Source organism: Sceloporus occidentalis, unplaced genomic scaffold, assembly GCF_023333645.1.
Source record: "Sceloporus occidentalis isolate IW3139 unplaced genomic scaffold, rSceOcc1.0.p SCAF_3, whole genome shotgun sequence".
In the NCBI taxonomy this organism is placed as follows: Eukaryota; Metazoa; Chordata; class Lepidosauria; order Squamata; family Phrynosomatidae; genus Sceloporus; species Sceloporus occidentalis.
The window spans coordinates 158,220,795-158,292,883 of NW_028316983.1; the positions used below are offsets into that span (position 1 = coordinate 158,220,795).

Below are 72,089 nucleotides of genomic sequence, written 5' to 3' on the forward strand. Positions count from 1 at the left end.
CTCTTTTGGAACCACTATTTTAGTTGGGAATGCTTGTCATTCCCATTAGAGGAGCTGGGGAAGGTGGCAGCCTCCCCAGCGTGCATGCCTCCCCAGCATCCGTGCCTCTATCCTCCCGGCCTGCCTCTGGGCCCCCGCAAAGGATGGGAGAAGGATACAGCATGGGGGAGGAGGAGGAGGAGGAGGAGGAGGAGGAGAGGGCCAGCACTGAGCTCTGACAGCTGCTGTTGTTGGTGCCGCTGCCACCAGGCCCCTCAAAGCCACCAGCAGCCAGGTAGGTAGGCAGGCAGGCAGGCAGGCTGGCTGGCCGGCGGAGGGAACGAAAGAGGAGGAGATTTTATTTTAGAATAAATTGATTCATCCTAAAACCACCACTTTGAAAGTGATGGCAGGGAACGTTGGGGGTTTTGCGTTCTCCCCTTTGGAATCAATCTCATAAGGATCAGGATTGATTTCAAATGGGAACTGGGGTCATATATCTCGAATCTTGCTGCAATTTATATCGCAGTGGGAATGACCCCATTGTCTCACGCATAAGTCAACACAGTTTTGGGTTGATTTTGTTACTACAATTTCTAAACCTATAAATGAGTATATACAGCAGGTTAAAGAAAACTTCTGTCATCTTGCATACTTTTCCTGCCTTGCACAGCTATAGATTTATTTCTAAATCCAGGTAGATCCAAGTAGCTGAAAGGAGAATAATATAATTTGGTTCATTGGTGCTTGTTTTCTTTTATTTGAGGGTGCAGACCTGCTGCTGTCAAAGGCAACAGAAACATTTTTGTTGCTTGTTGCACTCAATCAATACATGTGCGATTGCACATGTATTTGCTATCCCAGTCTTCCTACCCAGTCTTCTTTGCAAAATTCACCTAAGAAAGAAGTCTTCATAAGATATCTGCTTCCTGCTGGAGCATGTTAGTACAGCCTTTTGGAGCTTTATATTTGGCAAGTTCAACCTGAATGCCTTTCTCTATCATGTGTAAATTGCCAAGAGGGATTATTAAGAGAGAGTGCAACTACAAAAAAGGGAGTGGCATCAGACTTCAGGTGAGCTAGCACATTCTTGCTGCTCAGTAGTATACCAGCTGCTCTAGTTCTTTCAGCTCTGTTCTTATTTCATCTTTTGTCCCTAATATCAGTGAGTAGGGTCACTGCATAGACAGGTAAGTTTCAAATATGGTGTGTTTGAAAATTTAGTTCTATTTATGATATATCTATGATTTCTTGGAAACTACCTACTGGGCTTGATGGAGGGAAAGAGGAAAGATGCAAGTGGAGATTTCTACAAGAAAGTGCATGCATATGAAAGATGACAAGCACTTTCCATTTGATGTAAGCTTGCTGGTCAAAGTTTTATTCTTATATTACTGGAACATCCTTTCCAACATCCTTGTTTGTTTTCCAGAATATTTAGTTAATTTTGGGACTGAACTTGTTGATTTAACAAAATCATTTTAAACATTTGGAACTTAATAGCTGATTTTTCTGATTACAAGGAGATTTCTAAGCAATTTTTAAAATATATGCATATGTAAAAATCATGCCTTTATTGTGGCACAAGAATGAGAAACTTGCTTTTCCAGCTTACTGTGCTGTTTGGTGAATGCAGCTTTTTGTGCATTTCATAGTGTTGACAAGCGTTCCTCCAAGCTGGTGCCCTCCAGATGTGTTGGACTACATCTCCCATAATCTCAACCCAGCACAGCTAAGAGCTGCCTTGACTGGAGGTGCTGGAAGTTTTAGTGCAACACATCTGGAGGGCATCACCTTGGAGAACATTCGTATAAATGATGAAAGTGTTAGAAGAGAAAATTTCAACATGAATGTACTCCTTCCACAAAGCTTTCTTTATGCTATTCATCAAATGACTCATGCTTGTTTCATGGGACTAGGACAATGCTACAATTAATGTTCACTTTTGACATGCTTTTCAATTTATTTTTGAAAAAAACCCGCACAGTATGTTATAAATATATAGTCCCAGTGTGATTTCTGTATGTTCAGTCAAATGTATTGATTCTTGAAGGAAATGTGAAGGGGTGAGTTCCATAGTTGTAGATGTATTTCAAAAACAGAGCTAGATAAATCAGGAGGTGGATTCTAGGATTTGCATAAAGCATCTGGTACTTGCTCAGTCCTCTGCCCCTCTTCCCCTTCTTTCCTAAAAATATTCCAATATAGAGGGGGGAAGCCTCCCCCTGCTCTGTATGAGTGACTGACTTGCAAGTGAATCAGAGAAAACAATTTCCCTCCAATTTTATTTCCTTCTTCTTCTTCCCCATTTTCCAATTTTCCTCCTCTTCCTCTGCTTCTCCCTATATAAAAATATAGGCTTTTGTTAAACGTTTCACATACGAGACTAAAAAATTAATCTCCGCAAATAAAAGGTTTGACTAGACTTCTACTTTGCATAGCTAGAAGCTGACAATAAAGATAGGAACACCCCACCCACCAATGGCCTTGCTTTGGCGGCTGTTTATTTCACAAATTTATGAGCAGCAAAGGAGTCAGACTGACATCTTTATGAAGGATCTACTAGATTTTTCCACCTGTTAAAGAGATGACATGAGACTGAATCATGCCCCACCCATCCCATTCTGAGCACCCAAAATATGGCCAGCCCCAAGCTGGACCAATGTGCTGCTGTTTAATTCTCCAACAATAGTTTTTGAGTTTTCTGAAGGCAAAGTTATTCTGGTCATTGTATTGTCAAAGAGATCCAGAAATTGTCCAGGTTAACCATAACCGAAGAGAACTTTTAGAAACACGAATGTGTGGCACCAATGGTAAAGGAAAGTAGAGAGTGTATGTTGTGTCTGTGCATGTGTAGGACAGAATATGCCAGCTGAAGACAAATGGCAGCAACTTTATTAATCTTATCACAGGAACTGGCTTTTAATCCACAAAGGTTTATACTAATATAAACCTGTTCACCACAACAACAGTTTTCTCTCCACCATTTTTCTTTTTAAAAAGACAATATTTGAATTATACCCAATAGTTTTGGCACTGCTTAGGGAACGACTCCAGGTGTTCTATATTTATATCTCATTCTACAGCTGAAAAGGCTCTCAGGGTGACTAAGGGCTGAAACAGATGGCTGTAAAGAGCTCCGGATTGGGCTGTGGCAACTGCACACCATGGCCCCAACCAGGCATTTTTCCTGCCCAAAAAGAGGCGGCAAAATGCTGCTTTTTTTTTGGGGGGGGGGCAGAAAAAGGTGCCTTTTCCACTGCAGTGGTAGTGTAAACAGCATGTCACAGAAATGCCATGATGCTGCCCACTGTGTGGTCAGTGGGGTGGCATGACAACAGCTTGGGGGCAGTGTTGGGGCATGCACTGTGCGTACACCATGCTCCCATGCCACCCTGAAGCTGGTGTTTTTTGCTGGTCTGCTTTGCCTCTTAGCTACCAATTTTAAAATATAAAAACATAGCTCCTGTCCTTGAGGCATAAAATCTGAAAAATGCATGACACAAGAGGAAAAGGGGATAGGGCAGCAAAAGTAAAACAAGAAAAGTCAAACAAAAGTTCTTAATGTTATGAGGTTCCTTAGCCTGGTCCAATGGTTGCTGGATGCCAACTGAGGAGAGACAAAAGCCCAGAGGAATTGATGTCTGAGGAATGTGGATGGTGGCCTTGCTTTCCTTCTCTTTCTCTACCACAACCTGATAGAATAGTTGGTGTATAACAATACACCACCAGGCCCCAACTGAAGGTACAGAATAGATACACAAGGAAATCTTTTAACAAAACCACCTGTTACCCCCAAAAAGTGGAGATACTTGGGGTTCCCACCAACTGTGCTACTGTCAACTTTAAATGTTGGGGGAATTGCTTCAGTCAAGGAGGCTTGCAAGAGTTTGGGTAACTTGAGGATCATTTTCACCTATGTATACCAGTACTAAGTGCTGGATGAATCCAAGTCTGGTGAATATAAGAAGGTTTTTATTCAGAAATATGCAAGAGTGTAACCAAACATACAGTAGTAATTCAAACAGAAGAACCATATGGAGCTACCTGAAGTGGAGATATGGAAGTTGGATAGTGGACGCTTAGAGGAGATAATATTTATTTGTCCTGAACAGGAAACCATAAAAAGTGGGGTGTGACTCAACAGGATCTGAGGGTGACACAGTGAATAGAAGAACTATGCACACACAAGGCTAGACTCATGTATAAGTCGAGGGCAGGTTTTGGGGCCAAAATTATGAAATTTGATATGACTCGTAGATAAGTCAAGGGTAAAACTTAGTGGCATGTAACAAAAGATCTAAAGGATGAAGGAAAGGAAAACAATTTCCAAGAACTTAGGCCCTATACAGACTGGCAGTTTGGGCCAGCTTGGGGACCGAGTTGGGGTGTAGCATCTCCAAGACACACACCCTGGCTCTGCCCCCAGGGTACCATGATGCCATGCGCCATTCCACATGCCGCACAGTGTCACGGCGCTCCTCCGGCACTGTGTCAATGGCAACCCTAGGTCCAAAACACACTGCAGAAATAATCCAGTTTGAGACCATTTTAACTGCCCTGGTTCAATGACAGGGAATTCTAGGAACTGTAGTTTTGTGAGACATTTAGCCTTCTCAGTCAGAGAGCTCTGGTGTCATGATAAAGGACAGTTCCCTCGATTCCTTAGCATCCAGCCAGGGCAGCTAAAGTGGTCTCAAACTGGATTATTTTTGCAGTGTGTTCTGGACCTATGTGCCTGACTTTGTGTGTATATGTGCCTGCGAGTGCATTTCCTCTTTACTTCAGACAACAAAATGTCTTGGGCCTGGTGTGCATTCTGTTTGCCTGTATACATCAGAATCATTGGAAACAAAAAATTGGAATATGGCTGGAGTACTATAGGTTGCTAGTCAACTTTGTACTATAACATGTAGAAAAACTGTTAAACTGACTTAAAAAAAAAGAAGCTGAGGTCCAAACTACATGTTCTATCTCTTATGTTTGGTTCATTCCAACATTCTGATAAATGTCAAGTTGAAGGCTTTCATGGCCGGCATCCATAGTTTTTTGTGGATTTTTCGGGCTATGTGGCCAGGTTCTGGAAGAGTTTCTTCCTGACGTTTCATCAGCGTCTGTGGCTGGCATCTTCAGAGAGAAGATGATAGCCACAGATGCTGGCGAAATGTCAGGAAGAAACTCTTATAGAACATGGCCACATAGCCTGAAAAACCCACAAAAAACTGTATCTAATAAATGTGTGCATTGACCAGTTTACTAATATTTTAAAGATTGTATTGGGCGGGGAGCTACACATGTAGAACTGCCTGCCTGTGAAGGCTACAGATTTATCAAGACAGCAGAAAATTAATTTAATCAGGATTCTTTAAGAAACCTCCAGTGTAATAAGCAGACTGTCTCTTCCTAAGCATTCTAATGCTATGTGGGTAGGTCTCAAGCTGACAGTACTTCTAAGCTGCCGCTATGCCTTGAGCGATTGGTTAGATGCTGACTCAATATTTCTCCAGCATGAGGAAGAAAAGATGTGGCATAAGTTTGTATCGGAGTTTCTGTAATCCATGTTTCATTTTTTCCTCTGACTCTACCCCAGGCTGAGATTTCCCAGTGACTAACAGTTTAGTGGCTGTGTGTTTGGATGTTGTTCCCTTGAGAATCAATGCTATGCTTGTAGGTCTACCGCTGAGTCTCACCATTCCCAGAGCAGCTCTCTTCCCACGGACACCTACTCCCCACAGGGATGGGAAATCCAGGAAATCAGCTGAATGTACAATTGATACAAACTGGGTTGTGGTTTACCTAGAGTTGGGGAAAGTTACTTTGGGAGACTGCAGTTTCCAGAGCCCCCAGCCACCACATCCAAGCTCTTAGTATTACTTGCACATTGAAGTGCGTTGTTCTTGTCTGTTGTTGTTAACTCTTTGTTGCCTTCTGATGTGCCTGCACTTTGCCTTTTCAGAAAACAGTTTCTGCCTCTTCTTTGAAGAGCTAATTCAAATGTGCTAGTCTTCTGTCTCCTTGCATGGAGGATTCTAGCACAGCAGTGCTCAAAGAAAGAACAAGTTGAGAATATTTCCTGGGGAAAAACAAGTATATTGAGAGAACCTACCACATCTGAGAGAATGGCTTTTAGCCAAACCCCCTTCTGCCACAGAGGCCATGGTTTCCATCTGAATGTGCTTTCAAATAAATGTGCCCTGAACTAAATGTTGGCTGGTGACTCTGATATAAACTGGGCATGAAAACTACTTTGAGTTTTAGTATGAATTCTAAAGGAGCTGCCCAAGTACATGAACTTTGATTTGGTAGGTTTGGGCAGTTTGGATAATTCCTTTACAGTTCACAATAAAACTCACAACATTTGAATGGCCAGTCTCTGCTGCCCTTAACACTTTGTTGTTGTTTGCCTTCAAGTCATTTCTGATTTATGGCAACACTAAGGAGAACGTATTATGGTTTTTTGTGCAAGATTTGCTCAGATTTTGCTTCCCTCTGAAGCTGAGAGAGTATGACTTGCCCAAGGTCAGCCAGTGGGCTTCCATGACTGATCAGGGATTCGAACCCTGGTCTCCAGAGTCATAGTGGAGTGCTTAAACCACTGCACCACACTGGCTTGTGAGTAGATCAGGCTAAATTAATAGTGTGACTGGCCCATGACTGAATTACTTGAGGTCCAGAAAGAATCTCCAAAAAGGTCTCGTTGACTGGTTTCCATGTTTATTCCCCAACTTTGCATAGAGAATGGCATGGCATTTGACCAAGACACCAAGGTGAATGTTATTTAATATTATTATGTTCACTCCAGTCTGTTGAGTTGTGAGATGTTCCAAGGCATAGCACTTATCTAGGTTTGGTTTCCTTTGAGTAAAGATCAGGGGAGACCAATTGGAGTTTTGTAACACTTGAGTTTAATTTACAAATATAAAGGTTGATGAACGTAGGTTGAGGTCCATTCTAGTGAGCAGCCAAAAAAACAGTAATCGTCTATCAGATATCTTAAGGGAGATATCCTGGCAGCCAGCAGTGTGAGATGCTTATGAAATCTCAAAATTCTTTATGGCCAAAATGCTTTTAAGAGAGCATAAATATAGGCTGGTGTACTTAGGCTGGATCCCACAGCTGTGCAACCTGTTGTACAATATGTCCCATGGCCTTGACCCAAGTGTTGAGCAATAGTTGATTAATTTGCCACCCACTAAGTGAAAAGTGTGAGAGAGATGATTTTGTGTGTGTATTTGCAAGATGATTAGCTACACTAGGGACCACCACACTTGTGCAGCCTCTGAGAAACTGATTTAATGCTAGTGTAGTGTCTCAGCAGGATTTCAGGCTGTAACTTTCCTAGTCTCTCACTCAAAAACAGTTATGTCCATTTTGCTTTAACACTTAGATTATATTGTCTTTAGCTACAAAGAGAGACATTGTTTGTTTCCAGGGTTCACTAGTTATCCATGGATAATAGATCTTGGAATGTTAATGACAGAAACATGAATAAAATCCAAAATCTGTATCGAGGAAATAGAAAGCAGTGCATTGAAACAAGATATTTTTTAAAAATGAGAAAGCTAAAACAAGTAGCTTCATAACAAGTAGTTCTAAAAGTATCACAGAAATAAAACTAAACACAAGAGAGCAAATCAGTAGAGATATACTAAGGATTCTGGGACCTAAGAGAGAAAGTCATTCTTCCCAATTTTGTCCCCTATGCTATTTAACATTTACATGAAGGCGCTTGGAGAGATCATCCGGAGACATGGGGCGAGGTGTTATCAGTACGCTGATGACACCCAGATAGTTTTCTCTATGTCTCCGACTGATGCAGTAACTAAGGATGGCATCTCTCCTCTTGATGCCTGCTTGGCGTCGGTAATGGGCTGGATGAGGGAGAACAAACTCAGTGTGAATCCAGGGAAAACGGAAGTACTGGTGATAGGCTCCCCGGCTTCGGGTAGTGAGATCTGTCACCCGGTCCTGAACGGGGTCACGCTCCCCCTGAAGGACTCGGTGCGCAGCTTGGGTGTACTCCTTGACTCGTCGCTCCAGCTGACTTCTCAGGTGGATGCGATGGTCAGGAGTGCTTGTTATCAGCTTCGGCTGATATGCCAGCTGTGTCCCTAGCTGGACCGCAAGGACCTTGAATCTGTTGTACATGCTTTGGTAACCTCTCAATTGGATTTCTGCAATGCGCTCTACATGGGGCAACCCTTGTACCAAACCCGGAAGCTGCAATTGGTGCAGAACATGGCAGCCAGACTGGTCGCTGGTAGTTCCAGGTCAGACCATATAACACCTATTCTAAAAAATCTTCACTGGCTGCCTATTCGCTTCCGAGCTCAATACAAGGTGTTGGTTTTGACCTATAAAGCCCTAAATGGCTTGGGCCCAGGGTACTTGGAGGACTGCCTCTCCCCATATAATCCGCCCCGCACACTCAGAACATCCGGGACAAACCTGTTGGAGGTCCCTAGGTCTAACCTTGTACGGACCTCTCAGAGGGCTTTTGCCATCGCTGCCCCTTCATCTTGGAATAAGCTCCCCGCAGAGCTTCGCTCCGCCGCCTCACCAGCTATCTTCAAGAAAAATCTGAAGACGTATTTATTTCGGTTGGCCTTCCCACCTTAGTTAGATTGTTTATTTTCCTGCCCCTTATTTTTCCCCTTTTGACCCCGGTTTGCTGTAAATTAACTCTTTTTCTTTGCCCTTGACATGCGTATTTTATTGATCTCCTGTTCCTGTTTTTTGTAGTAATGTTTTTAACTTTTATATTTGAATTTTCTTTTTCTATTGTACTGTTTTTAAATTTTGTAAGCCGCCCTGATCATATCTTTGGAAGGGCGGGATAGAAATAAATTTATTATTATTATTGTTATTATTATTATTCTTTACAAAATGACTCTCACATTCAGAGGATTCTCCAACTGCTAAGAACTTAATGGATACTGATCTCTTGGGCTGGTTAGTTACATTTGGATTCTTAACACTGGCCCAAAACATACTGCAGAAATAATACAATTTGAGACCACTTTAACTGCCCTGGCTCAGTGCTAGGGAATCCTGGGAATTGTAATTTATTGTGGCACTAGAGCAATCTGACAGAGACGGCTAAATGTCTCACAAAACTACAGTTCCCAGAATTCCCTAACACTGAGCCAAAGAAGTTAAAGTGGTCTCAAACTGGGTTAATTCTGTAGTGTCTTTTGGGCCATAGTTAACAGATGTGAGGCTTTCTTTTACAGCACATGTCTGGATGAAACTTGGAGGGCTGTGTCAATGAAAAAAGCCTTAGGGGGAGTGATGTCACCTGGGGTCCATTCACATTACACAACTATAGTGCTATGATTCCACTTTAACTGCCATGGTTCCATCCTATGGAATCCTGGGATTTGTAGTTTGGGGAGGCACTAGAGCTCTCTGGGTGAGAATCCTAAATTCTGGCCTGTCTGTGAGCCATCAACTGCTAGACCATGGCAGGTTTGCACTCAGTTACCTCAGTGGGGTAAGAAACGAGGATGGGGCAGAATCTTGCCTTCCCACTTGTCAAAAAGCAAAAGGCCAGTCAAAAACAAACTGTTTTAGCTTCTGCAATCTTGCTTTTCTTCTTTGTTAATAACTTTTGTCATCTTTACATGTACCAGTTTTCATCTGTGAAATGTTGGAAGGTACAGTTCTATCAGCATGTTGCAAGTAGTGAGATGGAGACATGGCCAGTATCTACACTGCAGAATTAATGCAGTTTGACACTGCTTTAACTGTTATGGCTCAATGCTATGGAATTCTGGGATCTGTAGTTTTGTGAAATATTAAGTCTTCTCTGTCAGAGAACTCTGGTTCCACAACAAAGTATAAATCCCAGGATTCCATAGGATGGAGCCATGCAGCAGTGTCACTAAGGGGGTGCTGGGGCGCAGAGTGCACTGGATGACAAGCCAGAAGAGGGGTGACAGCTGGCTGAGCGCAGCCCCTACTGCATGCTTTCCAACTTATGGGTAGAGTGGTGTTTAGCAGTGAGGTGAGGGAGTGTGCCCTTTTGGCCTTTCCCCCAGACGCCCCATCCCCCTGCACTGGGTGACACCCTGGGCAGTGACACCACTGGATCCATGACAGTTAAAGCAGTGTGAAACTGCATCAGTTTTGCAGTGTGGCAGCAGCCATAGTGGGTGGAATGCTGGGGTTGGAGATATGGTGTGTAATGTTGCTTCCCTAAGGTAACCAACCTGACCAGGGAACAAGTAAGAAACGGAGAGCCTTTAGCTCTCCATATTTTGGCGTACAACTTTCATGAGTCTCACCATCATAGCTAATGATAACAGATTGATGAGGTTGTTCATAATGTGTAGAGGACCAAAGGTTGTCCATCTGTGGTTTAAGGTAGTGGTTGCAAGTCTTGGGCCCATTGCTGTTTCTGGACTACAGCTTACTGGAGGTTTTGGGAACTGAGGTCCAGTGATGTCTGAGAATTCAAGTTTTGCAGTGATTGATTCAAGAAATAATACGCAACAGAATAGTTTCTAATATCATATGGCTTTTATTGACTTCATGAGACAGAACTTGGGAATTAACAGATATAAATATCGGGGCAGTACAGACGTGCTATCCCCTGTAAGCCCCCTGTCTGTGCTGCAGCATCCCCATGCTGCAACACAGATGCGCAAAAAAAGAGCTGCCTAGAGCGGCTTCTTTTTTGCGACGACGGAAGAAGAAAGGGGCGCTGCCATGATGCCACTTCCTGCCAGTGACGTCTAGTTGCTGTACGGCGGCATGGTTGGGAGGCCACCATGATGGGTTCAGGAGTGTGCGGTGACTGCGTGCTCCCAAACCCTAATAACGCTGCCGCCATGCCACAAAGTGTCCATGTGTACCAGGCCATTATTTCTTTTTATAATTCAGTTATATGTTTAAATTGTCCCCTTTTCGTTCCTTTTTGCATTTGATATTATACTGTATAACTGTGTATTTGTGATTTTTTTTCTTTCTTTCTTAAAACAAAAAGAGTTGTGACGCTTTCAGATATAGGCTGCCATTGTTCATTCATGAATATGTGTCAGACAGGTTAGATGTAATGTATTTTATCGTGTGTTCTGAAATAATAAATCATGAACTTTAAAAAAGGTGTTTGGATGTACAACTTCCTATTGTGCAGGAATTCAACCTTTAATTTAATGTAATTATTTTAAATGTCTGTGAATAAATTATTGCAGCATGTATGGCTGTGAATTATCAGTTTATTCAATATATTTGTTAGAAACCTATATTGAATTATATTTGTGACCAAAGCAATACCTATTGAATCCTGGGGTGTGTAGTTTGGGAAAACATTCAACCTCTCTGGCTATGAATTAGAAGTCCCTCCCTGAACTAAAATCCCAGGATTCCATAGGATATTGCTAAGTTAGTATGATAACACAGAATGTTCACAAACATCCCAACTTCCCTGGAACAAGGCTTTTAGTTTCTAGCCACTGCAGGTATTGTCTATTAGAAACATCTCTAGGAGCATATGAGGAAAGGGAAAGTAGTGAGGGCCCATAAAGTTACTCTAGAGACTTTGGAGACTATCACATGGGGAAAAATCAGCGTATTTAAAAGGCAATCACACAATCATGGTGAAGAAAATCACACAATCGTGGTGAAGATTTTCACACATATCACAATCAAAGAGGACTTATCCCAGGAAAAACCAGGAATGCTCCAGCAACAAACCATTCATGGGAAAATCCCATGAATGGTTTGTTGCTGGAGCATTTCTAGTTCTTGCCAGGATAAGTCCTCTTAGATCATGATATCGTTTGAAAATCTTCGCTGTGACCGTGCAGCTTTCCTGGGAAAATGCCTTTTTAATCCCCTGATTTTTCCCATGTGATAGTCTCCTTTGACAGAACTCCTTTACCTTTAACAATTGCATAAAATTCTTCCAGTTGTTCTGGGTCCTACTTTCCTATGCCCCCCATTGAATTTTGTGGTCTCATGGGGGGATAAGAATGGAATACAAGCAGGGGACTGACTTTTGCATATTAGCTTGAATTAATCAGCTGTTTCTTGGGCTGTTAACCAGCTATTTCAGAAATTAGAAAATCCTAGTCAAGAAAAAAGAAGATTAGGAATGGGTAGGGCAGCTATGAAAGAACTAGACAAAATCCTAAAGTATAAAGATAAACAGCTGGACACTAAAGTTGGACCTGTCCAAGCCATTGTATTCTCCATCACCATTTATGGATGTGAGAGCTGGACAGTGAAGATAAAAAGAAAACTTTAGGGCTATATGGGCCGGCACGCTCTGAGCCCTCTCCGTGCCACCCGGGCACCATCTTGGCGCACCCCTTTCCACATGGTGCCTGCCATGATGATGCACCCAAATGGCACTGCATGGAAGGGGTGTCATCATGGCGTGCCAGCACACCTATGGGATGCAAAAAAGCCCCTTTTCAAGGCTTCTTTTTACTCCTTCTGGAGGCCATGATGTGTGGTTGCCACAGCCTCCATCTGGGGCAAACAGGAGTGGTGTTTGGCGGCCCATCTGTAGAGGCCCTAACTCTTTTCAGCTGTGGTGCTGGAGAAGAGGACTGAGGATACTGTAGATGGCCAAAAAGTTAAAAAAATGGGGTCCTAGAACAGATCAAGCCTGAACTCTCCCTAGAAGCCAAGATTGCCGCGTTGACTATCATACGTCAGACACATCATGAAAAGGAATGGCTCATTAGAAAAGACAATGATGCTGGGGAAGGTGGAGGGCAGTAAAAAGAGAAGAAGACCCCATGCCAGATGGATAGACTCAGTCATGGAGACCGTGGGCCTGAGTCTACAGGACCTGAGCAGAGCAGTGGAGGATAGGAGGTCTTGGAGATGTCCCATGCACAGGGTCACCATGAGTCAAGATTGCCTCGAAGGCAGCTAACAATAACAACAAAATATTCCTATAATATTTTTCAGGGAGTAATAAACCTATTGAGTTTAGGGAGTTGTACTGTTGAATTGGCATGGCTGTCAGGCCTTAATCCAGTGCAGAGCATAGTGTGTTTTAGCTCATTGAAATCTATACAGTTAAGCATCCCAAAGTGTGTAATGAGAAAGTGGCAATTGTTGACATGATTGGTTGTCTGATGAACAAATTTGTCTGTTCTGTTTTAGAACTGCAGCAATGGATGCCGTACAGATCGCAAACACTGCTTTTGCAGTTGATGTATTCAAAAAGCTGGCTGAAAAGGACAAAACCACTAATATTATTTTTGCTCCACTTTGTACTTCAACCTCTCTGGCTCTTGCTTATAAAGCTGCCAAAGGTGACACAGCAGCCCAAATGAAACAGGTAGGTGTTGGCCTTTAGTTTAGACATCAGAGATATAAAAAGTCTGTGTTATCTACAGAAAATGATATTTTTGCCGCTGCTAAGTTGAATTTCTCGTCTTTACATATATGAAGTGACCGTGTCCCCCATATGCTTCCTAATGTCTTTGGGTCTATCAGGAATAGCCAACTGCCAGGGACTGGTGAGGACTGCACTGTCCCTTGATGTAACATGGAGGAGTGGTCCCTTTGGTACCATTCAACCATGCCCCTACATGTTTGGATTTTGAACAAACCTATTTTTAATTGACTTCTCCAAAACTAGTGGGCTGGGAAAAAATTTTCCCATGGTGGCAGTGGCAGTGGCTGTTTTAGGTCCAGGGGAGGTTTTTATTTAAACATGAAGTAAAGTATTTGCCTGGAAAACTTCAAAAAATTATTGAGAAACATTTTTGGGGCTGAATCAGAGTGGGGTGGATGTCCCATGGGTTTATGAAAAGAGTCCAGTGGAGCTGTATGTGATCTGTGGGGTGCATTATCCCCCCTCTCCCCAGTGTTCATTCAGTAACCAGGGATTGTTGGAAGAGTTTGACCTGGCTCAATAAGAAAGATTCTCAAGCTTATGTCAGGAAATATATGAGATGGACTAGATTGCCCTTGTGGTTCCTTCCAACTCTGTCATTCTAAGATTTTTTTCTCTGAAGATGCCAGCCACAGATGCTGCAAAACATCAGGAATAAACTCTTCCAGAACATGACCACATAGACCGAAAAGCTCACAAAAAACTATAGAAGGAAGGACTCCCTTTTACAGTGTGTAGGTAAATTATGGAATTCACTGCAACAACTGGTGTGGTGATGGCCATCAACCTGGATGGTTTTAACAGCAAAACGACAAACTCATGAGGGATATGGCTGTCAATGGTACCACAGGTTAAGTCTCCCTTATCCAGAAGTCTGAAATATGAAATATTCGAAAAAACCAAAACCTTTTTCATGGATGGCTACAATTGTGACAGCTTTGTTTTCTGATGGGTCAGTGCACACAAACTTTGTTTCATGCACAAAATTATTAAAAAATATTGTGTAAAATTACCTTCAGGTTATGTATATAAAATATACAGTTGGCCCGTCTTATACACTGATTTTTTAAACACGGATTCAAGCATACATGGTTTGAAAATGTTCCAAAAAAGTATAAATTTCAAATATCAAACCTTGATTTTCCATTTTTGTAAGGGACACCATTTTGCTATGTCATTATATTTAATGGGACTTGAGCATACACGGATTTTGTTATACACAGGAGATCTTGGAACCAAACCCCAGCGTATAAGAAGGGTCCACTGTATATATGAAAGTTAAACCAATGTTTGTGTTTGGACTTGTGTCCTATCTCAAAGATATCTCATTATGTATGTATATGTAAATACAACTATTCCAAACTAAAATAAATAAATTAAACAAAAATCCAAACTCCAAAATTCAAAATACTTTCGTTTCAGGTAAAGGAGACTCAATATGTAGTTTTAATGGCTATAAATCCCCTCCCGTGTCAGAGACAGGGAGCCTCCAAACACAACCTTCTGGGGAGCATGACTGTGGCATTCATGTCCTTTTTGTGAGCTTTCCAGCTTCTTAGACATTTGGTTCACCACAATGAGATCAGAATGGTAGATTAAATAGTGCTCTGATTTGGTCCACCAAGGGCTATTCTTACACTTATTTGGCCTGATTCTGTTGGTAGTTATGTACTTCCAGGGCTTTGTATAGATAACAAGGTTCAAGCTGAAACTTGTTTGTTAACAGGGTCTTCATTTAGAAAATGTCAAAGATGTTCCTTTTGGATTCCAAACGATTACAGCTGATGCTTCCAAACTTAGTACTTTTTATTCACTGAAAATGGTCAAGAGGCTCTATGCAGAAAAGTCCCTTAACCCAACTACGGTAAGCTACTAATTAATAATTCCTGTTTCTCTCTGGGTCATCTGGGTGACTATTGTGATCTAAATTTGGCCATTATTAATTACATGATATCAATTACTGTATTAAGTTTTTATTCACAATACATGTACTCTATTTAAGTAAATGCTATACTTTATTTTTTAAACATTAACTTACAATGTAATCTTTTTACAATTTTATTCCAAAGTTTGTTTTATGTTTTGCTTACAGACATTTGATCAGTGTTCCTATTTCATCTAAAATCCAAGTAAATATTAAAAAAAACCAACCCAACACACCTTCATGATGACCAAAAATGCCACTATCTTTGTGACATTTTATCTGATTCTAAAAAATTGATTGACCATTTGTGCATTTTGGTTCCATTGTCTTGTTGATAAGAAAAGTGTTGTATGAATCGGTAACTGAATTAAAAATCCAGCTATGCTATTGTATTTCATTTTAATTGTGATTTCCCCCCTTGATTTTAATGATGTTTTCTCGATATTTTTATGGAAATGTAATATAAAATTCAGGAGTTGTCACAAACTTTATTTTATTTTAATCTATTAGCATCTCTCTTTGATCTGTTGGATGCTTGCAAGCAGAATAGGAAGGGTTCCCCACCACCATTACCCAAGTCTTATATGTTTTCCCAACCCTGAAGAACAGGGCTGAATTGATACTATACAATTATACTGGTTATTAGTATGTAGGTGTAGCTCCTATCAAAAATGATTTATGACTTTTTGATGCCTGTCAAAGAATGATTTATGACCTGTCAAGAATGATTTATGACCTGTCAAAATGGATTGATTGATGTGTCCCTTCCCCAAAAATTCTAGGGCGGGACATCTGGGCCATGTGACCCCTCTAAGACCATGCCTCACCACTCCCCGACCAATGGGTGCTGTTTTTGGGCCTCACATGTTCCAAGCTGGCCAATCGTGCTAGATTTTCCATGTTTTCCAGTTGGTCCTTGAGGTCACACGACCCCTGACCAGTGGTTTGGTCCCCACAAGAATCACGTGGACCACACCAGCCAACCAGAAGGCTGGCTGAAGAGATATCTATCCCATTGCAAGAAGCTGCCATTTTATGTATGCCCAGACACATTCTGCGGATGCAACATGGAGGCCAGTTTGGAACATGTGCTTCAATAGAGGCCCAAAAACAGCACCCATTGGTCAGAGAGTGGTCTTACAGATTTCCAGATTATATATATTTCTATTTTATATTATAATATTTGGAATATTACATTACAATATTTAGAATGAAATGATTTATGACTTATTTATAATTTAAATAAATGGATACTTCATTAAGTTTTATGTGACAACATTGTTCATTACACTGAAAACCAGACAGTCTTATCTGTGCCCTCTTTCTTTTAGTTCTTTTTGGATGTCAGTGTTTCTCTAAAACTAGAAATGGCTTGCATAATGTTTCTTTAATTATGGACAAAATCCCTGGCCCACTAAAGTTAGAGCATAACCTATGTGTTTTAGATTAAGAATTGTATACCACATTTGATTTTAACTGATTTGATTTCAATTGACCATAGAAACTGTAAAATCAGGTTTATAAATGGACACAGTATCCTGAGAAACATGAGAATATTAATCTAATTATGATTTTAATGGAAACATGTTGTTCATGTCTGCCTTCAAGGCTTATCCAATTTATGGCAATCCTAAGGCAAACCTATCATAGGGCTTTCTGGGGCCGTGAGTGTGTAATTCACCCAAGGTCACCCAGTGGGTTTCCATGGCCAACTGGAAAATCTAATGCCCAATCCACTACACCATACTGGCTCTGTAATGGAAATTTAGGAAGATGAAATAACATATCATAAATATGCTGGTTCCTCCTCCTTCTGCTTTTTCTTCAAAATTGTTAATGAATTTCAAAATCTTTAATAAAATATTTTTAAAAGAAAGGTTATGTTATAAAGAGAGCCAGTGTTTATTTTTTTATTTATTATACCACTGGTGGATTTCTTATTTAGACTAGTTTCTCATGAGTGATTGAAAAATCTGCAGCTTATGCTAGAAGAAAAATAGCTATACAAATTTTCTTTAAGGTATCTACTTTTTTAAAAATAGAACCAATGCCATTGGTAGTTGATAAAATATAAGATTAGGGGCTCTTTCAAATTATGTAATTTTAGTACTATAGTTCTGTGATTTAGTACCACTTTAACATGGCAACAACTGTGGAATCCTGGGATTTGCAGTTTAGGGGGGGCATTAGAATTGTCAGCTAGAGGGCTCCTCCGATGCCTCCCTAAATTGCAAACCCCAAAGTTCTAGGATCCAGCCATGACAATTAAAGCGATAATTGTGTAATGTGGATGGGCCTTAAGAAAGTTACTTTAGCACAATTCCTCACAAGGGCTTAACTTGGGCTTATTTTATTTTTCAGGAGTTTCTCAGTTCTATCAAAAGACCCTTCCCATCAGAATTTGAACTGGCAGATTTTAAAGATAAATCAGAAGACACCAGGCTGCAAATCAACAAATCTGTTTCAGAACTGACTGATGGCAAGTGCATTCTTAGTCAAGCAATATGTTTAATGGCTTTGAACACTGAAGTGTTTGAATATAATTTGAGTTGTGTGGGTGTGTACTATCAAATACATGTGTGGAGTGTGTGCATTTTAACAGTCTATGCCATATATTAAAATAGAACTCTCAATTTTGCTTTGACCTTGATAGGCCCTGTGTTCCTTTCTCCATGACCCTATGATTTCTCAAGAGACAATAGTGTCTCAATCACTATTTCCACATCTATGCTATTCCATCCTATGGTGCCCATCCTGAGCCACTCTCCCACTGCTCCATTGCCACTCTTCCTCACACAGTCACACACCATGTCTTCTATCCTTATCACCATCTTCTGTCTGTTTTGATCCCACTGAATGTTGCAAGATTGATCCTTTCTTGTCTTGCCCATAATACAGGATCCTAGTTTGTCCTCATGCACACAACCTTGAAAAGACTTCAAAGGAAAAACATTCTCCATCATATGGCTGAACAAAAAATAGCTTAGGGTTTGCTAGAATAGTGCTACTCAAAGTGGTGGTTGCGTAACAGTACCAGTCTGTGAGTCAAGAACTGCTGGTCCATGACAAGTTTCCAGGAAAGAAAGAAACAGTTGTAATCAATGAGCATTTACAGGTACTGATCCCTGGTATATTGGTGTGTGTTAGGGAAGCAACACCCCCCCCCCCTTTAGATAGCCTGAGCAGCACTGTCCTAGATCACTGCAGTTGGTGAAATTATGGATACATTCTGGGAAAATATTATTGTTACCGTTTACATAATTTTACGGTATCCAAGGCCCGCCTGTGGTAGCAACATAGAAAGGGGTCTAGAGATAACATGGGCCACATCAATGGAGTAACGTGACCCCATTCATGCATGTAGCAATGCTTATTGCTATTTATTTAAGTTCTTTAAGATACAGAGACAAAATCTACTCTAGGGCTAATTAAAATCTGTCAACAAATATGGAAAACATAAGGAATGGCGCAGGGATTAGAAATGCTCAATATACATTCCAATCCCTGGGAAAGGGGACACCAGGGATTTCAGCAACCACAGGACCATTATTTTAGTGTCCCTTGCAAGCAAAGTGATGCTCAAAATTCTACAATAAAGACTTTTTCATATATGGACTGAGAAATGACAGTTGTTGAAATGAAGAGGCACTAGGGGTCGTATTGAAAAAATATGTTGAATATTGGCACTCACCAAAGAATTTCAGAAGAAAATCAGCCCATGTTTTATGGATTATAACAAAGCCTTTTATTGTGTAGATCATGAAAAACCTTAGATCACTCTTAAAGAAAAGGGTGTGCCACAACATTTGTTTGTCTTGAAGGATAGATAACTTGTACTCAGGACAAGAGGCTACCATCAAGATACAATATTTAGAAACAAAATGGTTTCCAACTGGCAAGGGGGTCAGGCAAGGCTTTATTTTATTACCATATTTTTTAACTTGTACACTGTAACTTGTATCATACATAAAGCAGGATTAGATTCAGTGGAACTGGAGGAAGAAGCATCAACAATTTAAGATCTGCAGTTAACACCATAATACTAGCAGAAAATAGCAAAGACTTGAAGCAATTATTAAAGAAAATAAAGGAAGAAAGTGCAAAGGGAGGTTTACATCTGATCACTAAGAAAACAAAAATAATGACCACAGATTATTTACATAACTTTAAAATAGGTGATGAAGACATTGAAATAGTTCAAGATTTTCCATACCTTGCTCAGTCATTAATCAGAATGGAGATTGCAATCAAGAAGTCAGAAGTAGAGAGATTATTACACACCGACAGGATAAGGACAGGATTCTTCCTCTGTCCTTATCCTGTCTTTAATTGCTATGCCAGTAAAGGCTTTCAGATCACATTGCTATTGTCCTGTCATTGAAGTGGCATTGCATCAATGCGAACTCCCATTAATGCAAAGTGCCGGGCTATGGCACTTCAATGATGAAACAATAACGGGATATGCATGACGTCGTTTGAAAGTCTTTTGTGCGATCATGGTCAATCACACTTTCTAGAAGGCGTAATGAAAGGATAAATGCAATGTCGTATGAAAATCTTCTCACAATCGCGCTATAAGAATGGGAAAAGTAAGGGGCAAGGATGTTTCATCCCATGTCTGATAATCTCCTAGGACTTGGAAGGGAAGGTTTAAAGGAACTAGACAAGATCCTGAAGTGTAAAGATACATCATTGAATAGTAAAGTTAGGATTGTTCATGCCATTGTATTTCCAATTTTGGTGTTTGGTCAGGAAAGGTGGACAGTGAAGAAAGCCAATAGGAAGAAAATCAACTCTTTGGAAATATAATGTACTGGCAAGAAATCTGTCATTGATGCCAATGGATGGTTTCCTCCCAGTACCAAAACCAGGTTTGGAGCGCTTAATGCAGATGGTGTTGCAATGGGGTGAAGAGTTTAAGCCCTCTCTCCCATTAGGCTCCTGCCCTATATCAGGAAACCCGCACCAACAATTTACAAGTAACAACCCTCAGATGAGGATGTGTGTCATGGGTCTGGAGAACTTTTGGCTCTTCAGACACTGTTGGACTGTGAATTTGGACTGCAGGGGATACCATTCCTAGACAATATAGTCAATGATGAGGGGAAATGGAAGCTGCAGTTCAAGAGCACCTGGAAGACCCCACATTGCTTACTACTGTATGTTTGAAATGTTGAGCATTTGTGTAAAATGTTCTTACAATTACAAACTAGAATGAGATATCTTTGGCATAAACAGCTTATTGCCTATTTTATGAGGGACAGATCAGGCAGACCCAGCAACATCTTGGACTGCCTGAAGGAAGAGGCCCCTCCCTCCTCAACTGTCATCTCGGCCTCAGAGGGAGCCATCAGGCAGACCAGCAACATTAGGGACGGCCTGAAGGATGAGACTTCTCCCTCCTTTAACTGTATTTTGTATTTTTTACGATTTTACTGTACACCGCTATGATCATCGCGGAATAGCGGTCTATAAATAAAACATATTATTATTATTATTATTATTATTATTATTATTATTTTGTGTATATAATTGTTCACATGTGACAAAGAAAACTATTGGGGACAGGTGTTAGAAGTATACCTTAAGAGAATGCTGAAGAGCCACCTGTCTCCAATTTATTTATTATTTAAACGTATGCCTCCCATTCCCACCCAAAAAAGAGGCTCAAACCAGTGGTATTCCTGCACTGGGTATCACCTGGTGTGGGGGGCAGGATATCTGGGGTGGGGCTTCCAGGAAGGCATATGCTCTTTTTCTCCCTGTGCTGCCCCCCCACGTGCGCTAGAGGGAATACTGCATAGGAGATGGAGTGCTTGGGGGTGGTGGAGTGCATGCAGGGACTAGATGGTGTGCATGGCTTCTGTTGATGGGGAAGGTACCCTGTCAAGTGCCCCATGATCCCAAGGGTGCCCACTCTGGGCAAGAAGGGGCCCTGTGTCTGGGTGCCCAATGGAGGCTCTTCAGGGTAAACAGGGTACCTTTCTTACAGTAGAGGGGCCCCCCAGGAAGTGGATCCCCCAGGAAGTGGATGAGGAGGGGAGGTCTCTTCAGTGCCTCTGCCCAGAAGATGCCCAGGAAGTGGTGTGTGTGTGTGTGTGTGTGTGTGCAGCCAGATCATCACTTTCTCTCTCTCTCTCTCTCGCCCACCTTGCCAGCCCCTCTTCCTCCTCCTCTTTTCCCTTGGAGGTCGGAGGGATGGCGTGGGTGTGTGTGTGACTGGGTGTCATCCCCCCTCCTGAGATGTCATCCTTCTCCTGGAGTGCCACCTGGTGCAGTCCACACTTTTTGCACCCCCCAGTGATGCTACTGGCTCCAAGTTACTTACTGGTGTCTGGAAGCAACATTAGATGAGTTCTCAGTAGAATTCCCAGAACTCGAGGCCTGGTGTCTTCTCCACACCTTAAGGTGAGGGAAAGAAATTTCAGGGCAAACTGGTTAGAAGTGTCAATGCTCATTGGCCAGTATCCTGAATCAGTGATTTTTGGGGGTATTTTTCTAATGAAATATTCTTGCTAATGGGTTTGCAGGTAAAATGGAGAACATTTTGATTGAGGGGAGTGTGAATGATCAGACAAAGATCCTCCTGATAAATGCCGCCTATTTTGTAACAAACTGGATGAAGAAATTTCCTGAGGACCAAACTAAGGAATGTCCTTTTAGAATAAGCAAGGTATGGAAAAGACCATTTCCTGCACAAAACTACTGTATAGTGAAATGTTAAACCAAAACATTTAACAGTACATGAAACAAAATTTGCTACAGCATGCAATTCTCTTATTCTTTTTTGAGCTTTTAAATCCAGCCTTCTTTACTTCTCTTCTGCTTCTGTGAAACTTAATACATTTCTTTGTGTGACTATAACCAAGCAAGTCCAATTTCTTTGTTCAGACAGCATTGCATTACTTAAAGTTCTTTATAAAGGGTTTCAGTCCAGTTCTTTGTATGCGTTCACCAAAATATTATTTTAAATGATGTGTGTGTGTGGTTTATGGCAAGCCCCACTTTTATAGCCTACGAAGTCTCCCATCTGTAGCCAAAAGTCTGTCTGGGAGAATTATATTTAGCTCAATTTATTGGGTTGGCTACAAGGACCCTTGAGATCGTTTCCCTTATGTCTACCAAGAGAAAAGGGTACCAAGGAATATTGCAGAGGCAGAATTCTCTGAACAAAGTGTTTATTTGATTAAGGGAAAAAAATCACACAACAATCCACATTCACTCACATGTACATGCCAGAGATCAGAAGAGATCAGAAGTTAGCTTGGAATAGCTTGAGGCTGAACTAATGGCTATACTTACACAAGACGAGGATTGATTCTGGATCCAATTGTAAGGGGGATGGCATTGGATATGGCCATTTGGTGAGCGGAGGGAGAACAGATGTACCGGGACCAGTCAGAGTTCACAGTGACAGGGTGTCCCCATGCCTTTCAACTAGCCCACTGATGGAGAATTTTGGGGATCTTTTATAGGCAAAAACTAGCCTAAATGCAAAGGTGTTTGTCCTACATCAAAGGAAATCAAATCTGCATTGTAAAGGATTGCTTGGTCTGACAATGTCTGGGTTGAGAATTAAGTTGTAAATCAGCCTTATCGGGCTTGTCCAACAAAACATCCTGCCTCAATTGCCTGTCTTCCTGACTTCAGAGGTGTTAAAATTTCTCATTTGCAACTCTCAAACTATTCTGTTTGATGTGCAAATAGGGTAGTATGCTTCCACGCTTTGGGGATCATGGCTGCCCAGAGTTCAGCATCTGTTTGGGGCCATAGGGAAAGCGTACTCACCAAAGTTCAGAAGATTTCAGCTTAGTGTAACACACCAGTCCTCGAAAAGTTTTCCCCAATTTGCCCCCCACCCCAATTTTTGGCAGTTTTCAACCAGATACACAAAAACACACACCACACCTGCAACTAGAAAACCCCACCATACCTCAGTTTTCAGCATATATTGGCTCGGATGGTGACTGGAAGTGATGTTACATCACTTCTAGTTACAATTTTAGAATGGTATACAGCTACAAACAGAGGTTTTGGGGAACATTGGTGAGTGGGTGTCATCCGTGGGGCAGTGGGAGTGGGGAAACAGCACTGACTCCCATGCAATTGCCCAGTCCTGCTTTAAATGTATCTTATACAGATACATTCACAAATCTTATCACATTTACATGTGTCTGCAGAATAGCTTAACAGTTTAGCTGGGGGTAAGCTTTACCTGAAAAACTTGTCTGTGCATTTCTTTCTTGAGGCACTCTTCTGATACATGAAGGTAATTTTTTATATCCTCTCCAGGAATCCTTAACCGCAACTAATAGTCAAGCAAATGCTTTTTCATTTATGTTCATGCTTAACAGACTGAAACCAAACCAGTGCAGATGATGAACCTGGAAGCGACGTTTTGTCTAGGCTACATAAATGATCTAAAGACCAAGATTCTGGAACTCCCCTGCCATAACAAGCACATGAGCATGCTCATCTTGCTGCCAAAAGATATTGAGGATGATACCACTGGATTAGAACAGGTACAAAGCCCATTTAAAAGCTGTCTTTGTGTGGTGAAACATCTTCATGTTGACCATTCTTACCTTTGAATACTTCACAGTTGTTTAGAAGAGAATGAGGAATGTATTCTTTTGGTGTTGGGGTCATATTCTCAGAGTTATTGCATCTGCCAAACGTGTATGGCCAAACAAAAGAACATCCACTATTAACCTCATGATGTTGCATCAGTATGGTTGATGATAATCATCCACACAAAATGTTAATATAGTTATGTTCACATGGATACACAGGGCATGAACACAGTAATGCTTGCATAAATTATGACCTAGCGGGCCACATGAACTTTCATGCTAGGAAGAAAGGTACACCCTGTTACACTGCTAAACCATATCCTCTTCAAAGTTATCAGATTATTTAAAAATTCATTTCTCTTGGATGACACGTGACTCTTCTACAACCCCATTAGGCCACTATGGTCTAATAGGAAGAAGTTTCAGAGACTTGGGACATACGTGGGTGAAAATATTTCCAGTGCATTGCTCAATTGGTCCAGTGGGATCATGTGATAGGAGGGTCATTTTCCATTCCATTCAGATGTGTCTCAAGCTATAAATCTCAATTGGCTCATTGCAATATAATGAGTTTCCAGTGGCCCCATGATATACCTGGGCCAATATGGAGAGCCCTGGTGGTGCAGTGGTTAAATGCTGGTACTGCAGCCACAAGGTTATGAGTTTGATCCCAGGCAGGGCTCCAAGGTCCACTCAGCTTTCTATCCTTTCATAGATTGGTAAAATGAGTACCCAAATTGTTGGGGGCAATTAGCTTAAGGATTGTAAACTGCTTAGAGAGTGCTGAGTGCACTGATAAGTGGTATAGAAATGAATATGCTATTGCTATTGCTGTAGGCCATTGCTGTTCGCCACATTCATCATAATGCCTATATATATATATATATATATATATATATATATATATATATCCATAGTAGCATAAAGAGTGCTTGGAGGGGTTTTATCACTTGGGTTCAGTTATTCTTTCCGTGAGGCAGAACATTCAAGAAGGTTAAACTCTAGTGACTTCGGTTATAAACCACCTCTAATGTTGGAAGGAGACATATTTTAGCAATTTGCAAGGAGATGCACAGTTCCTTACTACTAACCTCACACAATCTATCTATTGTGGTTTGCCAGCTCCTTCAAAACTCTACTTTTTGCAGTCCCTAGTTGTAAAATGAGGCTTGCAGAGACTTGTACACATAATTCATACATTCCATCCAGCTTGGCAAATCAAAAACTGTACAGATCTACCATAGATCAATTATCAGTATAGCTCTATGTAACAAAGTGTGCATTTGAGATATAAGGCAGTTCCAGCTGGTGGGCAGCATTGCCAATTGGAGCTTTGTTACTTGTATAAGCACTTACTGTAGCTTTATGGTACACTGCTGTAACAATGTGTAGTATTTGTAAGAATGAGAGAGAATTTCATTTCAGTTTGTTTTTGATACGTATTTGGCAACAGTTGCAATGGCTTCCCATTTATATAGGAAATAATGCATGTGTGTGTGTGAAACTGAATGTTTATTCAAGTCCAGGGCTTTGAATACTTGAAAGTCTGGGTTTGCATCATTACATATTCAACTGTGTTTGTGGTACTGAATTATAATTTCCATCTCTTTTTTCTTCTTATCTTTGTCAAAGATATAAAACATGGTCCTGACCATGGTAGAAATAGCTGAACCCGCTGAATTTGGCAACTGCAAATTTCATTTCAGTTCATGCTTGAAGAATTTCCAGCCTTTTGCAATTTTTTTCAAATATGGGATGGAAACAAATATGTTTTTTTTTTTTTGCATGACAGAAATATTTAAATATTTCCTCATTCTTACTGTATTAGACCCATGCTTCTGCTTTGACTAGTACTGTTTTAGAAGAGCTCCATTGTGATGGATTGTATTGTCTAAATCCCTAAATGAGCAGAAAGTGAAAGACAGTGAGCACAGATATCGATTTTCACCTGTTCTCTTCTTTTCTGTCTTCAGCTTGAGAAGGAGCTCAGCCCTGAGAAGCTGCTACAGTGGACCAATCCAAGTATGATGGCAAATGCCAAAGTGAACGTGTTTCTTCCCAAATTCAAAGTGGAAGGGGAATATGATTTCAAACCTATTTTAGAAAGCCTTGGCATGACTAACATGTTTGATGAAAGTGCATCAGATTTCTCTGAAATGTCAGAGACCAAAGGGGTCACCTTGTCCCAGGTCATTCACAAAGTCTCCCTGGAAGTCGTTGAAGACGGGACAGAGTCCCGAGATGTACCAGGATACCGGATCCTGCAACACAAAGATGAATTTAAAGCTGACCATCCATTTCTTTTCTTCTTCAAGCACAACAAAACCCGCAGTATTGTTTTTGCTGGCAGATTCTGTTCTCCATAAACAGAAATGTTTCATTAAGAAAAAGCTGGTTTATAGGTCTCTTACTATCATTTTTCTGTAAAACTTGAAAACCTGGGTATGAACACCAAAAGATAATTTAAACTGTTTCATATGTCAAGCAGGTTGTACATTGTATTTTTTATGTGATGTAATCCTTCAAAATAGAGTTGATCATACTCTCCATAAGCAGCATTAAACTGTCCATAATTTTATCTTACAATATCCAGAATAGTGTAGTTGATTTTTTCTTCATCCAGGGTAACTATGAACTTTATTTTTTGCATAGTGCATGGCTCACAACAATCTCCTCAGATAGTAAAGCACTAGGGAGCTAAAACTAATTTGGAAAAGTAATTCTGGGGGCCACAAGGTGTAGAATTGCACATTCAGAATTTCTCTAGCCATATTGACTGGGAGATTATTGAACCCATAGTCCATGAAATTTATTTCTCCAAGTTCCAGAGCTAAAACACCAGTATTTTAGTGGAATAATGGCAATCTTACATTTTCCTAGCCTTTCTTAGGCCTGAAACAGACCAGCCTAAAAAACCCAGCTTCCAGCTGGCTTGGGACGTTGTGTGTGGATGACGCACGCCCCCAAACTGCCCAAAAGGTGCTTGGCTGCCCATAAGTCGACCAGCTTCTGGGTACACTGGTGGTGCAGTGTTTAGATGCATCATTCCCGTGCTGAGAAGCCGTCTGGGGCTGCAGCAGGGCCAGAAAAAATGGCTTTTTGCTGGCCGAAAAGGAGAGGCTCTTTGCCACTCGTTTTTGGGGCAGCTTCAAGGTGGATTGGGGTTGCAGTGTGCAGTTGCCATGGTCCCAATCCACCTTCAGAAGGGGTAGTCTGTTTCACCCCTTAGATACTGCAGAAAAGTGCCTTTGTTAAATATTGTTTATTTTTTTAATTATTATTTTTACATTTAAAAGTCATACATTGTAAAAGATAAGTAGAGAAATCTGGATGATATTGATTTAAAGAATAATGCTAATGAAAAAAAATGTTGGTATATAGATTCATTGAAGTACAAACATGCACAGTTTAGCACTTCCCATAGTTTCTCATTAAATGAGAGCAATTAGAGTTTGAACCATTGAACCTTTCTATTAATTTAAATGTAGATATCCATTGTCTGTTACATATTGAATATTTAGCTTAATGCTTACACTAATGACATTCCCATAAAATTAAACAGTCATTAAAGTTATCTATTATGGAATTAATATGTGTTCTCTTGTTTGTTTTTGTTTTAGTAGATTCTTTTTATCCTTAAATATTCTTCAATCCAATAATACACTTACACCAAAAGTAAACAATAAGCAATCAGAAAATATAGGATTAGTAAGTTAACTTTCCCTCTGGAGTTAGTATTAACTATATTTTCAGTGTTGCTTTGACATTTCCACTGATTTAACCTTTTTTATCTGTCATAATTTTTCAAAAGGAAGCCATTCATTTTCTGTTTTGTTTATTAACCTACTGTAAATTAAGAAAGTCATGATGTCCAATTCCCTCATATCCACGACCTTCTTCTTCCATTCATCTATTGTTGGCACTTATTCCAGTTTCCATTTTTTTGCTACTGTTAATCTAGCAACCATTACTATATCAAAAGGATTTTTCATACTCTTTTTTACGTATTGAAGTCATGTTGCGTAGATAAAGCTCTGGTGAGAGTGGGAACTGAATTTTTAATTTGGCTTGTATTGTCATATGAACATTAGCCCTGATTTTTTTTAATACCACCACATGTGGTAGAATGTCCCAGATTTTTTCTGACATTTCCAACATCGTTCTTTCCCTGTCCTTTGGATTTTGCTTAATCTGACTGGGGAGAGGTACCATCTATTGGCCGTTAAATACCGTTTAACAAAGAGATTAGCTGGGACTGTTAGATTTTATCTGGGGGATTATGCAATTTATAGTCCCCAAAGAGAATATTTCTATGCTTCGGAGCTGAAGCACCAATATATCACTTGAATAATAATGATCTCACAGCCCCTTATTAGATATTGTCAGAAAAAATATATATAAAATATAAAGCCTGTAATCAATGTGGGATTATTCAGGTGAAATATTCAGATGAAATATGATAGCACTGTACAGCATTTTCAGTTTTCTTTTGTTTTGTATAATGCTTTCCTATAGCTTGTGTTCGATAATTTGCCTATCTTGAGGCATTCCAAATAAAGCACCACAAAAAACAGAGCAGTTTTTTCTCTCATTACTGAAAATAAAAGGATCTGTGTAGGAGTATGGTGTTGATAACTTGTTCACTCTAGAAAGAAGAGTTATCTCAGTTTTAAAAAAGGGAGGACAAAAGAGTCACAGCTCTGCAAAAAATGATAATGTATTAATGTGAATGGCTGAGTACAAACTGAGAAATAATGAATATATTTTAAATGGAAATACAAGTCTTTACCAGATGGGTAAGAGACAAGATGCAGATTAGGGCAGCAGGTCTGTCCAGGTCTTTGTCAGAAAGTTCAATCTTTGTACCAGTGAGAGAAGGTAAAACCTGTTGTTTGCTCTGCATGTTTGGCCAACATAATTTAAATGTGATGAGGATTAGGACTGGATAAAGGCGGTCCTGAAGTCCTGAGGTTTTTCTGTTGATGGAACTGCTCTACCAGTAGAAGCAGGATGGGGTAGGATCACTTGCATTTCTTCTCCACATGCTTTCAAAACATTCTTCAGAGGGTTGGACGACCCACTGGAAAAGGTTTTCCAACAGCACAGAGGACAGAGGAGGTTTGCCCATGCCTACTTCTGAGGCTGAGAGAGTGTGATTTGCCCAAGGTCCCCCAGTGGGCCCTGAAGAAGAGCAACCCCTGGAACGTAAGAAGCCATAATGTCCTCCATTTTGAGCCAGGGTGACTAGCCGATCTCCTTTTTCCAGAACATGTCCTGGATTTCATCCTTCTGTCCAAAAGGAATTTCAAAAGGTCCTCTCTTTTGAACATGACTAAGAAGCATTAATTTAGATTTATATGAGTGTTTTTAGCTTCTATTTTGTCATATCCCACATTTTTTAAAGCCATCCATGGGTTTTTTTGGCAATATTTCCTCAGAGGAGGTTTGCCATTGCCTTCTTCTGAGGCTGTGAGAGTGTGACTTGTCCAAGATCTCCCAGTGGGTTTCATGGCAACCCTATCATGTGGTTTCCTTGGCAAGGTTTCTTCAGAGTAGCTTTTGCCATTGCCTTCTTCCCCGGAGGCCTAGAGAACGTGACCTGCCCAAGGCTACCCAGGGTTGTGGTTGCTGTGTGCCTTCAAGCCCTTTCTGATTTAGTGCAATCCTATTCTGGGATTTCCTTGGCAAGATTTGTTCAGAGGGGATTTTGCCATTGCCATAATTTGAGGCTGAAAGCATATGACTTGCCCAAGGTCACCTAGTGGGTTTGCTGGCCGAGCTGGGAATCGAACCCAGGTCTCCAGAGTCATAGTCCAACACTCAAACCATTAAACCATGCTGGTTCTCACTTTATTATGTACTCAGTTATATTTTCCTGATGAACGTTAAAATGGCTTGTTAGCTTGCAATATACAGTCTGCCCTTGCTTTATGTGGGGGATCCATTACAGACCCCCCCCCCCCATGTAAGGAAAAAAGCGCGTATGCTCGAGCCCTATTAGATATAATGGGGCTTGTGCTCACTGCGTGGCTATGGGCACATGTGCCATTCTCCCAATCCCCTGGCGGCTTCCTCATAAGCTGGAAGCCACCTATAACGAGCCCACGTTATGGAGCGGGCTCACTGTACTTATAGAACTGGACAAGTCACAGACTTAAAAATCGTACAGTTGGCCCTTCTTATAGACAGATTTTTTAATACACGGATTCAAGCATCCACGGTTTGAAAATGTTCAAAAAAAGTATATATTTCAAATATCAAACCTTGATTTTCCATTTTTTACAAAGGACACAATTTTTCTATGTCATATATGTCATATAATGGGACTTGAGCATACACGGATTTTGTTATCCACGGGAGATCTTGGAACCAAACCCTAGAGTATAACAAGGATCCACTGTAGTTTACTAGACACAAATCCTTGACTGAATCTATGCTTAAATTATTCCTTTCATTTGTGCATTGTGCTGAAATTAATTGAAAAAACCCATTCAACATTTGCATTGTATCCTCAAGCAGCCCACTGCCTAACACGGTTGCTGTCCTTCCCTCTCAGAAACAAACACACCCTGAGCTCTGCGTGCGAGGCTTATGTGCTGGTGCTGTGGCTGCTGCTCCAAGGAAAATAGGAGCTGCCCAGGAGGGATTCCAAAAGGTCCCCCATTCAGAGCATGGCTGAGAAGCATGGATTTATATCTACATAGGTGTTTTTAGCTCAGGGTGACCCGACTTAGTCTTCCTCCTTTTCAGGACCTGTCCTCTATTTCAACCTCCTGTCCAAAAGGGATTCTAAAAGGTCCTCCATTTTGGGCAGGGCTCAGAGGGATGGATTTAATATTTATATGAGTGGCTGTTTTGTTTTGTTTTTGTTTAGAACTTTTATTTGGTCAAGTCCTCAATTTTTTCCTTGTGTGTCTCCCCCCTAGAAATCCCATCCCTGGGAGCCCCACCCTCAGCACCTGGTGACACCCAGTGCTGGAACGCCACTGAGTTTAGGCACTCGGTCTTTAAAAGGTTCACCATCATTGGCTTATAGTATTGCCAGACAACATGTCCAATGTTACACAGCAGTTGTTTTAGATAGTTTCAAGGTGATCTACAGATACATATTTCATATTAAATGATAATGCAGCATCTGCTATGACTTGCATGTTTGAATGAGTTGCAGCTGATCAGTGTCTACAGACAGACCTTTGCTATCATGTAGTTTCAACTCAAATGCAACATAGATTTTTGTGAGTTTTTTGGGCTATGTGGCCATGTTCTAGCAGAGTTTCTTCCTGACGTTTTGCCAGCATCTGTGGCTGGCATCTTGAAGATGCCAGCCACAGATGCTGGCAAAACGTCAGGAAGAAACTCTGCTAGAACATGGCCACATAGCCCGAAAAACCCACAAAAAACTATGGATACCGGCCATGAAAGCCTTTGATTTCACATCAAATGCAACAGTTTTTCAGTTGGGTTCATTCACATGTTTAGGTGCAAGTCTCCCAAGAAAGAGAAATCAGATGAGGCAAGTATAATCTACATCAGTGAAAAAAGAGGGTTGAATGTACACATAAGATCTATATATGTTTTCTGCTTTTTCAGTTCAAAGAGTTGGTTCACATATGACTGAGCTGTTACATTGTTCCATATGATCATAGAAATGCATTCTGATAATCTCATATGCAGCTGTGAATCATCTTACAGGTAATAAAGTACATGCATCCATAAACTACAGCATAGAAAGGCAAGTCTGTGCTTTTGCTTTCCTGTTTACCTGGTTTAAAGAGTAGAGTTTGTCTTTTAAAGATTGCAGCATCTCACTTAATCTTGGGACAATCTTACAATACTCCACATGTTAGGGCCTGGTTGGTATCTATGGGGATATTGCAAATCAACATCCACCCACACTAAAAGAAGAAGGAAATGTTATTTGTAATTCAGTAGGTAGCATTATGGAAAAGGGCAGGCAGGAAAACTACATGTCTAGAGCTTTGTCTGCTGGAAACTGGCTACCCTGACTCCTCTGTTTGTGTTATGATATCTGACAACTTTCATACAGAAATAAAAAACAACTGAGATGCGCACAAAATTCCATTTGCAGGATACAGGAGCCATCAGAGGATTCCAGAAGAATTCATGAACAGGTATTTCTACTTAGTTAGTTCTCTTATGATGTTGTGCTGTTTAGAATTATTAAAGAAAGCAAGATTGTTTCCCCTCCCTGAGAAATATTCATACACATGTATTTACTTTTATACCTGACATTCCGGGGGGGGGGGGGGGGGCAGGGACCAGGGAATTTAAAAAAAAAATTCAAGCTGTGGATGCTTGGATCCATGGATAAAGAATCCATGGACATAGAGGCCACCTGTAATAGGAAATATGAGAAAAAGTGTGTCTGTTGCAGAGATACCAGATGGGATGGTGCTAAACTGGTCCCTGTTAGTTAAGTGAAGCCTCACTCTGCTTCCTGTTTAGCCATAAAGCATTAGGCAAACCAAGAAAAGTCTATTCACATGATACAGTTATAGCAGTTTGATTCCACTATAACTTCATCCCACTGAATCCTGGGAAGTACTTAGAATTTGCTGCTACTGAGCTCTAGTGTTGTAGCTCGTGGGAATATACATGAGTTCCCCAATGGAGAATTCTAAATTCTTCACTAGATGGCAACTCCCACTATTCTATATGACACAGCCGTGGTACTAATGTAACTGTGGGGTATAGATACACCCTAGTCCAAGGGTGAGAATAATGCAGCCTTCCAGATGTTGTTGGATATAGTATATCTAGTAGCAGAACCAATGGTGAGTAATGCTGGCATGTGCAGTCCAACATCACCTGGAAGGCAGTATGATTTCCATCCCTGCTCTAGTTCTTGGAGTTATCTACCCCACAGGGTTGTTGAGAGGATGAATGACTTGCCATTACCAGTCTGGTATGCATTTTACAAGGGATGTTGCTTGCATTTATTCTGACTCTAGAGGCTATCAGCGAAACAGTTCCTGAAGTGGTGTCCAAAGCAGCATTTGAACTGATTCTGTGGAATCAGTTCTATTGTGGTCTGATAATATGCACAATATAATAAAATGATAATAAGTGTTTGGAGATGTCTGGCTTGAATCTGTATTCTTGATCCTTTCCCATCTTGAGTGTATTGACCAGGTAGGCCCCAAAGTTTTTTAATACCTTAATGAGAGAAGGGGTCAGCCTAGGTGCCTTGAAGCAGGTAGTTGCAAGAATATTGCGGAAGAAAGTACCTCTAGACCTGCAGAATTCTAGAAATAGTCACCTTTTGGTAAGATGCTTGAAAAGATTATGGTGGTGATCCAACTCAATGTAATAGTGGATTAAAGAGCTTAGCTAGATCTGAGGGAACAAAGCAGTCCAGAGATTTTCCCCTTCCGCCCCGACTTAATGAACAGTTATACATTGCTCCCCATTTTTCTTGTAGATGTAACTGAGTTTTTATACACACCATATGTGATTTTTGGAAGTTCATTCTGATACATGCATTACTGACAAATTGTTTTCAGACTTCTCATAATCTAGACAATGATGAATCTGGGTTAGTAAGGAAGAGCAGAATATCATTAGGATGCATATTAAATTTATGTTCTATTTTATTAATTTCAATTCCTTTAATGTAGGGATCTGATCTTTTGGGATAAAAGTTCGCTTACAAATACAAATAAAAGGGGAGAGAGGGGGCATCCTTGTCTCATTTCGAACTGCAAATTAAAGAGATGTATTGTCTTTTATTAACATATACAGTAGCTTGAGAATTTTGAGAAAGATTTTTAATCATGTTGAGAAAAGAGTGGCCAGAACTCATATTACCTAAAATATTGAACACATAATTCTATTCCACACTATCAAATGCCTTTAAAGCATCTAAAGATAGTAAAAGTAAAGGTGATTTATGTTGGGAGCTATGATAGATGAAGTTGACTGTTGTTCTTACAGAATTGGCCAATTTTCTGGTTGGCATAACACCTGATAGATCTGAATCAATATAAATCAATATGAATGTATTGATCTTTGACGCAAATATACTGGTCAAAACTCTAGCATCTTGATTAAAGAGTGAAATAGGGCAGAAATCATGAACAGATAGTATCTCTGCTGACGTTTTAGGGATGGGTATAATTCTAGTCATTATCTAACTCATTGGAGGGGGGGAGTTGTCCTTTCAGTGTGTTGTTAAATACTTGCAACAGATGGGGAGTAATTTAATCTCTTGTTAGTACCCCCCCCCCCCAAAAAAAAAAAAAGCCATCAGGACCAGGAGATTTGTTATTCATCAAATGGAAAATTGTATATTTGCGATGTAGTTCTCAGTGCCTCATCCTTTCCTGAATCCTACTTGCACCTCTGGAATTTCCCTCTCCATGTATGGTTGGATGACTGCAAATGGCCAGAACACACTAGCATGCATTTCATATTCCCCATTTCAAATAAACAGTCTTTATCAGTTTCTTTATTGTTGACTCAGCTCTGGCCACTAGTTTCAATGGGTAAAGTTCCAACAACTATGTTTAGTTAAATATTTTAAAAGATTAAATTTAGTCTTGCTTTATTCCTTGCTGCCTTAGTTGCTTCAGCTGAGCCTTCCCACACCCCACATTCCACTGCAAGACTCACAAGCTAAATTAAAAAACCTCCCAACAAAGGTTGAATTAAAATCAAATAAATGAACTCCAATAGGTTAAAAAAAGCGCCTAGGAATTAAAACCTCGAGGAGCTAAAATAATAATCCAAACTATCCAAAACCTGGCAAACAAACAAAAAAAAATACTAAGCTAAGATAAAAAATAAAGTTTTGTAGGAGTTCCCTATATCAGCTGCTGCCTCTTTCCAGGAACACATTCCCTGCATTCATCTAACTTGATTAAACTTGTAAAGGCTAGTACTTGCTGCCACATTGTAAGAGCACTGCGGTGTGTTTTAATGTTATTCTGTGTAATTAAAAAAAAGTCAACCCAAGGCTGTCCAAAGGGCCTTCTCTGTAAAATTCAAATTGTTTTTAAAAAAAATAAAAATAAGAAATCATCCAAAAAATATACAGACTTTGGGGTAATCAAACCTAAAACAGGGAGGGAAAAGATCCTATCAGTATGGTAAGAGGATAAAAGCACTCTGAATTATCATCATGAGGTCATTTGCAGCTGGAATATTAATTAGCAGGTGTGGCAATTGTTTTTAAATTCCTGCTCCCCCAGAGAGCTGATGAGAGAGCACTGAACGGAGAGGATCTCTTAACTCCTGCAGACAAGGAGGTAAAGATTATTTTAAGTTTCAATATGTTGAAAGGTACTTTTTTTTTAACCAAGTAACTTAAAAAAATAATAAAGTTGTGGGGTGCAAAAGAAGATGACAGTTTATACATTCAGAGCACAATACTTACCAATTCAAGGTTTATAATGTGAGATAATTATGGGGATGTAGCTAATGTACACGTTATCAAACATGTAAATAGCAGCTGTGGGATGTGTGTGATAATAGAAAGTGGGGTTGTCAGGGATGGAGAGAAGAGTTTAATGTTTTTAATCCTACTATAATTAATAAATCAGGATGGAAGCCTCTGTTGGTCCCACAACTAATGTCGCATCCGGCTTCTAGCAAGAAACTACACAGTGGTTTGTTTGTTTGTTTGTTTGTTTGGTCTATGTGTAATAGGTCACTACTAGTTTTTACACGAAGGTAGTGAACTACTGAGAGCCAGTGTGGTGTTGGGCTTTGAGCACTGGACTTAATGATTGGAGACCAGGGTTTGAATCCTGGCTCAGCCATGTAAACCCCCTTCTAAACCCACCTTGGGCAAGTCACACTCTCTCAGCCTCAGAGGATGGTAATGGCAAACTGCTTCTGAAGAAACATATTAAGAAAACACCATGATAGGGTCACCTTAAGTTGGAAACGACTTGAAGGCAAACAACAACAACAAAAAGTGAACTAATACAGGCCAAGTAGAGATTTCATGATCAGTTGTGCTTAGATGCAATGTTAGCAGTGTTTAGGGTTGCCATAAGTGAGGACCTCCAAACCGGGACAAATGTAGGACAAATGTAGGGCAACATTTTCAAATGTAGGACACATTTTATAAAAATTGAGGACGCGCAAAAAATTGAGGTTTTTAAAAAAATCTTAATATAAATGCATGTTTTTAGGCATGATCAAAATGGAGGACATTTTGGCATTATTCTTAGACAGATGGCAGAAATGTACTTGCCCTTGGGTTCAACTTTACTTCTCAGAAGTGTGTACTTGGGCAAGGGACTGTGGTTTTTCTTCACTGCACATGAGTTTGTAAAAATCACAGCAAGTTACATTGGCCGTGCCTCAGAGGCTTGTTGATATCAATATCATCATCATCACCACCACCACCACCACCACCACCACCACCACCACCACTACTATAATTGTCCAGGAAAGGCAGACTTGTTAGCATTCAAAGCACCATAAATACACAAAAAATGCACTTGCATATATTTAATAATAAAAAATAATGAAAAAATAAATAAAAAACAAGGCAGGGGTGTATATATTTGATAATAAAAATTAATGTATTAAAATAAAAAACAAGCAATAATAAAAATTAATAAAGTTCCCTTCCTCCGGCTCATTCCTCCCCCTCCTCCTCCTCCTCCCCCCTCCTCCTCCTCCTTATGATGGCTGGCGCGGGAGGAAGGGAACTGGGGCGGGCACGCGCATGCGCGCGGAGGGAAATGGGGCAGGAGCACGCGCTGCCACTGGCCCCTGCTGAGGCCTGGGCGGCGCGCAAGCCCTCACAGTGGGGGTGCGGTGGCGGCGGCGCTTCTGCCGCCGAGGAAGAGGAGGAAGGCGGAGCCGGAGGAGGAGGTGGGTTGGCGCCGCAGCAGCTGCATTAGCAGCAGCGGCAATGGCCAGAGCGGGCCCCCAAACCGGGAACAAGGCACGGGTGGGGGCCCAAACCGGACCGGCACGGGGGCCGCCAGGTTATGGCAACCCTAGCAGTGCTGCTAAAAATGCTAGCCGGAAAGAAGTGCTCATCTCACATACCAGATTCTGAGGCCAGTGTTGGAAGCCCCTTAGATATCCCTACTGAACTTTGTGACTGTTCCCTTTTGTTGGGGAAAATAACCATGTATGTCAGAAACAAAACATCCTTTCCTGGGCACAGTAAATGTGCCCAGTGGACACACCAGCAGGATTTGAAGTAAGTTTCAACTACTAATCTAGCCGGCTTCTATTTTGCACACTATCTTTTCCCTTTACTCCGGTAGCAAATTTTCTTGGGGCAATCATCGATGTCTGGTCTACCAATATAAAACAGTCCCTATCCTTAGTTTCTAACCCCTAAAATAAAAAGGAATGGAGAATCTCTGGCCCTCTAGATATTCTTGGATTTCAACTCCTACTGTCCCTTACTCTTGGATGTGCTGGCTAGGACACTGAAAAATAATATTAATTGTAAGCCACTCTGAGAGCCTTTAGGGTTAAAGGGCAGGGTATATATACTGTAAATAAATAAATAAAAATAAATAGGACTAATGGGGGTTGCATTTAAATAACCTTTGTAGGGCCACATTTTCCCTAACCCTACTCTGAGACTACACTGAAAATAACCACTGGCTATGTGATGTAATTTGTCACTATTTTAACATCTACTCAGGAGAACGGATTGGCTATTTCCCTCACACATGTTTTAGCATTATTAGTAATCAGAAATGAATAGTAATTTTGCAATGCTGCAGCTCTCAAGAGTTCCAATAGATAGGTTTCAGCTTCTTTTATCTTTAAATCACTATGCAAATATGATCCTAACTATAATGCACCTCGCCCAGGATCTGTCCTTCTTCCCTTCCCTTCCATTGTTTTACTTTAACTTCTTCAATAGTTTTTTTTTTTAGTATTGTGGTTTTGTTATTTTGCCACAGACTCTGTGCTAATCTTCTCTAATTATATGTCACTTTTGTATGAAAGATGTATTGAAGCAGAATAGTACTGAAAGGTGTTTCTCAAGGAATCTCATATTAAAACGAAGAGTAGGAAAATCTCTTCCCTGGGAAAAAGAAGTTTCTGCTGGGCGTGTCTTTCCAAACTCACATTAGCAGTGCTGCATAAAAGAACCAGTTCAGCAGCTAATTTGTGCTTCAAATTACTGTCATATGTACTTATAGATTTCTCTGTCTCTCATTTGTTTTCCTAGCTAAATTATGGATTTGAGTTTAACCAAGGATTCCCTTCCTAAAGCAATTACTGCATTTGGTCTTGATCTTTATAATAAGCTGAATAAAAGTAATGCTTGCAAAAACATCTTCTTCTCTCCAATGAGTATCTCAGCTGCTTTGGGCATGGTCTTAGTAGGTGCCTGGGGAAATACTAAGACTCAGATGGAAAAGGTAAGCATCAATAGACGTACATAACAATAAATGATTACAAAAGCAATTAACATACATATCATATCATTAAAAATCAAACTAAGTAAAATAGCCTAACTGGCCAATTCTTTCAAACAAAAGCCAGTTTTAAAATCTGATGTTTAAACTTTTTATAATAGCTATTGAAAAGAAGGCACTGGTATAATTCTTTACTGTAAAAGGGATTGTAAGAGGCTACTGTAAATTACCAGCTTTATTTTTTCATATATATATGTCACACCTTTAAAAAGAAACACAAGTGATCAAATCTGACAATACATTTAGTGTTTAGTGTATACTTAGAAGTAGTAATCTGTCAATGATGAAAGTCATCAGTTTGTCATAACAGATACTTTTCCTCACCTACACATTTATCACTTAGCATGCCTTGTTCTGTGACCATTAGGTGCAAACATGGGCTTATTTGATCAATAGAAAATAAATCTGGGCTTAATTTGGAAATCTGATTGCTGAGCCATGTATTTTAGAGAAAATCACATTGCTGGAGGAACATTGGGTTTATCATGAGAATATGTATCCTTCAATGTCTTGTCTGACCCTTGGGTGTTACTGGAAATTGCAATCTATTTATTAAATTGTTATATATCAGATTTTCCCACACCCTACCTTCACACACCCCTTTTATATTGCTTACTTCTGGTTTCTGCTATAGGTGCTACACTTTGATAGAACTATTGGAGGTACAAGACCATGTGCTTTTCAGAGAAGAAAGCCAGATGTTGTGTCAGAACATGAAAGTGAGAATGCACTTCCTTCCCCAGTGGTATGTCCAGAGGTATTTTTAAATTTCACAGGCTGAGGTTCTAAGGCTCAGGAATTATATGCATCAGTAACACTGGTAGAAAAGGAAGAAATACTGTTACAATGCCAACAGAAGCACAACTTAGAAAAGTTACTTTTTGCAGTCTTCCAAGCTATACTTCTCTTGATATAGTAACAATGCATCTCCAGTTTGGTTTATCTAAGGTCTGATCAGAATATACAGCACATTTTTTTTTAACTGGCCAAAAACATGTCCACAGCATCCCTGGAAATATCTCCAAGGCCACCAATTTGGAATTATGCCAGCAAGAATCCATCATATTACCACCCTAAACAGCTTTAAAAAAGCTATTAAGACAGAGCTCTTCCGGCAGGCTTTTCCCGAATAGTTTCTCCGTCCATCAGAAGAACTCTAAGAACTCCGACAGCACTTTAGTCACGATTTACAGTTTGGTGCATAAAAATTTTAATTGTATTTTAAGGAAGGGGGGGGGGACTGAGGGTGTTGGAATATATTCTTTTAAATCTTTGTAAGCCGCCCTGATTGCATCTTGTAGAGGGCGGAATAATAATAATAATAATAATAATAATAATAATAATAATAATGAAGAATGCCCATATGGTGACCACAGAAGAGGAAGTCAATGACAAAGGCATTCCTCCAACAGCAGCAACAGCCAGTGGTCTTCTATGTTAGGGATACAATGAATTTGCTCTGGGTTTCTGTGTAGACTTGGAAGGAATTATTCAAAGTGCTGCACCTGTTTTGGAGATGGGCCTCATGCCACCAGAGCATTTTTGTTAACTCCAAAGTCTGGGATAAAACCTAGAAGGAATTCACTGAACTCCTGCGGTAGAAACCAGTATACTGTCCTGCATTACAATACACACAGCATACAAATGGCACACTTGTGCTCTCAGTCTTGTCAGCCCCAGTGGCAGAAATGGTAGTGACTCCAATAAGTTACCCTGCCAGGCAAATCCCCTTAAGTAGCTCATAAACAGTTTTGGAACACAGTACAAAAGAGAATGAAGGAGAGTTCCCAAAACAAAATGCTCTGGGCAGAAGGACTCCAGAGAGTACACCCAGTCATCCTGGGGTAAGAATTCAAGAGACACAATGAGACACAAGACTTTATCACATGGGGGAAATTGGGGAAAAGTGGGGGTTTAAACAGACATTATCCCATGGAAATTGCACAGTCGCGGTGAAGATTTTTACATGACATCATGATTAAAGAGGACCTATCCTGGCAATAAACAGGTAATAACCAGCAACAAATCACTCAAGGGAAATCCTGTTTATTGCCGGGATAAGTAATTGCGATGTATGTGAAAATCGTCACTACGATCGCTCAATTTTCATGGGATAATGTCCATTGAAACCCTTGCTTTTCCCCTATGTGATAAAGTCCACAGACTCTTTTACCAAGCAAAAGCCAAGGGCATACAAGAAGAGTTCAGCAGGAAGACAGGGCACACTGCATAGGCAATAGTCATTCTAGTACTGAAAAGATACCTTCCTGTAAAGTTGCTGCAGAAGACTGACCTCCTCCATTTTGATTTGGGGTGGGTCTACACTGGCAAGAATACTTCGGACTGCTCCCAACTTATTCTGGCCCCAAAGTCCCCATCACCTGGGAACCCATATCAATGCCAGGTGTTACACAGTGTTCTGCTGTGCCACCTGGTGCCATTGGTGCTGGTGTGAACCATTCCCCTTGAGAAGGAAAATGAGGTACCTACTGTCAATTGCACGGCTGGGTGCTGTGCTGTGAAATCATAGGGAACAACATACACCAGTGACAGTGATGCTGGGCAGCTGTTGTGGAATACATCAGATTCTCTTGGAAGCTCCAGAGAAAATTGTGAGGTTTTAAAAATTTCTTTAATGTAGGGATGGCAAAGATTTGTTGTGGGACTGCCCTCCCCATGGGAAGAGAGTCTGCAGTTAAATTGGGTCTTTGGCCCTGTATCACAAAGACACTGTGACATGTGTATGGGGAAACCAGTTCATTTGGCCCATGTAGACAGGGCCTTGCCCTAGAAAAGCCATGTGGAATATAGAATTAGATACGTCTATGGATCATAAGTTTCACAACTGATCATTTTAATGAACTATCCATACAAGACTTGTTTATTTCCATCGAAGCATTAATGTGTTTTTAAATTTTTTGTTGGAAACTTTCTCTCACATGCTGCAATTAGGATGGAGGGATCAACCTAGAGGCCAAGAAGCTCTTGTCTCAACTGAATCACCTCAACCCTGGTTACCAGATGAACCTAGCAAACAATTTGTTCATACAAAAAGGATATGAATTTTTTCAGGTAAGCACTTTCATGTTCCCAAAGGAAGGCTGTAGGCTAAGTAACAGGGGATACAAATTGAGTGCAGAAAGCCTCCTGATATCTCCAGGAAGGTCTGGGAGAGCCTGTAATTGGGGAGAGCTTGCAGTCAGTGAGGACAATATTGAGATGGACCAATGCTCCAGTTGCCTGTGTTCTTAAACAATATCTATGTAGGGCACTGCAAACACAGGAACAAATCAATATCAATCAATCAGTCACCATAATCTCATTGCCACTGCCACCTTGCCTTTCAACTTTTGTCCCCATACCTCTAGAGAGCATTTTGGGGCAAACACCTCATTTTCAAAATCATTTTCAGGGCCCTGGGTAGCCCTGGGGGGACTGTACTTTCTCCACCATCACCAGCTATGGTTTACCTCAAGAATGGGCAGCTTCCATGGATCTGGAAAGCAAACTTTAATTCTCTGTAAGGGGAGCTATACCCTGCTGTTCCCGAACTGCCAGATTTATAGCCATGGTGGTGACAAGGCCACAACAATAACAAAAGCCAGTAAGCTACATTACCTTTTACAATGAGTTGTGTAAGGAGAACATAATCAAGCTTCAGGGAGGCTTCCAGGTGCATGAAATGTGCTTTAAAAGAAAGCATGTATTCCCTGCATGCCTTGTTCTTAGATGTAAACGAAGCCTCTTGCTGCTGACGAATTTCAGTAACACAGTGATAGGTTTAGAATGCGTGACTTGCCCAAGGTCATCCATTGGGTTTCCATGTCTAACCAGGGACTCAAAACCCATTCTCCAGAGCCATACTCAAACCAATACACATACTGACACTCATCCTTACTTTCAATAATTTTCAGAAACAGGCCCTTCAATCTAGAGTCATCTCCTTAAATTAGGAATGGAAAATACAGGGCTCAGCAGATGTTCTTGGATAACAACTCCCATAATTAATTATCATTGGGCTGATGGGAGTTAGAATCCAACAACAACTGCAGAGTCACACCTTCCCCATCTCTGCCTTGGGTCAAATCCAGCAACTGGAGGGCCACACATTCTCCATTTCTGCCTTGGGTTAAATAGAATCCACTATGATGCTCAAAGGGATGTATGGGCTAAAAGCATTCTAAAGATTTTAATGGTTCTAAAGCAGCGGTTCTCAACCTGTGGGTTGCGACCCTTTCACAGGGGTCGCCTAAGACCATCAGAAAACACATATTTCCAATGGTCTTAGGAACCAAGACGAAAATAATTTTATGGTTAGGGTCACCACAACATGAGGAACTGTATTAAAGAGTCACAGCATTAGGAAAGTTGAGAACCACTGTTCTAAAGGAACATTCTACAGATCTTTTACAGGTGACCTTGTGTGTATAGCCTCCAAATGTTTGTGGTCAGTTGCAAATGCTACTCTCACAGAGCTAAAGATTCCCCTTCTGAAATTATTTATTTCCCCAGATAAACTTCTCCAGCTCATCTGGGGAGGAGGACTCAGGCAGAATCAGGATATCACTGTTTAAAATGCCTTAGTCTACAAAATTTCTTATTCATTTTTTAAAAAATTCCACAGCAATATCTCATGTGCACTAAGGATGTCTATGGAGCCACACTGCAAACAGTTGACTTTTTGAATGCTATTGAAGAAGCAAGGCAGACAATTAACCGTGAGGTTGACAAACAGACACAGGGTAAGAAACCCCAAAGCATCTTGATGTCTATAACAATATATCCTGTTGCAGTATATCCTGGAGTTTGGGCCTTGGAGAAACAATGAAACAAGAATCTCTTCCGGTCAAGCAGAGGTGAGGTAAGTTTTTTAACAGCATGGTCTCGACCACAGAAAGCTCTTGGAGGGATCAGCTGTGTGAGCTATACAGCAGGGGTAGGAATAATGCATCTGTCCAGGTGTTGTGGACTACAAGTCCCAGCAGTTCTGAGCCAGCAGGGAATTCCAGTCCAACAACAGATGGAAGGCAACATGCTTACTATCCCTATTGTACCAAGCCCATATTACAGGTGACCCACTGCTCTAAAGTATCTGACTGGGCTTTTAAAATAGTCCTTGTGTGGCTTTTCAGCTCCTGGATTCTGTAAAATAGATGGGAGAAAGAGGCTTATCCTTAGAGTCTGTGGAAGGTGGAAAGGCCACATCATCGGTCTGTGAAGACACAGGACAAAGAGGCAGAAGGGTTCTTCCTTGAAGGGATCAATCTGTGTAATGCTTTCTCAACTAGGTCTTCTGTGGGGCACTATAGAGGGGAAAGTTCAGGGCTAATGGTGCAAGAGTAACACATAAGAGAATTAATAAATAAAGGAATTAATAATCCAGGCAGGTAGTGAGATCTTCCCTGCTGGAGGTCATCAAGCAGAATCTAGAATGCTATCTCTTGGAGATGCTCCAGTCTTGCTGCAATGAGCATGAGGTTGGGGGCTGAATTTAATGGTGTTACCAAAGGTATGATTAAGTTAGATTACCATCTTTTTTCTTTTCTGGCAGTGATCCCAGACCTTTAAAATATTTTTTTCATGGTAAAGAAATTTTAGAAAGATAGGGTTGGGGTGGGCAAAATGGAGGCCTGGATAGCATTGACCAGTATTAATCATCATTGCCTGTGTTGGCTAGGGCTGCTGGAAATGGCAACTGAATGACATCTGAAGCGCCAAACTTTTTTACACCCTTGACATAGGACATCCTTATTATGCATCCCCATCTACTGCATGGGTGCGCAGAAGAATAATGTTTTTCCCCCCCAAAAAATAAAAATTCAGACAATTAAATCCTCCTCATTACTGTATAAACAAAAGGCATGCACATTATTCTTTTGAATTTTCTGCACTAATTCAGATTTCTTTTGCTCTAAGGAAAAATCAAGGAACTTTTTGCTCCAGGTGTGATTGGACCAGAAACTGTGTTGGTGCTAGCGAATGCCATCTACTTTAAGGCAACGTGGGAACACCAGTTTCATCCGAATCGTACAACAGAAATGAATTTTAGGCTGAATGAGGTATTGTAAGCATGTCATTATGGCACATGTGCCCCTTTTCATGGTGGAGTTAAGCAGGTTACGAATTAGGTTACTAAATAGCCACCAGTCTGAATGTGAAACCAGGGCCTCTCTCCCAACTTCTTTGTTGAGTAGTATTCTATCACACAGATGAACCTGTGGCTATTACTTTCTATAATTCTAACTAGTATAACCCAGGGAAGTCTCTGACATCTTTTGATCTAGTCCTTACTGTCAAAGAGGTGGAATGGAGTGGCATGATTGATGGAGACTGTTTCTGCAACGCCTACAGAGTCTACCTGTTTTCTTCACTACTACTTTATCACATTCTCTAGTTTTATCGCTAGATGGCAATAAAGATCTCTACTGTATTTGATGCAACTCAAGCAAAAAGAGGAAATGAATCAGAAATAAATACTAGTGGTCCAAAGCAAGTCTTTTTTTTGGCCACAGATAGCCAGGTTGACCCTAAAACAAAGTGGAACCAAAAGGTGCAAATATATGTATTTTTCATGTTTTGCTTGGCTTAGCAAAGGTATTGGCAGATTAATTTTGTTTAATGATTAAACACATTAATGTTAACCTTAATGCTCCTAAGCTACACCATTGTGATATGGTCCAAACTGCTGCCAGGTATGCTATGTAATGATAACAAAAGCAAAAAGTGACAGTTACTTAAACATGTAGCATCATTTCTAGGAGTCTGTGTTTGAAATTCCTGTGCCATGACTTCGAACTCTATGATTTTATGTATGGGGTTAAAATCCCAGTTTACCTTTCCCGAATTCATTCCTATTTTGGGAGGCAGCCAGGTGCTATTCAATAGAAATCACCACTGAAATCACTGCCCCGGTCCTCTAAGCCACTTTGGAGGCCATTTTTAGAAGTCAGAAGGACAAGGTGGGGTTTTAACCCCATGTGATAGGTTCCTTAGTATGCCATTCTTAGAAGCAAAGAAAGGATGGAAGACATGGTTACAACTCCAGTTATCTCTGGGGCCAATAAGAGTTAGAGTTGGGCACAGCTTTCCCATTTCTTATATCCAGTTAGAGGCTACTGGCTAGTTCAAATAACCACAGCATGGTAATACATCATTATGGGCTTGAGTCTCACACCACCATAGTTCTGTGGTATTTTTCAAATTGTATTTGATAAATTTTTTTCATCGAGGAAGCTGTGTATGATTGATGTTTTTCTTCCTCTTTAAAAAGGAGTTACTAGATCCAAAAGATGTGGAGCAATTAGTGACTTGCTATTTTTGCTATTTTTGCCTACTACCATTTTTTGCTACCATTGCAGGAGAAATTGATGGTAGGACTCCAAGGTTCTAGAAAGCACTGTTATCTCCTTTCAGACTGCAAGTGAGGAATGCCATTTTTAATACCCCTTAAAAAATAACTAAACAACTATAGCATACCAGGGTAAGAAGCTGCAGCACAGTTGCTTGCTCATTTTTCATTTGCACTTTTTTCATTTTACTTAAAGGGAGGAGTCAAACATGTCATCCCCATCAACAGCTTGATCTGCCACAGTACTTTATAACTCACCATTTCATTCTACTCCATATGTAATTTCTTGCATTACTAAAGATTTAATCTAAGATATTTGCAAGTGTTTTCATTATAAAAATTCCCCACAGCAAACTTCCCCAACCCTAGTGCCTGCAGGATGAGATGGAATACAACTTCCATCATTTCCTCCCATGGTAGTCATGTTTGCTAGGGATGGTGGGAGTTATATTCCAACACATCCTGTGGACACCAGGTTGGGAAAAATCCCCCCTCAGGAGTAGGTATGCTTAAGCATCTATATAGATGTTTGGGGAAATGCAATTTCTGCATCTTTGGTTCAGTCAGTCTTTCTAATTGGATGTCATTGGCTGTTTCCTCTTTTTTTTTGTATTTGGAATGCAGTATTACCACCTCAAATATTGGTGATTGAGGTTACACTTTTAATTAGGGAATTCCTTGTTTATAACTCACTTCCCTAGCCACCCCTATCCTCCAGCAGTTCCAAACACATGGACAATTGGATTGTACAATGTTACCAAATAGCAGTTCAGCAATCATGCATCCAGTTTGAAATAGAACTGAATACTGGCAACATGAAATCTTCTTCTTGTGTTTAGGTCTGATACAAGAATATATGTATTAAGTATATGCACTTCTTTCTATCTTTAAAAACAGAATGAAAGTAAACCTGTGCAGATGATGCATCAGAAAGGTCCATTTAAGTTGGGACATGCAGGGGCAACAAATGCTCAGATCCTTTGTCTTCCATATGTTGGTGAACTCTTGTCCATGATTATTCTGCTGCCAAAGGACATCAAAGACCTGGAGCAGGTAAATCAAAATGAATTTATTTATTTACTTGTTTATCAAACCATAAACCTCACAGCTAATGGCCCAGGAGAGACATATGTTTCAGCTTATTTAGTTCATCCTCACTTGTGTGTGCCCCCATTCCCACTTCCTTTACCAACATGACTGAATGAACTAACCACAGTTTCCCATTATGCAAGAACCAGAAAAGTTTTGCCGATAGGATCAGAACTTCCAGACCAAACTGCTTTCCGAACAGATGCATGCCTCATTCATAGAGCAGATTCAGCTGCTTTTGTTTTCCATCTGCAAAACTAGGGAAAGTTACTTGTTTAGATGATGGCTACTAGAATCCTTCGGCCACCAGTGCCACTGGCCATACTGGTTGGGTGAATCCAGAAGTTACAGTCCAAAATAATAGTTTTTCTGGGCACTTGGCATTTGAAAACTTCTTGTGACTGTTGACTGCTCTTCTAGTTTCTTTAAAAATCCATTCCAGCAAAAAACAACCAACCAACCCATAAATGTGGAAAAGATAGAATAAGAGCAGAAATTTGTTTTGTTGGCAGTTAGGAGCCCTCCTTCTGTTAGGAGTCTTCCATCTGGAAGCATCCCAACTTTCAAAACCAATGTCAAAACTGCTGGAGATGCAATGATACTCAGCATTGAAAGAGTTAAATCTGCCTTAGAAAGAGCAGCAGTGATAAGGCTAAATAGTGTTTCAGTGACCTCTTCATGTCTTATTTGTCTGTCCTAACTTCTCTGAGATGTAGACTGATATTAGGGGTGGCTTCAGAGCTTCCATTTGCTTTTTAATTTTTTTCCCCATTTATTTATTTATGCATTTAGTTTCATTTCTACTAAAGTGAAACTACTTTAGTCATGTTCTCTTCTGTTCCTGATTAGGATAGTATCTTAGGTTGCTGCCACACTGCAGAATTAATGTAGTTTAACACTGCTTTAACTATCATGGATCCATTCTATGGAATCCTGGGATTTGTAGTTTGTTGTGGCATGAGAGCTCTCTCACAGTGAAGACTAAATATCTCACAAAATTACAAATCCCCAAATTCCATAGCATCGAACCAATCTAGTAAAACTGCATTCATGCTACAGAGTAGATGTAGTCTTTGACCAAATAGGAGTTGAAAAGATGTACTCCTACCCCAGGGCGGCTTCATGCTGGAAGCTGGTTTTCCTGGGCAGTCCCTTAGATTATAGATTTAGGGGATAATCTCACAGCTAAATAAAGTGTTTACCACTGCCAAATTCAGTCTTCATTTGGGCTGTACGTTGGTGTTATCACAGAGCTTTTCCCCTCAAAACCACTATCCGGAGACAGCCTGGCTCCAATGCTGGTCCCTAAACTCGCTTCAGCAGCCATTTTTCCATCCATCCATCCATCAACCTTTATTAGGCATCTCAATAGTCAATATACAACAAACAATACAATACAAAATTAAACTAAAATAGTTTACATGAGTACTTTAAAAATTTATCATCCTTAAAATCATCTAACACTAAACTTTTTCAAGAGCTTTCTGACTTTGAAAAATGGCCACCAAAGCGAGTTCAGGGACCAACATTGGAGCCGGACTGTACCCAGAAGGCGGTTTGAGGAAAAAAGCCATGTGATAACTACCAATGTCCAGCCTGAATGAAGACTGAGTTCAGCAGAGGTAAATGCTTTATTTAGCTGTGCAATAATCCCCTTACATTATAAACCTGAGGGCAGGGAACTAATTACCAATTTTTAAACCATTCTGAGAGCATTTCTAAAGAGCGGGGTATAAATAAAATAAACAAATAATAGATAGATAGTAGTAGAGTCATATAATTTCTGGGAAGAAGCATCAGCATACTATGAAATTACACTTATCAGGTTAAACCCAAGTGCGTCCTTAGGACTTTGCCTCTGCTATCCAATTTACCTCTTCCAAATTGGGCTCAAATTCAGAAGTTATATCACACTGACATTTTCCTCAAAATGGCTTCCTGTTCCCTCCAGCATTGAATTCGGGCCCTGTAAGTTGCTTCGGTGGCCATTTTTTCCAAATTGGAAGCTTTAGAATTGGAAAAATGGTCATCGAAGCGACTTACAGGGCCCGAATTCAACACTGGAGGGAATGGGAAGCCGTTTTGAGGAAAATGTTCATGCGATAAAATCAATATCACTTCTGAATTTGAGCCTAATTTGGAAGAGGTAAGTCAGGCGCCGGAGGCAATGTGATAAAGTCTTTAGTCTTGCTTGAAACAGAAAGGCAATAAAAGACAGTATATTTTGATTCTCTAATTTGAAAATTCATCGGCAACAACAAAACCTTGAAAACTCAAAACTTTCTCTATCCAATGAGAAGCTCTCAGGCCCCTTTGTAGGTAGATAACAGAGAGTTTCTCATGCAATCTCTGTAACATTAGGGGTGTAGAAGCATTTAGGAAATGGAACAACATAGTGATTCTGGACAAGACAGACCAATACATATTTTTTCCTTTGTTTGAAGGGACAAATCCCTCAGAAAAATAGAAGTCTCCATTTTGGGGTGATAAAAACTCTTGCTCCTCCAATCTAAGATCCCCCTGCTGAATGGCTGAACTGTGTATTCTTCAAGTTATGAATTCTCTTTTCTGATTTTTATCTTATAGGTTGAAAGCACAATGACCTGTGAGACGCTGGCAGACTGGATTTCCTCAGAAAATATGATGGAGCAACATGTGGAGATATATATACCCCGGTTCAAACTAGAAGACACCTTTGACCTCAACTTTAATTTGCAAGCACTGGGGATGACCGATGTGTTTGATGAAGCCAAAGCTGACCTATCAGGAATGTCGCCCTCACAGCAACTGTTTTTGTCCAAAGTTATTCACAAAGCCTATGTGGATGTTAATGAAGTGGGGACAGAAGCAGCAGCTGCAACAGGTGCTTCTGTTTCTACTAGATCCTTAGTAACCTACGAACTATTTTTGGCTGATCACCCATTCCTCTTCTGTATCCAACATAATCCCACTAATACTGTCCTTTTCCTTGGCAAATTTTGCTCTCCTTAAAGCTCAAGTTGTTTCCTTCTTTAAGCTTATTAAAGATCAAACTGGTGTTGCATTTGGAATATTTTCATTTCTTTTACAACGGGGAGCATTCTATATAAAGCTCTTTCCCCTGAGGGTAGCACAGTTTTCAGTTAGAGCTTTACTAGCTCTGTGTTGACCTATCTTTCATTTCTCCGAACATAATAGAAAGAAGCAGAGGGGCAGAGGGAGGAGTAGGCCTTCTTGAGGTTTTTTTTTTTTTTTTTTTTTACTATACCTCCCTTAATCCCTTACCATTGCCTATATTTCTAGGACTGCAGTCCAAAACAACTGGAAGGCCAAGGGTTTTCCATACTTTCTGTAAAGTGGGAAATGGCAAGGGATGTCTTTTAAAAATGTAACAGGCATTCTCTGAGGCACTGGCCAGACTCACAGGACAAAAACTGGAAAAACAAAGAAAAATTGTTGGAACATTTAGTATCAGAGAAACACGGGAAGAAAATGGCTTGTATCACAGAGGGCTGGCCTTGGTGATGTTATCTTCAACATTTCACAGATCAAAGCTAGGACATGTGGCCAAGCAATGTCAGAGTGTGGTCAATCAAGATAATAAAAGTAATTAATGAGGAAGAACAGACAAGCTAGGAAAGGTTGTAGGAGTTTGCTTTTGTTGAGTTTACTGGAAGGGCAAGATTTCACTGGCTCCTCTTCTCTCCCCTTTGATCTAATTCAGCTCAGTTTGCACTAATGCAAGGAAGCTTAGGCCAAAGTGGGAGGGAGGGAGAAACTGGGAGATTTTAAAAGCAACTGATCATACCAGCTGTCCCACCACAATCACACTAGTTTACACTAGTTTAAGAATGCAAACATACCGGTTTGGCATCATTTCTTATCACAGTTTTCCTCATGATGGTGCTTTGACAATCCATGGTCTTGTGATCTGTTTTCTGCACTGCCAAATGCCACCGTCCAAGGGGAAGGGGGGGATGAAGAGAAATTGGGGCTGCCAACCATCTCCTGAAGCTGGTTGTGATGTGCACACAGCAGCCAGCATTGGGAAGGTGTTGGCAGCAATGATGATTGTTCCACTCCCGGAAGTATGGGGCTGCTGTGTGTACATTAACCCACTTCCTCCCATGCTTTGGGAGGAAGGGGGCAGAAACAGTATTATACCCACTCACACCATGTGACTGCCTGAAAAGCAGAACTGCAGTAGAAGGGACCTATCACATGAAGGCAGTAATGGAATAGCAGTGAAAATGAGAGCCCATTGACAGGTTTTGCCCATCAATGAAAAGGTGCACTATAGTAATGAGTGGAATATAAGGCAGCAGCAGGACAGACATAATGGTGTGTGATAAATACTGGCTAAATATGCTTTTATTTGTTAAATTGTGCTTGTATAGTCTTGTGTGATAAACTCCTGAAAAGGTGGGACAACAGAGGATTAATCAGGACTGTCCTTGCCAAACTGGGATAATTAGAGGGTATGCAAGGGGAAGACTGTGGTGATGTCATTAAGCAGCATACAATAAGTATTAACCATAGCTGCATAGAGTATGCTATTATAGTATATAAAAACCCATCAAATCTAACAAATGAGAAAAAGATATAGAGTCCTCCCTCCATTCTTATGGTCTTCAGACTCACGTTCCTCACTTATGTGCGAAGGACGAACGGAGGGGCAATGAATGGGGCATGTGCCCGTGGCACCCCCCACCTATATTCAAGCCAATGGGGCTTGCATATAAGTGAAACTCCATTTTCGCGAGGGGGTCTGGAACGGATCATCTGTGAAAAAGGAGGGGCAACTGTATATGCATACTTTACAAGGCAGAACTTTCATCCTGAGACTCATCCTCTTTGCCCCAAGGACCAGAGAATAGAGGCCAGGCCCTGACATCTAGTAATCCTGCTCTATTCTTTAGGGCATGATTGCTTTCATTCAGTATAGGAAGTAGAATAATAGAATCTTAGAATCATAGAGTTGGAAGAGTCCAACCTCCTGCCATACAGGAAATCTCCGTCAAAGCATACCCAACAGATGGCCATCCAGCCTCCGTTTGAAGACCTCCAAGGAGGGAGACTCCACTACACTCTGACGGAGTTTGTTCCACTGTCGAACAGCCCTTACTGTCAGGAAGTTCCTCCTAATGTTGAGGTGGAATCTCTTTTGCTGTAGCTTGCATCCATTGCTCCGGGTCCTAGTCTCTGGAGCAGCAGAAAACAAGTTTGCTCCCTCCTCAATATGACATCCCTTCAAATATTTAAAGAGGGCTATCATATCACCTCTTAACTTTAGTACTTAGGATAATGTACATGGAGAAACTTGTGAAGCATCTCACATCATTTTCTCTAGTGTGTACAGATAATATTCTGTCAAAACATCTAAGCAGATTTTGTGGGGAAAGGTTTCAAAATCACTGTTGAAATTTGGATTGGCAGACTGAGAGTCAATGAACAATTTCAGCACAACAGAAGAACTTGGCAGTCTGTGACCTCTTGTTGGAGATGGCTAGTAAATCCCAGAGGTAAACCATAGGTCTAGAAAACAAATCAAGGACTCCCCAAATGGGTACACTCCCAAAAGGCAAAGGTATACTAGGGGTGCACCTACATTGTAGAAATTGCTCAGTTTGATACCACTTTAACTGCCATGGCCCCATCCGACAGAATCCCAGGATTTGTAGTTTTGTGAGGCAAATACATCTTCATAAAATACCAGTCCCTACAGCAGTCTTATAAGTGATTGGTCAGTACTGCTCTTACTAGTAGAAATTCATATTAATAAGTGAGTATAACTGGAGCTTGGTAATCATGTTATTTGGAGTACAGCTCTCAGAATCCCACAGCCAGAAACTACCAAGCAGCATCCATACTCCAATATTACTCTAATGCCCACGGCACAGATTTTGCCCACAGCTCCTGCTTAGACATTAGTGGCTTGCCAAAGACCACCTAGTATTGAGTGTTCATGGCTCCAGTTGGATTTAAACCAGTGACTACCCAGCTCACAATACACATGTAACAACAATTCTGTACCAGCTCAGATAGCTTTTTGGGTCTGAAACAGATGGAAATGGTGGTGGTGTCTGTAGTTATTGTTAGTAGCACAGAATCTATGTACAAGTGTAATCAGGAAAGCTTAGAATCAATCTGAGATTCTATCATGGATAGAAAAAACTATTGTTATGGGGGTAGTGTTGATGGTTATGAAATTACTGTCCAGATTGTTAAGGTTGAGAGTGCATCTACACTATAGAAGTAATGCAGTTTTATGCCACTTTAGGTACTCTACAGAATCCTAGGGTTTGTAGTTTTGTGAGGCACCAGCACTCTGGCAGAGAAGGCAAAAAACCTTGTAAAACTACAGATTCCAGGATTCCATAGGAAGGTGGTACAGCACTTAAAGCCGCATCAAACTGCATTTCTACAGTGTTTGTTGTTAGTAGTAGTCACCACAAGGGGGAGTGCTTAACACATGAATGTACTGCCTAGCTAAAGTGCTATGAAGCAACCTGTCTGTTTTGCTGGAGGCTAGGCAGATGTTAACTGCACATCTTAAAGTAGATTTGCACAATTTGTGACTGAGATAAATGTGCTCATCAGACATGCTTGGGAGGCTATCAGGTAAAAGTGCTTGAGGAATCACATAGTTAAATTGTGGAATTTACTGCTGTAAGTTAAAGGTAAAGTCCTTCCCTTAACAAAATTGTCTAGGTGTGTCTGGCTGTAGGGGGTGGTGCTCATCCCAGTTACATTGGGTGAGGGAGCAGGGACGTAGCCAAGCGGGGGGGGGGGATCTTGGGGTCCGGACCCCCCCTTCCTTTAGAAAAATGAATGGTGTGTGCTGCTGTGCCGCTGCACCCAAGCCCCATTATAATGGTGGCACTTTGTCTGGACCCCCCCCCCCCCTTCCTAAAATCCTGGCTACGTCCCTGGAGGGAGTCTGCGTTGTCTGAAGACGACTCTGGTGGTCAAGTGACCAGCATGACTGCACAGAATGTTAGTACCTTCCCACTGAAGTGGTACCTATTTATGTACTTGCACTTTTACATGCTTTTGAACTGTTAGATTGGCAGAAGCTGGGACTAATGATGGGAGCTCACACCATCATGTGGCACTTGGGCACTGAACTGCCAACCTTCTGACCTTATGATAGTCAGAATTGGTGTCTTAACCACTAAGCCACTGTGAGGAGTGTCTACCAAATAGTTTGTTTTCAAGAGGGAACTAGAAAGTTCTACAGAATAGAGCAATCATTGCGAAGTTGAAGGCTTTCATGGCTGGTATCCATAGTTTTTTGTGGTTTTTTGGGGCTATGTGGGGAGTTTATTCCTGATGTTTCACCAGCATCTGTGGCTGGCATCTTCAGAGAATGCCATCATTGTCTACTAAGCTATTTATCACCTCCTGTATCTGAGGCAGCATGCCAGGGAGTGAAAGATGGCAGATGCAGCTGCACTTCTCTTTCACAGATAAAATTGCTCGGACTCGCTCAGACTTAGCACTTGACTGCACACGGCTTCTAAACCATGAGAACACTGGGAAGAAAGCGGCTTTGGCGATACTTATCCAACCTGTACCTACCTTGTCCCCACACATCCCTTTTCATTCAAGGGTGAAACCCATGAATGACTTGGCAATTGTGTAAGTTCCCAGGTGCAAAACGTTGCTCCCAGGGCAATTACACAATTACAAGTCATGTGGTGTCACAATGTCCCCCCCTGCCTTACCTCCCCTTCACTATTCTGGTTAACAAATTTCTTTCTTTTGTAATTTCAGTGAGGCAGAGGAGCTCTGAAATTGCGCAGAGAAGCAGAAAACAAAAAACAAAAACAAATTCCTAAAGGCATGTTAGGTAGGTAAAGGCAGAGAAAATATAAGGGGTTAAGGAAGAGTTCAGGAAAAGAGTTTGATGGTTGCATCAGCCTTGGTCATGCGATTGACTGAGGTTCGATGAGGCATGACTACAAAGTGATATGTTGCCATTTTATTTTTTCTTACATGACTGCTGCAGGAATGGAGCTGGTATGATTATGTCCTCAGACACCAGAGTTGAAACAGTTCAAGTGGATGCAACCTTGGCTCCTGCTTGCTCAGTGTTGATGAATAATATTCAGTTTACCCAGCATGAGGATGTGGACAGGACTCTGAGAGAGGTAAAAGCCACCATGTGTGTACTAGACTTGCAAAACCAGCACCTTCGCATAATTCCAGAGGAGTGTGATAATGAAACTGCTATGTTTCCATTTCCTTAAATAACATGGCAAGATAGGAGGCTCATGTGATAATATCCACAACGTGCAAGGAAGGAGAGGTTCCCTTATTGGTTAGCCTTCATTTTATAATGTTCCCTGAAAGACTGATGGTTTTGAGATTAAACTTTAATGTACCCAAGCCTGCCTGGGAAGTTTCTAAGGCCTATCATTCAAGGTTTCCTTCTTCAGTCCAGCTCCTTATTATATATATATATATATATATATATATATATATATATATATAGGGATCAGAATCCGGTATGGAAGTTACATCTTCGTAAGTGTACTTACATATGCAGGAATTATAACTGGGTTTTGTAACACCCATATCCAATAGAGGGCTGTGGTTATGGTACTGTGTAGTGGAGCTGGCAAAATGACCGAGACTTGGTGTATATTGGGACTGATGTACCATGGAACCTGATGCACAACAGAACTATGTATGCATCAGGATACTGGTTAGGGAGCACTGATGCTCTCTGATCTGTACTAATGAACACTGGCATATTCTCTCTAGTATCCCCTTACGCATCGTCCCAATTCACTGACAAGGGTTCTTAGTATCTTTGTTACATAGTTAAGTAAAGTTATGTAATACAGACAGTGCCATAGGATTCCAGGTTGGATTTCATTTCTGAGTTCCCAGAAATGCAACCCTTAACAGACAAGCAAACAAATGAAAATTGTAAAAACACAAGCCATAATTTTCTGATTGTGTAGTTCTTCTCATGAAAATGGTTGAGTGATATAAAAAAATACAGCCAAATAATAAAGAATATATTTGGAGGAGGGTGGAGAGAATAAAAGAGAGAAAACCAGAGGAAGCAACAAAATTATGTATACACATGGAATTCCAAGTAAATCCAGTAAACTCAATCTAACTGAGGGACATGTTATCAATTTACATCCTGGGTAACAGAGCATGCAAAGAGTTTGTGACAGAGAGCACAGTCAGAGAAAAAGCATCCTGGCCCGTAATTAGATGATGTTAAGACAACCCCCAAGAGTAAGAATACCCTTATTTTTGTGAAAATGTGCATTCATTAAGAGCCATCCTCTCTCCAGAGATTGACAATTCTCTACCCCAGTTATGTGATATATCAATTTCTGATATCAGTATTGTTATTATAGTCAGAGGATCAGTACCTTACTTAGAAATGCAACTGTAAATATGAACAATACAAGAAATGGTCAATTTTAGTCAGTACTGGCTCATCCATATAGGCAAACTAGGCAGTCACTGAGGGGGGCAAAATTTAGGGGCAGCATGGCAGTTTTTTTGTATATTTTTTGCATAATTAAACAATATTAAAGTGAAAACTCATTACATTTTGACTAATTCTCAACACTATGATGAGAGAGTGGAACCTAAGTTTTATGTCATGCTTAGCTTTAAAAAAATGAAACAGCGGAAATCAAGGGGTGAAAATAATTATGAGGGGTGACAGGGGATGCTAAAATATTTCTCACGTAGGGTGGCCAAATACCTAGAGCCGGCCCTGATCTTAGTTGTTAAAACCATTCTCAAAAAAATATCAGATTTAATTCATTTATATCATACCTTTCTTCTGATATGGGACCCAAGGCAGCTCACAACATGAATTAAAGCAAGGAACATCTAAAAACATAATGACAAAACAGTTTATAAAATTAAATAAACTGCCATATTAAAACACCAGTACTTTAATACAGTGCAAAATCATTTTAAAGCATGACAATAACAACAAAAACAGAGCACATAAACACACACACAGCATTAAAAGTCTTTTCTCCTTAGCCACTTATCGCCTTATTGACTGGCACTAAATGCTGGCATTGGGAAGGGATGGGGGTGTGGTGACCACACGGGGGCAGTGTCATGTCCCTTCTTTAGTACAGTGTTTACCTGCACTGTGCCAAAAGACTCTCAGAAAGAGTGCTATGGTGGCGGTGGCAAAGGTGCCGTTTCTCCCAGCGCAAAAAGAAGCAGTGTTCTATGGCTTATTTTAGTGCTGGGGAAAGGCCGGATTGGGGCACGGCTTGTAGTTGCCATGGTCCCAATCCTCCAAGGAAAGGGGTGGCTTCAGGCCACTCCAAGGGGATGGTCTGTTTAGCCCCTTTGTTACCAAATGCCTGTTGGCAGAAGGAGAGGAGAGAGGGGTCCAGCTTAGTATCCAGTGGGAGAGTGTTCCAAAGCCTGGGAACAGCCACTGAAAAGTCTCTCTCTTCAGACCTCAACAAGTGTACCTGTGATGGTGGTGGGGCTGAGACACCCCACCCCAAGGATCTTAACGCTCAAGCAAGTTCATATGGGGAGATGAGTTATTTCAAATAATTTGGGCCTAAACCATATAGGTCACAACCAGACCTTTGAATTGTGCCCAGAAATGGAATGATAGCCAATGAAGCTATCTCAACAAGGGAAATATATGTTTCCTGTAACCAGTTCTGGTTAGCACCAGAACCTTGATTACATCCTGTTGGCCACAACATTTTGGATTATAGTTGGCCCTACATTTGCCACAACATTGGCTGTGACATTTTGGATTATAGTTGTCCCTCCGTTTGCATGGACTTCAGATCTGTGGCCCTTGCTTACTTGTGAGGAGCAAACGGAGGGGGTTAAAATGGGCCACGCACCTGAGGCACGCACCCACAGCTGCTCACAGGCATGTGGCCCCATCCAAGCCTATGATTTGAATATCTGTGAGTTTCCGTTTTTACAGGGAGGAGTCCAGAATGGATCCCCCGTGAAAACGGAGGGTTGATTGTAGTTCAAAATTCCAGTTTCCAAAGGGAGCCCTGTACATTACAATAATCAAAACAGGATGTAATCAAGGCTTGTGTCACTGTAGCCAGATCTGACACTCCAGGAACAGGGCACAACTTTCATACTAGTTTTAACTGTGCAAATAGGAGCAAGTATCTTCTTTCTTCAGTCTCGTTTTAGGGGACACTTAGGCCCATGTGCCTTACCTTTGTTCTCTCTGAGGCAAGGGTCAATCTTTTCATTCACTTTATTTCTCAAGTTGCTGAACTGGAGGTGACTCCTATATCTCTAGCAGTTGTGTAGAACTGGGAATCTAACCAGGTTTTGCTTGTCATACAATGAGCTAAACAGCAACAGCTGTTGAAGTTCCCTTTTCTACACAACTATTAAAGGAATGGGAACCCTCTCTAGTTTTCATTCTGGCAACCTAACATGATTCCACAACTCAGAAATGAAACCTGGTAGGTGATAAATACTTCTAAGCCTGCTGCAAGATGAGGATGGAAATATCTACAGCTCCTTTCTTCCTAGGAGCATTTGGCAGTATCACAGTGCAAGAAGCATGTGTATGTGGGGATACTGACAGAGAATCATGAAGCATTTGTTCCAGTTGCATCATTGGATATCCAGCCTTGTACATGAGGCATTTGCAGGACTCCAGCTAATGGAAGGGTCAGTCCTGCACACAGTGTGGAATGGTATTCATGTTTTCCTTCCTTGGAGTAGGTAGAGTAGACCCTTTAACAAAAGACATGCTCCAATTAGGCTTGCCATTTCATGGCTGCAGCCGTGACCTTCCCGGTTTTTTGACCTTGGGGAAGGTCTTTCCCGGCTTCTGCATTCTGTCACCCATGACAGCTGGATGCTTGATCTATCTTCCCTTCCAAAGCAGCCTCCGTCCATTTGTGTTGCAGCCAGGCTTCCAGCTCCTGCATGATCTCTATTGGCCAGGCAGGGAGGAGGGGGAGGGGGAGCTTTTCATTCAGCCCGGCAGAGACTCAGAACAGAAGACTTTGCAAGGCCCGGTAGGCTTCTCTCACAGGGGAAGGAAGGAAGGAAGGGTTTTCCCAGGGCTTTGCAAAGATTTCTTCAGAGAGGGGTTGCCATTGTGTTGGAAAATCATTGCATTCTCTCTCCCCCTCCTCAGATAGATAGGATTTTCCTACATGCATCTCTACGGTCTTCTATCTCTATTTGCATGCCATTTGGTCTTGCTAAATTACAGGGACAATAAATACTCTGCTGATTTACAAGCTAGACCCTCACAGTCTTGGCTTTGATAGTTTTGATGCAAAGAGGCCACGCAAGAGGCCATGTTCAGTAAAGCCATGTGAACTGTCCCAATGTGGTGTTGTGTGTGTTTTGGAATGGAGGAGGGGGCTGGGCAGAAAGGGAAGTACATTTCTGCCATCTGTTTAGGAATAATGCCAAAATGTTCTCCATTTTGAGCATGCCTAAGAAACATGCATTTATATTAACATTTTTTAAAAAGCATCCAATTTTTTCAAGTGTCCTCCATTTTTAAAAAAGGTGCCCTACATTTGAAAATGCTGTCCTACATTTGTCCTACATTTGTCCCGGTTTGGAGGTCCTGACTTATGGCAACCCTAGCTCCAATGAATAATGAAATGGAGACCTGTTGTTCTGAACTTGAATAGATGTATATGTTGCAAAATGTTCTGTACTCTTTCTGTGCTTTGTTATGGAGATCAGTACATGCAAAATTGTGGGTGTTAAGGGAGTGGTTCCAAAAACCGTGGGCTAAAGAACTTGGCTGGTTTGTGGCTGCCTCCAGATATCAAAGGACTGCTGTCCCAACTGTAAAAGAAATAATTATTCTCCAATAAATAGCACCTCTTATGAAACTGCCCAGCAGCAACAGTATGCTATTATTTTTGCCTTGAGCTATATCCACTGGTTGGCTAATTCAGACAATTTCACAAATGGATTTTTAAAATGCTCCTTATTACAATTACTATTTCTGCTGACTTCAGTTTCCAGCCTACATTTCCTTGTAATATCTTTTGCGTGATAACCAGACCTTAGCAAACAGGAAGCTACTCAGACCAAAAATGGGAAGGGAAGCTTTGAGCAGCCCAGCTGAAGTCCCTTGAAGGGGAGGTCCCCTGGAAGGGATCTAATTTATAACGACAGCCTGGAAATAGAGCCTTTTGCACCACAAATCGTAGAATCCCTCAGCAAGCATGGCCACTGGCTCCACTTGCTGGGGATTCAGGAAGTTGTAGTCCAAAAAAGTAACATGCTATGGATCTGACTTTTCTTCCCCATGCCCAAAAGATTAGCCTCAAAGGTGTGGCAATTGTGCATGAGGTTCAGGATATTTTATCAGGCTTTATGCACTGGTTCTAGCCACAGTACCTTCTTGGGCACAAAAGAATTATCTGGACCCCTTATCTTTCCTGGCACTTATTCAAAAGTGGCTGAGCATACAATACATTAACACTTGCAGCAGTAGCATTCCTACGGTTGGTGTCAACTGATGTGGTAACTCATGGTGCCAACCCCCCCCCCCCCCCAATTGACCTCCTCCTGTTTCACACCATACAGAATCCTTAGCAATGCGTTTTTACACTAATGTTACTCGTAAGCCGTAATTCCCATATAGCTCTGTTATGCTAATAGTTGTGAAATCAACAACTAGCAAAATTAAAATTAAACCTTTAAATTACAATTTCATCTGCATAACCTAAATGTATTTACATATGCAAGATTTGAGTAAAATTGGATGTTTTAAAAGAAAATTTAAAAAGAATAACAATTTTCAAAATTAAGTTTTTTTTAAAATTGAAATTTTAATTTAATTTTAAAAAATCCTGGGGCCTTCACCCCACTCCCACCATTCTTAAAGCATTTTAAAGGGAAGCAAAAGAATGCCACAGCCCATGACTGCCAAAAGGTAGGTGTCTGAGGAGCAGTGGGGTCACCCCCACCTTAGGGTGTCACCTGCTGTAGTCCGCACTCCCTAGTGACACCACTGACTTGCAGGGCCTTCATCTGTCTGGGATCATATGACTGAACTACATACAACCTCTGGTATCCCTTTGCACTGCCATTTCAAGCTTTTATGAGCTTCCCTGTTCAATTTCTTCTGATACTCCTAATGGGACCCTTGCAGATTTATCAGAGGAGAAAAAACTTTTTTTGGGAGTACAGCTGCCAGAGTCCCCCAGCACAGAAAATAGCATTTACTATGCACAAAGTTATTTATTATATTTATTTGTATCCCGCTCTTTCCCCAGGACTGGGACTCAGAGCAGCTTCACAGCATTAAAAACAGTACAATTGAAAACATTTTTTTAAAAAAAGTACATTAAAAAGGAATTAAATTATTACAGTATTAAAACACATAATTATTAAAAGAATAAAACATATTTTAAAGATAAAACTATATGTGTGTGTGTGTGTGTGTGTGTGTGTGTGTGTGTGTATCAAATTTTTTAAATGGTCCAACATCCCAGCCTGTCCTTATAGCAATACCTTAAACGCCTGTGTGAACATGTAGGTCTTAACCTGCCAGCAGAAGGCCATCAAGGAGGGAGCCATTCTGATCCCCCTGGGCAGGGAGTTCCAGAGTCTAGGGGCAGCCACCAAGAAGGCCTTCTCTCGCGTCCCCACCAACTGTGTTTGTGATGGTGTTGGGACGGAGAGAAGGCCTTCTCCAGAGGATCTCAGAGTCTGGGCCGATTCATACTAGGAGAAATGATCTGCCAAATAGTGTGGACCTGAGCCATGTAGCCATGTGATTTTCTTCAAAGAAGGCAAACTTTTCTCTGCCAAAAATATGATTTTCTTTCAGGAAACATGATTTCTGAATGCAAACACACCACATGTGGATTTTTCTCAGCATAAATCCTGAACTGCAAATCGTTTTTTTAAAACTGCACAGTTCACAAGGACATTCTTATAGCTGGGAAACAATAGTTAAATTATTTGTTCTCGTCAATGAAAGTGAAATTTATAAGTATTTACATCCCCACAGTTTGATATCTTTGCAAGAAAGTTTGCTCTCTGATATTATGTCATAAGAGAGAATTGCAGTCTCAATTGCATGTGGCTGTAGGATATTTAAGACACCCTCATACGCCTTATTATGGATGGGCTTGGCATACTGGATGCAATTCTTTGAACATTAAATATGTCTACATATTAGATACAGTCTTCATCATCCATTATAGTGATCTTGTTTACAAGGACAAATGTTTTATTTGGTTAACCCCCCTAGGTAGTATAGGCTCTTTCCAAATCTGGGTACATTTAAGGTGTATGTGTGTACTTAAATGCATGGTTGAACAATACCATTTTCATAGCATTCTTTTTTTTAAATGGAAAATGCTGTAACTCCATCGAAAATCCATCCAGCTACATTAACCCCAGTGGCACTTGGCTTTGAGCAGTGACGTAGCCAAAGGGGGGGTTCTTGGGGTCCGGACCCCCCCTTCCATTAGAAAAATGAATGGTGTGTGCTGCTGCGCCCAAGCCCCATTATAATGGTGGCACTTAGTCTGGATCCCCCCTTCCTAAAATCCTGGCTACGTCCCTGTTTTGAGTAACCATGCGTAGATGGTGGCTATAAATATAACACAAACAGTAGATAAAATAAGGTACTCACAACCATATTTTGTTCATATTATGCTTCCAGTGAGGAATATGTCCTTCAAAAGTCCATGTAGAGATGCAGGAATGGCAAGGGAAATATGTGGCTTATAGAAGTTCAGGATATATGGAGTTGAATCTTCAGGGCTGAAGTCCACAACTCTGGGATACAATGACCACCCAGAGAATGATGGATGATGCGACTGAGGCATGTACTCCTGGCATCTTTATTTGGGCTATGCTGGACATGCCAGGGTCAACCATTCATGATACTGCTGCCTGCAACATCCTTTCTTTCATTTTATTTTTAAAAAGAATATACATTTATTTTTTAATTAAGCTTTCCTGCTACAGAATGGTGCTTATTTCCATCTGAATGGGTTTTAATATCAGGGCAACCTAGGCAAACACCCTTCTATTCCTGCTGTTCTAAGGTGCTGTGATTTGAGTGGAAAACAACTGGACTTGCTCGAAGGAGTTCTCAGACGTTGGCAAAGCCTTTTGGGTGTGTGTGTTTTGGCTGTGTTACATATCAGGAATGCTGAAGCAATTCTAAAATGAGGAATTGTGATGGGGGAGGAATTAAGAAAAATGCCGGTTGTGCTTTACAAGAAAAATAAAACATACGGGCATCTTCTGAAGCACCACTCCCATAATAAGGCCACTGTCTAAGACAACCTTGTTTCCCTCCTGATGTTGATGAGCTATAACTTCCACAAAATGTATGAGAAGATCAACAGCAGGGGAGGAGATGGAGAGGAGAAGCATGTTTATTTAGCTTAGTGACTGATGAGCAAGGACAGGGGTCTAGAGGGCCCCATTTTCCCATTTTTGGACTAAGACTGCAACCACACTGCAGAAATAATCCGATTTGAACCCCCTTTTAACTGCAATGTCTCATTGTGATGGAATTGTGGGAATGGTAGTTTGTTGTGGCACCAGAGCGGAGCCAACTGCCAACCAGACATGACATTTTGAGTGACCAGAAATAACCTTTAAGTGGGTGTAGTGGTGTGAATGTTGGACTGTGACTGACAACCAGAGTTTGAATACCTGCTCAGCCATGGAAACCCACTGAGTGAATTTGGGCAAGTCACACTCTCACTGCCTCAGAGGGAGGCACAAGCAACCCCCCCTCTGAACAAATCTTGCCAAGAAAACCTTATGATAAATTCTCCTTAGGGTCACCATAAGTTAGACTTGAGGTAACACAGCAACAAAAATACTGGTGGATTTTCTTCCTGTTGCAGAGAGGGCTCCTAAAACAGCATTTACAGGCTGAAATTGCAGTCTGGGAATCTATTTTCATCTGAGAAAGAGGGTTTTCCCCCCTGGCTGAATTACTTTTTCAAATTTGGGAGGGATATTCATGGGGATTCATGGCCGCATAATTCCCACCCTTGAGCTAATTATATGATTCCATGTTCTCCTCTTATTTATTCTAACACATTGCTTTTCAGCTGCTGTTTCAAGAATATGCCAAGGCTCTGTAAGCCTTGACCTGGATTCTGAGTATCCATATTTATGCCTTTCACATATGTAGGGAGGGAAACTCTCAAGTGAGTGAGTGCAAGAAGAGGCCCAGCATATCTCTGACAGAGTTCTAGCAAAACAGATTACTGACATTTCTACAGAATTCCAGTAGTTTTATTTTTATGCTTCAAATCTTTCTACAGAAGCTTGCATGAAGCTGAATAAGGCAGTGATGCAGAGCTCTTTGAGAGAACAAGATTTTATGTTCTCTTTTTATAAAGGCTTTAGCCAAAAGGGGGAGTCCAATGAATGGTTTTTGAAAAGTCATCTAGAAGTCTTCTTGTGCCTCCCTATACAATTTCTCTTCCAAGATAAGATCTGTGCTGACATATGACTCAGTATATGTACAGTAAATGTTTAGTGACTACAGCTGATGAGACTAATCATTGGATTTAAGCTCCTGTGACAACCAATTGGGTTACTGCCCGAGTGCAAAACACAATTTCTGCTTCCATTTCTAGGTATTCTTTCTGAACCAACAGGACAATTGCAGAGCAGACTGATGCTGTGTTAACCTGTATTAATGATAATGTAGGCATCATGAAGCAAGTAGTTTTTATTACCTTTCAGGGTTGCTGAAGAGTTACCCAAAGTGTCAATCTTGTAAAAGAAATAGGATTGTCATTTATTCTTTTCCAGTTAACATCACAGAATGTTTGTGTCCTCTACGCCTACTGCAAAACCCTCCTCTGATATTCCCTTTTTCTTCAAAGGTATTTTAAGGTTATTCCCCAGCCCAGTTCTTTCTGCCAGCAACTGTCATGAAATAAAGTGACTCAGCAGCTTCACACAGACACAAATGTATTAAGTAACCATTTGGCCAATCTTTTGCTTTCCTTTTATCGTCTTCCATCTATAGGCTAATTTTAGACTGTAATCTTGTTGGCAATTTTGTATGGACAAATTGATTTAATGTTAGTGAAAAACTGATTGCCTTCTTTCCTTAGAGAAATAATGATACATAATGTAAACTAGTCCATCTGAGATGGAGAATGAATCTGGTAATCCTACCAGATTAGAGCACTAATTATTAATGTATTGCTTTCAATATATTTCTGAAGAAGCAAGAAGCCAACATTATTATGAAACTGGAGAAGGTGACAGTAAATATATAAACAATGAACAGTGACTGTATAGCAGTTTGCATATGAAAAGGGGACCATATAGCCCTGGAAATGTGGTTGGACATCAATTTCCATCATCTTTCACCATTATTTATGCTGGCTAGGGCTGGTGTGGGATGCAATCCAACAACATCTCATGGGACATATTGTATCTTCCCCCGTCTCAATTTATGTGGAGGTGCACAAGGCACATTTAGTGACCAAAACACATTCAAAGTAGAAGATGTACTTATTCTGCGAGTTGAATTTCCACTTTTAACAATCTCTGCTAAATCAAACAAATTAGCAGGTTTAGCAGCAGGGGATGGGAAAGGATGAAGAGGAGACCTAGCTATCATGCCAAGCCAGAGGTAGCAAGTCCCAACTTTTATGACAACCCAGAACCTTTGAGATACTTTTACCTACAACTCCTATCACACCCACCCAGCAAGGTCCATTTAATTTTCTTTCTGTTGTTGTTGTTGATGATGATGATGTTGTGTTCCTTCAAGTCATTTCTGACTTATGGTGACCCTAAGGCAACCCTACAATGGGATTTTCTTAGCAAGATTTATTTGGGGGCTGTCTGTTGCTTTTACCTTCCTCTGAGGATGAAAGAGTGTGACTTGCCAAAGGTCACTCCATGGGTTTCCATGGCCGAGCAGGGATTTGAACCCTATTCTCCAGAGTTGTAGTCCAGTGACCACACCACTACACCACATTGGTTCCTATTCTCTTTCTGTCAGACAGACAAGCTGACTCTTTAAAAATTGGTGGGAACTCCCTTTGTGTCTTCTAGAATGTCCAGGGACTGGGAAAGAGGAAGAGAAACCAAGAGACGGAAGCAACAAGCATAGGAAAGACATTTGGAGTATTATTGCAAATGAAATGTTTACATAAGTATGCATTATGTATATGATGGAGCCTATTCATGTGTGGTGCACATTTATCTATGTAGGTGTGGTGGTGGAACTGAATGCTCCTGTGAGGCATGATGTTATGTTGCTGGTAGCAGTGCTGCTGGTAAGATCTTCCATATCACACAGGCGTTTGCTGAGGAGCCAGACTAAATGTGCCAAACAGCTACTGGGGGGTTGACACTGGCAGAAGATCTCTCAGAGATAACAGCAGTGGCACCATAGCTAACAAGTATTAGTACAGTACTGTACAGAAAGAGGCACAATAACCCCCCTTTGAATGTCTTTTACCATGAAGCCTTATGATCAGATCATCCAAAATGAAACAAGAGATAGCACCAGAAGATGAAATTCTCTGGCACTCAATCGGTTATTGGGGAAGAGCAGAAGACAACTATGAGTAGTGCTATGGCTAATGATGCAAAAAGATTCTAGCAAAAAACAAACAAACATCCAGCTGTTGACATACTCAGAGGTGAAAGGAAAGTCTAAAGCTGCACAACACATATTATAGGAACATAGAATGTGAGAATCATGAATCAGGGGAAGCTAAACATAGTAAAAACAAGGAATGGATTTTATAAATATTGCAATATTTGGGATGAGTGAGCTAAAGTGGACAGGAAAGGGATGTTTTGAGTCAGATAAGTACACAGTGATTTAATCAGGAATTGAAAATCTAAGAAGAAAGGGGTGGCATTAATAGGGAGGAGAGATGTAGTAAAAGCAGTCAAAGAATCTAGTGCAAAGTCTGGCCAAATCATGTCAATAGGACTTGAGGAAAAATCCATCAATCTAATCTTATCTGCTGGATCTGCTGCTTTGGGGGGGGGGGGGAATCTACTCCCAATTTTACCACCATTGTTCTGATAGCTGATCTGAACAGAAGCTCAGCTGTTGCTGGAACCTATCCCTTCAGAGATTTGGCTAGGTTCCCAAATAATGTGATGCAACCATCAGGGATTGCAGTAAAATTAAATGTGGATTTGCTGCCCCTGTAGTGGTGAATTTACTGGCTGCCCTATGTAATCTTACTCATTACTTGCAACTAACAAATGGTGAGTTACTCTTGTGGAGGTGGGGAGAAGAACATCAATGAATAATAATGATTTTCCAACAAATTTGATCTCACAGCTATGCAAAGCAACACAGTGCTTTTAACCCAATGTCACCAAAGCAGTATCCCATCCTTTCTGCAGGTCAGCTTTCAGTCAGGGAAAAATAACCTACCTCAACAATACATTAGCTTCATTAAAAAAAAAAAAAGCTATTCCATTAGTACAATCCTGCCCTCCACAAAAAAGCAAAATGAACACTTTCTTTTTGTTATACAGCAACAATTCTCTTATGAACTGCCTTAGGCTGCATCAGCAGTGCAGAAATGATCCAATTTGACATTGTTTTAACTACCACAGCTCGCTGCTATGGAATTATGGGAATATTAGTTTTGTGAGATATCTGTCAGAGCTCTGGTGTCACAAGCTACCAATTCCAGAACTGCATAACACTGAGCCTTGGCAGTTAAAATGGTGTCAAACTGAATTATTTCTGCAGTGTAGATGCAGCTTTAGTTAACTAGGGCCCAAAGCAGATAGGCCAAAATGGTCCCACTGGAACTGTGGTGACTGCATGGGCCCACTTCCTAAGCGGGCTGCTGCAGCAGTCCTAAAGCCAGCCACGATCAGGAGCAGCTTTTCTCTACTCCTTTCTGTGCTGGCTTTTCCAGGTTGGAGTGCCTCAGTGTGCTCTCCATGCAGTGTCTGACTGCTTTCGGGGTGTGTGTCGTATAAACAGCCCACGCCGAAAGCAGCCAGAAGCCGCTCTTTCCTGCCCATCTGTTCTGGGCCTAACTTAACTAAGGTGCCTTACAGACAGGCCTAAGCGTTGCGCCAGGAATACGCACGAGGGGCGGCGCTTCCGGACGCGCCTTGCCCCTTGCGTGTATTCCGTAAGGCAAGATGGCGGCGCCCTATACAGATGGGCGCGGCCATCTTGACGTAACGGACGCGCAGCGTCCGGACGTCTAAACCCGGAAGAGCCATCGCAAGTGCGCGCTTTGGCACTTGCGGCGGCTCTTCCGGGTTGCCGGAAGGAGTGCGATTTCTGCACTCCTTTTTTGCAGCGCGGAGGAGTCGCGCGGTTTGGCTGCTGCGGCTCCTCCGCGCTGCAATTGGCAGCGGCCCAAGACCGCCCCTTTTGGGCGGTCTGTAACGGGCCTAACAGAACAATCCAATGGTGATGTGCCAAAGTAAAAACCCACACAGTGACACAACAATGCAAGATGCAGGAGTGTGCTCACAGCAGGAGCAAAATGGGGAGATTTGATCCCAGGTAAGAATTCTGCCCCCTGCAAATTCAATTTCCTTCAGCCCACAAATTTCTAGCTTTGCAGACACCTAAGACATCCAGAATTCTTGTTTGGAGTCCCTTGGAAACTTCGCCTGCTCCTTTTCTTGTGGATGCTTAAACTGTATTGCTAAATTATCAGATGAAGTTTTATGTTTTTGCAATGCTGTAAATTTGCAGGGGGGGAGGATGAAGGAAAAAAACTGAAGGAAAAAAAGTCATGGGGGGGGGGCAGAGTTCTTATTTTATGGTGAGAAAGCTTTCTTTTTGCCCCTGAGCTACACCCCCAAGCCATTCCTGCAACCTCGTCAATATGCTGCCAAAATTGATACTGTTACAACACTGAGGTTATAAACACAGTCATTTAAGTGCTTAATAAACACTGATTCTGTCTAGTTTCCCTCTCATTTTCCCAATGCACATGATTAGTTTTCAAATGACACAGTTCTTGTGTCCAGCTGCAGGATGAAAGGCAAACCAAACCCTGCTAGAGATTGCAAGGAACCATAAAAGGTGATCTAATTAATAATGGTTTAGTTTACTGTAATTTTTTTTATGACCATGGGGTTGCCACTTAGAGGTTCTACCTCAGGCATCTTTTGCCATCTCTGACTGAGCAAGATGGGGCAGGTCAGTCTTGCAATGCTGCCAATAATGTGTAATCCAGCTATAAAATGTGGTTATGTAAAAGGTGGTGTTTTTTTTTGTGACATGCTGGATGGGCAATCCTGAGAGCTGTCATATTTCCACACTCTAGACAAACTTAAGAATTGAAACAGAATAACACAGCTATTTGCCTGAAATCTAGGCAAACCTTACAGCCTCACTTACTCATACAGTAGAGTATAAAGAGAGGGAGGGTAAAGGGTACAAGGACGTAGCCAGGATTTTAGGAAGGGGGGGGGTCCAGACTAAGTGCCACCATTATAATGGGGCTTGGGTGTGGCGGCGCAGCAGCACACACCTTCATTTTCATCCGGACCCCAAGATCCCACCCCCCCCCCGGCTACGCTCCTGAAGGGTAGATGTTGGGATGCAGCAATTCTTCTTTGTAGATCACTGGGCTCTTAGGTGCTGGAGACTGGGGTGGAGGGAGCAGAATCATGTTTGAATAACCTGGTGAACATTTGCAAAAGGAGAAAAACAAAAGATTGGGAAAGAACCAAGGACCTTGTCCTGCCTGCTTAATCTCCCCTTGCTATTTTCTGTCAGGGCAACATGGGGGATAGAGTTCTCACGTTTTCCCAGCTTGACATGTTTTGGTTTGGAGCCAGCATGGTTCGAGAGTTGGACAAGGATTCCAGCAGACCTGGGTTTGAATCCCATCTCAGCCATTGAAACCTACTAGGTGACCTTTATGAGGGTTTCCACTCATCCCAAACTCTGCCACTGATGTGTGGACTTCCTCCAGTGCCATTGCTGTAGTCACCAGCTGTGAAGACATCCACGTTGCCCTTCTGGTTCCTGTATGAGACTTTATTCATTTTTTATCCCCACCAGACACCAAAACACTTGTTTAATTGCTGTCACCCCAGATGCCCTGGGTCTGAACTTGAACCTTCCACTATCCCTTATATGGTGTTATTGGAGCCAAAAGCATATAATACAAAATAAATGATGTATTAATAGAAATTGAACATAACATCACACATCATTTGTTTAATGTATCTAAATCACTTCTCTCACTCTTTCACACACTCATCCTGACTCTAACTAATTTCTGTTACTGACACAGACTAACTCTCCCAACACCTAAATCTGACTTTGACAGATTCATGTCTCACTCTTCACCAACTGTCATACACAGTGTCATACACTGCCTCTTTAAAATTCTTTTGGACATTGTGCTAATCACCATTCACTCTCAACATCCCATTCTTTCACCCCTTCCAATAGATCTTTATCTTATTATATCTACTATACCTTGCACAACAATCATATCATCTTGCTTTGTCTAATAAATGAAACATTTCCCCCCAATCTTGGACCAACATCCCCACCCCAGCCTAAATGGAAGGCAATAGCAAACCACCTCTGAAGAAATCTTGCTAAGAAAACCCAAGGATAGCATCACCATAAACTGGACTCAACTGGAAGGCAAGTAACAACAAACAACTAGTGTTTTGTTTGGCAGTAACTGTCTGTGACATACCTGCACTGATGGCTTGAGGCTTCCATGGCAATAGGGTGGTAATTTGTTCTAGGTTTTGATCTGAACTTTAAGGGTCCATTACAAAGTACTGAACCCCAAATAGATTCTTCTCCTTGAATATTTTCTTCAAAATTCTGACTAAACCTCAGAATGAATTAATTGCTTCAATGACATGGAAGCCACCAATTACTGTCCACCAAATGATAGAAAAAAATACTAAATAAGAAATTAAAAATGGATCCAGCTATGTACCTACTCAGCCTAATGGAGGATGTGTTGGATAAAGAATGTAGCACAATTTTGGTCTATATGACTGTAGCAGCCAGAAGGCTAATAGCTCAGATATGGAAAACAGATTCACTCCCAACAATGGAAGAGTGGGTTATGAAATTACTAGATATGGCTGAGATGGGCAAATTAACTCGCTTTTTGAAAGATGGGAATGCGGGTAATTTCAAGAAAGACTGGGACATAATAATTAAATTTATAAGTAATATAACCTAATGGTGATTGGCTTATTAGACTGAAACTGATGAGTTAAGGTTATCAGCTTCATGAGGTTGATGATAGAATCAATAATTAGCTTTGGGATAAGTGATATGACAGGATATAATTCACACATAAGCAATGAATAATATGAAGATGGATGGGAGGGGAGGATGAATGATAGATATAAGACTGTAATAAGATTATGGTGTTTCTCTTTTCTTTCTTTTAAATGATATTGTGTATAGAAATTTAATAAAAATTAGTTTTGTTTTTTTAAGAAAGCAGCTTTTTACAGATAAATTACATTATTTTCAAGCTCTGGGAGCAGCAAAATGTATTTTGACTGGTAGAGTTAGGAGACACATGGCCAGAAGTGGTGAAGAAGCACTGTTATTCTTCTGAAACCATGTTTGCACCTTTCATGTTTATTGTAGGTCAATGTCACTTTCTTATGCTTCAGCAAGGTGGCATGCAAATACCTGATTCTCATTTAAACTAGAAGGTGTGGGAATCAGTTTCTTCATGGTTCTCATGTCAGCATTGTACCCACCTGAAGCAATAAAGTGGCTTGAATCTTTTTGGTGTCCAATCAGATATATCTGCATTCAGCTCCAGCTCATGGAAACAGAGTTACCGTATGCAGGCCATTGTGCCTGCAGATGTGCCTAAGGTGCACACAAGATGTTCATGTGCATGAGATGCATGTGCACATGAGACACACATAGAGTTGAACATGCAGGTATGCATTTAGATGGCATTCAGCACAGAGTTTGCATATCACAATCAATGCACAACTCTGCATGCAAAGATTTATGTGATGTAACCCTGATGCAAGATCTCTGCTACAGTTTCTTACATCTGTTTCCCCCAATTGTGTCCTTCACTCGTGGTATCATGTAAAAAGACAAATATGTTGCTTGATATCCTCATCCATGCAAAGAGAGAAGAAAGAAGGAATTAAAAATGTTTATGGGGTTTGGGCTGTATACCACCATTCAAGGCCAGTGCTATTATTAGGAAGAAAAAGGTGGTTGTGTTAGGTAGCGGTTGCTACTTGTAGGGAGCAGTACAGTGTTGGAGGAAAGACCTGTGTATGAGGCAGTCTGCCCTGGTACTCCTGAAGCTAGGCTTCAGGAATTAAGAAAGAATCAGCTGCCTGTCAACTAGCTTTTGTGCATGATACAGGGGAGACACCATTTAGTTCTTTACCTCAGGCAGCAAAGTCTTGGGGCATTGTGGAAGAGTGATTGGCA

General features: G+C 41.0%; 2 protein-coding genes across 2 annotated transcripts; both read left to right on the forward strand.

Annotated features, from left to right (window-relative positions):
* Positions 1 to 13,111: 13,111 nt before the first annotated feature.
* SERPINB5 (serpin family B member 5) lies at positions 13,112 to 26,205 on the forward strand. The gene is made up of 6 exons (XM_089518787.1): positions 13,112 to 13,279; positions 15,066 to 15,203; positions 17,625 to 17,742; positions 21,794 to 21,936; positions 23,618 to 23,785; positions 25,810 to 26,205. Exons 1-6 carry the CDS (start codon positions 13,112 to 13,114, stop codon positions 26,200 to 26,202), a joined length of 1,128 nt encoding a protein of 375 aa, XP_089374913.1. The 3' UTR covers positions 26,203 to 26,205.
* Positions 26,206 to 38,022: 11,817 nt separating this feature from the next.
* Positions 38,023 to 49,693, forward strand: LOC149316980 (leukocyte elastase inhibitor A-like). The gene is made up of 7 exons (XM_089518786.1): positions 38,023 to 38,208; positions 38,900 to 39,010; positions 41,218 to 41,337; positions 42,890 to 43,007; positions 44,182 to 44,324; positions 46,511 to 46,666; positions 49,289 to 49,693. The coding sequence occupies exons 1-7, from the start codon at positions 38,023 to 38,025 to the stop codon at positions 49,691 to 49,693; spliced, it is 1,239 nt and encodes a 412-aa protein (XP_089374912.1).
* Positions 49,694 to 72,089: the final 22,396 nt, after the last annotated feature.

Excerpts from the sequence above, each read along its gene's own strand:
- SERPINB5 (XM_089518787.1), top strand. The coding sequence starts at position 13,112 with ATGGATGCCGTACAGATCGCAAACACTGCTTTTGCAGTTGATGTATTC. Across the intron at positions 13,280-15,065 it reads CAGCAGCCCAAATGAAACAG|GGTCTTCATTTAGAAAATGT; the intron begins GTAGGTGTTGGC and ends GTTTGTTAACAG. Across the intron at positions 21,937-23,617 it reads GTCCTTTTAGAATAAGCAAG|ACTGAAACCAAACCAGTGCA; the intron begins GTATGGAAAAGA and ends CATGCTTAACAG.
- LOC149316980 (XM_089518786.1), top strand. The coding sequence starts at position 38,023 with ATGGATTTGAGTTTAACCAAGGATTCCCTTCCTAAAGCAATTACTGCA. Across the intron at positions 41,338-42,889 it reads AAGGATATGAATTTTTTCAG|CAATATCTCATGTGCACTAA; the intron begins GTAAGCACTTTC and ends AAAATTCCACAG. Across the intron at positions 43,008-44,181 it reads GGTTGACAAACAGACACAGG|GAAAAATCAAGGAACTTTTT; the intron begins GTAAGAAACCCC and ends TTTTGCTCTAAG.